At 44.0% G+C, this 71,864-nt stretch overlaps 3 protein-coding genes across 17 annotated transcripts in view; 2 read left to right on the top strand and 1 right to left on the bottom strand.

The window, feature by feature from the left end:
• Positions 1-12,203: 12,203 nt before the first annotated feature.
• Positions 12,204-18,557, bottom strand: LOC134073285 (proteasome subunit alpha type-7). The gene is made up of 7 exons (XM_062530315.1): positions 18,300-18,557; positions 17,653-17,779; positions 17,417-17,541; positions 16,393-16,515; positions 14,355-14,474; positions 14,197-14,259; positions 12,204-12,461 (listed from the first exon to the last, which is right to left on the bottom strand). Exons 1-7 carry the CDS (start codon positions 18,399-18,401, stop codon positions 12,366-12,368), a joined length of 756 nt encoding a protein of 251 aa, XP_062386299.1. The 5' UTR covers positions 18,402-18,557; the 3' UTR covers positions 12,204-12,365.
• Positions 18,558-19,116: 559 nt separating this feature from the next.
• Positions 19,117-32,786, top strand: ss18 (SS18 subunit of BAF chromatin remodeling complex). Of its 11 annotated transcripts, XM_062530263.1 has the most exons (12): positions 19,131-19,399; positions 24,129-24,205; positions 24,353-24,437; positions 24,975-25,113; positions 26,114-26,338; positions 26,930-27,100; positions 27,199-27,276; positions 27,410-27,448; positions 27,965-28,087; positions 29,405-29,535; positions 30,193-30,255; positions 31,068-32,786. In XM_062530263.1, exons 1-11 carry the CDS (start codon positions 19,331-19,333, stop codon positions 30,208-30,210), a joined length of 1,155 nt encoding a protein of 384 aa, XP_062386247.1. In that variant the 5' UTR covers positions 19,131-19,330; the 3' UTR covers positions 30,211-30,255; positions 31,068-32,786. The 11 variants fall into 11 exon arrangements, 10 of the variants coding, with proteins under 10 accessions (XP_062386275.1, XP_062386256.1, XP_062386238.1 ...); XR_009937255.1 differs by having other exon boundaries at positions 19,129-19,399; positions 29,405-30,255; XM_062530254.1 differs by lacking the exon at positions 30,193-30,255 and having other exon boundaries at positions 19,129-19,399.
• Positions 32,787-62,009: 29,223 nt separating this feature from the next.
• LOC134073198 (zinc finger protein 521) overlaps positions 62,010-71,864 on the top strand; it is a 109,484-nt gene continuing 99,629 nt past the window's right edge. For 4 of the 5 annotated variants that reach the window (XM_062530231.1, XM_062530205.1, XM_062530214.1 and 1 more), the window contains exons 1-2: positions 62,010-62,516; positions 71,406-71,462. In XM_062530231.1, coding sequence (XP_062386215.1) covers positions 62,477-62,516; positions 71,406-71,462 — 97 coding nt within the window. In that variant the 5' untranslated portion in view covers positions 62,010-62,476. The remainder of the gene's footprint in view (positions 62,517-71,405; positions 71,463-71,864) is intronic. The other variant, XM_062530223.1, reaches the window with a different exon arrangement.

The raw sequence follows: 71,864 nt of genomic DNA, 5'->3' as shown, positions 1-71,864 counted from the left end.
ACCTAACAAGCATCACATTACAGTGTATCACATTACCCCTTGACTCCAGAAATTACAAAAAATCTTCCTCTTTTTTTTCTCCTCCAGAATCTTAACAAATCCAATCCAAACATTAAACGTGGCATAGCATACTTACATGCATCCGTTTGGCAGCCATCGCATTCTTTGAAATGCACACAAACAAGCACAAAGACGGCTCAACTCTATCTTTGTTTTCAGGTCTTTCCATGCTTCGGGCGCTGCATGATGCAGGCCTTGCCTGCAGGCCTCTCCCCCAGGCTCGGGACTTAAGCAGGGAGTGTTTCCCCCCCGGGGCTGTTGTGTGTGCCCTCTTTCTTTCAGACAGAGCTCAGAATAAGGGTGTATGTGTTCCAAACCCACCTCATATTCCTTTGTCAGGCCACTGGGGGATGCCTCCAGGCCAAACTGCCATTGGGCCTTCAGGGCAACTCAAAAGAATGGCAACAAAAAAAAAAAAAAAACAGAAGGGGGGAGGGGTGGTGTTGGTGGTGGTGTTGGTGGATACTTTTTCTTGGGAGTAGCCCAATGCATGATGAAATGGAAAGTTAGAGTTTGCAAGAGCTCAAAGAGACCACCCAAACCAAATGGATTTCCCTGTTTAAATTATACCCAGCACTATATATGTTGTCAAGCCATTTCGTTTCAAAGATACTGAAGTATATACCTATAATGCCATTTGCTGCTGAAAATAGTCATTCATAACATGGTATACAATTTGCTGAATTATTAAAAAACATAGATGTTGACTATAATCAGTGTCCTTCTGTTTAGAATACCAATACATAAAAAAATGCTTAAGGTCTGATGGCCATTATTTACAATCAACATTAAAATAGTGTTCAAATACATTCAAGTACAGTGAATTGTATCATGGGGTAAATAATTGAGAAGATGAATAATGTATTGCGGTTGAGAGTAAGAGAGAGAGAGAGAGAGAGAGAGAGAGAGAGAGAGAGAGAGAGAGAGAGAGATGTAAGCTGTTGGGTAAAACCTCACATGAGAGATTTGAAATGTTGCGCGTGGCCACTGCTCACACACAGGCCAATCTACCTTCATTCTGTACCTAAGAGAGACATTGGCGTTATTAAATCGGAGAAAGTAGATACTCTCCTCCACCTCGTTTCCACAGCCCTAGCTGGAGGGGATGGAATAGTCATTCCCGCTCTCACCCGCTGGCACACACAACACTGCTCCATTTCCATCTCTTTGTTGCATCTGTGGCCATCCAAACTGCAGCATCTGTTCACCGAGTTCCACTTTATATCTATTCCCATTTTTTTGTGTTTGTGCGTGTGTGTGTGTGTGTGTGTGTGTGTGTTAGTGTCCTCATATGAAAGGATTGTGAGGCGAAGGGAATGTGTTTAGAAATCCATCTGTTTGGGCGAAGCCTTTTTTTTTAAGTAGGCAATTTATGCATTTAATCTACACTGAAGTATATGCCCTGTGGTCGCTGACAGAACATACCCATGGCTGAACAATGCAACTGTACAAGGGCTTGGCTGATGCAAAAATGTGGCCTGATTGCTGACAAGATCAAGGCCTTGAGCCTTCAGCAAATGGTCATAGGCTGTGGCACTTTAGCATGTTAGCACATTCAGATGGGGAGGGAGGGCATATATGAGCACGCACACACACAACACAACACAACACAACACAACACAAAATGAAGAGAGTGAGAGAGAGAAAGAGAGGGGAAAAATAAAAGTGTAGGTGTGTGTGTGTGTGTGTGTGTGTGTGTGTGATAAAGAGAGAGAGAGAGAGAGAGAGAGAGAGAGAGAGAGAGAGAGAGAGAGAGAGAGAGAGAGAGAGAGACAGGCCAACTTTTGGTGCTTAGGTTTGCTTCTATCCTACATTAGCCAGAGGCTTCAACTCTGGTTCGCTCCAGTATTAGGCTCAATTAGAACAAGCTCCAATTAGAGGTCTCCCTCTCCCCTGGGCAAGGGGAGACAGGAAATGGAGACTGAGAAATGGAGGAGTCGACAACATGCGGGCGCAGCCAACGCAAACAAACTTATTTTGTTGATCTCGGCTGTTGCTATGCAGGAGTCCTGTGGGAGTCGAGGCAACAACTAGACTAAGCTATGAGATAAAACAAAATAAAAAGAAGTCCCGGGGCCAAACATGAACTCTGTGAGCACAAGGGCTCTGACACCATGAAGGGAACGGCTGGGCCCAGAAAATGAAAAGGCCCCCAGGCCTTTTCCATTTACAACTGAAAATCCAGCACTACCTCCAAGCCAGGGTCAGGATCAGACTCACAGCATTAGCAGTCATAGAGAGGGGAGACAAATGAGCATGCCTTTTGTTGCTCGGCCCTAATAGAAATATATAACTCACCCTCTACATGAAACCATGCTAAGCGATGCAATTGGAAAGGACTAAGAGATACAAATCGGGGCAGGGAAGGAGACTGTTTGTGTGCGAGTAAGTGTGTTTGTGTGTGTGTGTGTGTGTGTGTGTGTGCTGTATACGAAAGAAGCAGAGATAAGAAAGTAAGAAAGAAAGACAGAAAAATAAAGAGAGCAAGCGAGAAAAAAAGAAAGGATGGATGAATGGAAGGGGGAAAAAGAGAAAAATAAATATAGGGAGAAAGAGAAGGAAAAGAGAAAAAGGAAAGTCACCCCCCCGTCTGTCTGTGCTGTTCTGGTTTTGCATGTGGAGGTGGCGGCCATGTTGTGTGTGCTGCCTGGGCTTGCCCTTGCCTTGGGCCCCGAGTGCTCCTCCCTCAGGCCCCGCACGCAGGGAAATGGTGTGTGTTAGCAGGGCAAACCTTGACCCCCCCACCGCCACCACCATCGCCGCGGGCTACACACACAGTCAAATGTGCACAAACAAAGCAGGCAGGCTGGGAGAGAAGAGGGGGGGGGGGGGGGGCTAGACTCACCTAGCTTCTCTTTCAGAGGAGGTCTTCAGGTCTTCAGCCTGTGCTGGTAGAGTAGCCCTACACAGCTGACACAAAACACTCATTATTTTTGGGACGGGATATGGGCAATGACGTTCCCCAGACACAAATCTGTCTGAGGATGACGTCTCCAATAAATCTCAAGCTGTGCCATATATGAGACTCCACTTCAGTCGCATGTGCAAATAAATGGACAGGGAGAAGGAGACATTTGAACAACCTTTGCTTTTACCTGGAAAGGCTCTTGGTAAAATCCATAATGCACTTTGGAGGCGACTCATAAAGAGAATAATTATCACAGCGGGCTTTCCTCACCGCTGGAAGTCACTGGCGATAATGAACAAAGGGAAGGAAATTAGCTTTTGTCTCATAAAGTCACAACTTCAAAGATCGTCGACATTACATTAATACACTCCATAGCCCACAGCGGTGAACGTAAGCACTTTCTCCCAGTCTCCACTCAGCGCAAGGTCTCACTCAGCCAGGACAAAGACCGTAGCTACAGTGCAGACAAAGATCCGTAGCAAAAAGATATATTTGAAATCATCTGCCTGAGAACACAACATTAACAGCTTTTTGAGCATGGCAAAAAATATGTGCACTTTCATGGTTACACAGAGATATTCAAACCAATATATTATTTGAAAATGTCAAGATCTTTTCTTCTAATGTTAGCTTAGTAGTACGATTGGCAACTTGCTTTGAGAAAGAGATAGGCCTACTGTATATGACATTTTCATAGCAACAGTCCAAGTGCACAGAGTTAGCATAGCAAAAGGATTAGGGATTGCAGGGTTGAGTCCAGGGTTTGCAGTCACCTGCAGACGGCTGTCACTGTAGCTCTACTGGTTTAACAAGGTGCACATAACAATAAGGTGAAGGGTGCACATTTACTGATGGAATCCATGCCTTCCCATCTCTTTTGTCTTTTCTATTTCTCCTTGAGCTCAATTTAACATCAACATTTTATTTTGGTCATGTTTTTGTATTCCTGTATTTGAGCTCCTGAGAAATAAACATCCACTTGTCTCAACTTATGTCCAAACTCAAGATCTCAAAGTTCTCTTCTTTTAACCTCTCAATATATTCTTACTTCTCATTTCTCCTAAGGGGGTGTTAGGAGAAAGAGGTGAGATCTCAAGAACAGCTGTTTAATTTCCTTTTATCTGGGTTACATGAACACCTCTGGATAAGTCTGGATGTCCTGCTAAATTAATATATGTAGCTGCTGTTGCATGAAGTGAATTCTTCTTTTATGAAAATACCTGTCCACACCCAGATATATGGAGTTAATAATTACTCAGCTGACAGCTGTTCGAATTGTGATTGGTCTGTCAGTGATCACTGTCCATGATTCGACTTTTTGTGTAATTTAAGAAATACCTCTGCTCTTTTTCCAAAACATCCACTTGGCCAACAATGACATCACCTAATCATATAATTTCATTAAATACCATTTGAATAGGCACAGTCAGTCCCCCACAGGTTATTTCACAATCAAACACCTCTTAACAGAACGGGAACAGCAAGAGAAGAAAATCGAGCCCCCTGATAGGCCTGTGTCATTACAACCGATGGAGGAGTCCTCTTACCCTCAGGGACTGTGTTCATAGTAAATATTAATAGCATAATAACAGAAAAAAATGGACATTCCAAAACAAATGGTGGACATGAAAATAAATTGTCACTCGCGTTCGTCTAAGCATGATCCAGGGACAGAGACCCCCATATTGTTCCTCCTGGGAACTGCAGAAGGCACGTCTATGGCTTTACGTCAGTATAGAGGGTCATTGGCACTATTGCCAGGGGGTCCACAGCTGGACCTGCAGTCACGTGACTTCCTCGTGACCGCTGGTTCCCATGGCTGCGCAGACTGAGCTCATGGTCAACACCAGCCCAGGATAGTGGGAGATGTTGGGGTGTTCCAAGCTGGATCCCTCCTCCATCCTTGGACCAGGAGGCTGCACCGGAAGGCTGGTGGAAAATATGGCTGTCCAGTATTAGCAGTCTGTTCTCATCCTCATTGTGTTGCTTTACATTCAAAGCGTAGCAGCCTAAAATCAACTCTCAAAAATAATCGCTTGGAAATCCTTTGGGTTTGGGACAAAGGGAGATTTACAACATCGTTCAGGAAATAAGACAGAAAGATAGATTTGAACAAATCAGGTGCTAACAGAAACCAATGATTCCATAATTTTTAAAGACTTAGTTCTTACAAAGTCTCGTACTTGAGCTTTGACTTTAATTCTGCTACAATCACTAAATAGGCAATGAGCCAGGTGAAGAATGTGATACAGTTCACATTGCGACAGTTTACACTGCCCCCATTCTGCAGACTAAACTCTGAGGTAAAGGATGAATGCGCCCACTGTAAAGATAGTCATCACATGCGAGAGGGTGAGGAGACAATGAATATTTACAGTGAGCTGGGCAGGGACACCTTTGGCACAGATCGCTCCAGTCTTCTCGCTGAGGGTCATGTGTCTCCTCTTTTATCAGGCGCTGCCTCACCTGTCGCCCTCCGCCCCCGCCGCCCCCGCGTCTCCCTTTGTGTCCTCTGTGGAGAGGCGACCCTCAGCTGGAGAGCAGTGCCACAGGCCAGTCTCCCTCTGCTTTGTGTGTGGCGGCTGGCGAGACACTCCAAGGACATGAGACGGTCTGCAGGTGAGGACTGGGGCAGGAGGAGCACCGCAGGGGAGGGTCTGGGGGGGTGGGGGAGGGGGTACGTGGGGGTGGAGGTGGGGGGTGCCAGGGGAGCGTTTGGGGTCAGGCACCTCTGATCGAGGCTTTGCCAAAGCCAGGTCTGCTCCAGTGCTACTCAGAAAGGTATTTCTGGGCTTCCTGGAATTGTGTCTTGTCTGTGTGTTGGGCTGGGATAACAAGGTGTCTGAGGCTGACGAGTTCCATTGCTCACAGACGAGTGAAAATAAATGTTGGAATTCAGAGCTTCTCAAAGAAGTGTGCGGTGGCGGGCCGTTAATAATAATGTTTTTGGTGGTGACCATCTCTCCCGTTCTCTCCCACGTTAGGTGTCCTCTGAAACTGATCTAACTTTTTTTAGCCTCTCTCTCTCTCTGTGTGTGTGTGTGTGTGTGTGTGTGTGTCTCTCTCTCTTTCTGTCTCACTTTTCTCTGTTGTTTTTAAAGCTGACAGGTAACAAGAGCACTGGTGACAGCACCAATTCATCTTGCTGTGTCACCTCCACAGGGAGAGAGAGGACGGAGGAGGAGAGAGAGGGATACAGAATAGCTCAGTCTTTTTTAGTTGTTCTAGTGCCAGGTGTCCACCTGTGTGTGTGTGTGTGTCTCTGTGTGTGTGTGTGTGTGTGTGTGTGTGTGTGTGTGGTGCTGGAGCTGGAGCTGGGGCGGGACCACTAAAGAATTTGAGGCTAACGAGGCTAGTGTCGCCATCGGCAACACTAACGCAGAGGGCCCAACCTGAGGGGAATTTCAATGGGAGCAGGAACACTGACTGTTTTGGCAGTGACATTTAGCTCCTAATATTAACTTGGTTTATTACCCCTAAAAACCAAAGGAGTCACACAGAAGAGAACACACTAATGAGATCATGAGATCCATGGTATGCCAGTGAGTCACTTATGCATTTAATTGCGACTGCTTATAGTTTAACTACGCTAAATGTTTCAATATGGCCATTTAATGAGTTGATCATGGGGAAGGGGTCAGATCAGGTGGATTAAGGTTAGCTTTTTTGCTGAAAACAATGATACAGTCAACAGATATATTGAATAATGCTGCTGCCATGTTACTGAGATTAACAGAGATATTTCACATATGAAAGAACTAGTTTGAAGAAACTGCTCCCAGAGGACCCGCAGAATTGATAAAGCACTGTCATTCAAAAGCAGTTCACAAAGGCGGATGCAATATAATATTCCATACATGAATGTTCCACGTGATATTTACATACGTCGTATGTGTTTGAGAAATTCTAATATTTCATTGTGATTAGATTCCCAAGAGCATTTCTAAACTAGAATGATATTTTCACAGAGAATAAAAAAAATATGCTCCAATGTTTTCATCAAAGTCAGAATGCAAGAATGGGTAGTTATAGGTTGCACTGTATTGGAATTTTCAATCTATTTGACTAATATGGTGCAGGATCTTTCCAGGCCATGCGTTGCGTCGTATCTTTCATTTTCCTTGCCTACTGTTCCTCTCTGCATCCTATCATCTTCGTATGAAAAAAAAGAGACGGAGAAAAAAAAAATCTCTTGTCTGTGACTTTCATGCCCTGCAGCTCACGAAGCCCTCTTTTATTTTGATCATCGCAGCACAATGGATTCATGCCATTCTGGCAACTTTTTTTTTCACTATCAGCCCAAATTTACATACAGCTTAACAAGTTTGCAGAGACTGTTGATGCCACTGATCAAAGTGTTTCTCCTAACGTTTTTTTTTTTTTCCTTCCATGCCTTAGTCTTCAAAAAGAAGCAACTGCTTAGCGAGGACAAGCCGTGTCTTTGTTTATCTACTTAACAGGCTAATACATGTAACCCTTCTGCTGCCTTTGCCCGTTTCACATTAGTGAAAGGGCAATCGCCTTTAACTAAAAAAACAACACTGCAAGTGACTTTAGAAAGCAAAGAATCTCTGTGTGTGTTGAAAGTGATTGTTCGGAGTTTGTATCTTTTAGTGTGTGTGTGTGTGTGTGTGTGTGTGTGTGTGTGTGTGTGTGTGTGTTTGCAGAGTTGATGACACAAGTCAAGAGTGTTCATGTGTCACTTTTTAGCTTGGGGGTTAGCAGTTGCCGCTGGCAAAATACCCTGTCCTGTCAGAGACAGTCATATCTACATGCACACTGACAACACGCACACACAAACACACGTGCACACACACACACACAGGCACATAGATGTGAACATGCACACATAAACACATACACAGGCTGTCTCTGTTACACAGACACACCAAGCATGTATTTTGTATGTTTAGCATAAAAAATACCTGCAGTACAAGGCTTACTCTTTCAACACATTTAGAATATTAATGAATACACGCGTGCTGCTTTTGAGGTTTTGAGTATCATTGTCTCTGAGCTCACCCTCCAGACTAATGAACGCATAAATAATGAAATAAAAATAAAATAGTACAAAACAAGACAGGAAAAAGAAACAATGAAACGAGGGTGTGGGAAGAAAGCAAGGATTCGTGGGAATGCACGATGGCGCAACCCCTGGGCGATTGAATTATCCTATGGACCGCTGGTTCCTCCTTGTATGGCCAGCTGACATTTCCATGTAACCCCATCCTGTGTAATGCTATGTGATGTGTGTGACTGGCTTCTGCCACTGCCTCTGGGGGAGCAGCACACCCTGGGGCCTAATGCCTCTGCCCCAAAGCATCATGGGTTATGGCCTCCATAACCCTGTCTGTCTTCTCCAACTCGTTCTCTTTTTTTGTGGGCTTATACTCTTTCTGTCTGCGGAAGACGGTCTCTTTTTGCTCTCTTTCCCTCTCTCTCTCAAAAGCAAGAACAGCAGCTCGTGAGGATCACTTGAAACCCATGCCTCTGGACTCCACTGACTATGTAAACAGTGATTCTTGGTGGAGCAACAGTCTTATGGAATCAAATTACCACGAAGCTTATGAATGCCATTTTTCATATCCATTTCAAAATGTCACCATTTTACTTGAAGATTATTGACACCGTAGCACTGGGTAGAGATGCAGACCTCCTGTGCAATGATTTCAGATATTCGTCATTGTGTGCCGAACAATTTAGAGACTCATCCGTCACCCTCCTGTCACAGCCGAACTGGTGCCGGTAACACAATTCAAACCATAAAACTCCATCAACAACTATTCCACTAAACTATTTCTAGTTACAGATTCAAATAAAAACAGTTGGTGAAAGGAAAAATGCTGCCAGGCGTATTGAGAGCCCACAGGCATCACTGACCCCTGGCATAACCATACACTGTGAGCAGCAGAGCTACTATTCCAGGTCCAGCTCCATCTCCATAACTCACAATCTGACCGATGGGCCTCCCACGCACCTCCAACAGTGGGGCCATAAATAAACGAGGTGCGGGGTGTGCCGGACAAGGATGGGAGCGGCAGGACAGGACACAGGGCTCTTTAAGTGACATGTGTGTTTTGCCACTCCGGCTTGGACAGCAAGGCCAGGGCATCAGCGCAAGTGAGATAATGGAGCAGACCTTTGCAGACATGTGATGGGTGGAGAAGGGACAGTGTCGGGTGAGAGCAGGGTCTCGTGTGACTCAACGCACTTTGACAGCTTGGCCATGGCTTGAGGACATCGCCATGCTGTTGATTTCTCTCCCTCTCTCTCTCTCCCTCCCCCCTTCTCTTTCTTTCCTCCTTTCTTTCCTTCTTTCTTTCGTTCTCTGTATTCCTTCTTGTCTCCGCGTCTCTCGTTGCGACTGGATTTCGTCTGACTCCCTGAGACGAATCCGGAGTGTTTTCCGGGGGTCTCCAGGGCTCTTGTGCGAGAGCACACACACTGAGAGGAAAACATGTCAGAGCCCGGTGCATGTTTGCACAGTGTTATCCAGACACAGGTTGTCAATCCCTTGGACAACAGTGAGAGTGAATGGTAAGTGATACCAATGAGCTACGTTTGGGGCAACGTTGCCCCCTCCTGGCGGCCAGCGAGAACAAGAGGCTGAGAGACCGAGGGGGGGGAGACGAGAAGAGAGGAGAGGAGCTGCTTGTTGGCTCCGTCCTCCTCTTCAGCCCTCGGAGTGCATTACACCCGAGCAACACGGTGAGAAAGCTCTCCTCGGTCTCACCGTTTTTGGAACACACAGCAGCAATGCATCAGTCAATGACTTCTTTCCCACGAGAAGGTGCAACAAAAATGGCCATTTGAGCAAAAATTCATAATGAATAGGTATGTGTGTATGTGTGTGTTTGGGAGAGAGTGTGTGTGTGTGAGAGAGAGAGAGAGAGAGAGAGAGACAGAGACAGAGAGCAAGAGAGAAAAAGAGAGATAGATAGAGAGTGAGATAGATAGAGAAGAGAGTGAGAGAGAGAAATAGAGAGTGAGAGAGAGATAGAGATGGAGAGAGAGAAGAGAGATGTGCCCTTGAAGTGGTTCACTGTGAGAGGAGGAGGTGGCACACAGATAATTTTGGATCCCCAAGAGGTGGTAATTTTTGGAATACTGCCAGTGGCGAGTCATTTAGAATAACCGATTTGTTACTCTCCCTTCAATTGTAAAAAGAAAATAGGAAAAATGGACAGGAGGTGATTATATTTGTACACACAATAAATCTGACACTTTTAGAGGATGAACAGACACGGCTACAATAAGAAGATGCATAAATGTTCAAATGCAACTGCCAGAATACAAGACCTCATCATTCATGGGAGTTCCATTATATTTTGATAACATTACCCTGGAGCAATCGTGTGATTCCTGAAGTCTACCATTGTATGTGGGTTTACTGAACCGCCATACATAGGCATTGTGATTACACATGCAATGCAATCACATTTTGTTGTACGCATTTATCTGTGTCCCTTTAAATTTGACTGTGTGTGTGACAATGTGTGAGTGTGTGTGTGTGTGTGTGTGTGTGTGTGTGTGTGTGTACAGCCCACAGTCTGGCGCTTCCTTGTTTGGAGAGAACATCTCCTCAGGCCTTGCTCCTGTGCCGATGACCTCCGGAGAAGCCATTATTTTCTGAATTAATGACGAGGCTGAGTGTGTGATGGGTGAGATAGAGCGTGTCCCGCGGCGCAGCGCAACTGATTATGAGCAACAGCTACTCTCCCCACGAGCGCTTCAAAAAACAGCCGACCCAGACCCGGTCTCAGCCAGCCAAACATTAAGCCTCTGTTCGTCTGCCGCAGAGATTGAGCAGATAACCCCTGTTACAGGGGGGGGATTATCCAGATTGAACTTCTGAAAGTTTACAAGCATCCAAGCCTCGGCATTCCTCAGCCCTATTTGGCTCTTTTTAAAAAACATAAAGGAAGAGTCAAAAGAGAGACCTACATTTGATTTAATGACATCAAAAAAAAGTCCCTCTAGAATGGTGTTGAGTGTGAGATTTAACATCCCCAAACATGCTGGGTAGGATTTGGTCGTCTCTCTTTTTCCTCCTGAATAACCTAGAGGATCTGACCGCTTGAGATGCATTGCATGGGTGATCACACACAGGGTTTACAACCTCCAGCCTGTCGTCTGCCCAGGGAGAAGTGCGCTGCCCCTCGAGGGGCCTGTGCCGAGACGACGACAAACAATCAGGGAGCCGAGCGGCAGCTGTAAGAGGTCACCGGGAACTTAACTCGCTCTCCCTGCGCCTCCACAGCAATCAGCTCCAGTCGCCCCACTAAGGAAATCCTGGCTCCGGGAGCCAACTTAAAATTAAGGACTTCACATTCAACATTATGTCTTTAGTGAGAGTCCAGGGGAGTCTCCAGGGGGGAGGGGTTGGGGAGGGGCTCGCCAGACGCCTGCCATGCCGAAACAACTTTTTTTCAAAGAGTTCAGGATTAAAGCCCTCGCCGGTTCCCGGTGGGGGCGAGGCCAGGATCCCATTAAGGGGCGGCTGCTGCACCACCAACAGCCATAATTGTGTCTTTGAGAATTTGAAGCAGTGGCTTGCTGGATAAGCAAAGCTGGGCTGAAATAAAAGGGAGAGAGGGGAGGGGAAAAAAAAAAAAGACAAGACGAGCATCTCGCCGGACTGCCATTAGACATCGCCTGGGCCCTTCACTAATTAGTTTTAAATGACTGAGGGAACGCAGGGCCTGCTCTGAGAGGTACGCTCATCAAAAAGAAGAGTTGTTCAGGAGGAAAAAAAGAGACTGGGGCAAGGCTACAGTTATCCTTCCTTACTGCAATCAAATGCTGAAAGACAACAAGGTACTGAACTTTTCTGTCGCTAAACCACATTACAGGAAATGCCCATATGGTTCACAATTTCTATAAATGAACAAGTATATTTTTGTTAATCCTGATTACAGAAAGACAGACAAATGGTCCACAATTTATTATGGTCATACAGTTTTCCACCCTGTCGTCACTCATATAGGGTCTAACATGCCTTCACATAGAAGTAAGGTAAAATTGTGGAATGAAGTCACTGACAATGGCAGTCTGCATACTGTATACCCAATGCGGTCAGAAATCCACTATTCACATGCTATATTATCTTCAAATAGTCATATATTATCACTGTGCTCTGAAGATGGACAGGTGCTGTTTTTGGAGACAAGATGCCAGGACAACGCCTTGGTCTGCAGATCTTTCATTTTCCTCCACATCACACAACTCACACATGTAACATGTTGAAAGGGTGTTTTATTACTCGAAAAGGCCGACAACCTCAGTCTGATACGTGACTGTTAAGACGGTTACATGTGGAAAATAAATAGCTAGCGTCTAGGACCAACATTTTGTGGAAAAAAATGTAAACATCAGGACAAGTGTAAGTACTGGGGCTTCAAGAGGACTTCTTCTGTTTTTTCTTCTCAGCCTCCTCTTCTTTCTCTTTCTCGATCTCTGCCACCAACGTTTCAATCTCTTTTGACTCCAAAATCTACATTCAGCATAGAGGGAAAAATGATACACCTTGTTAGGCTGAATTTAATAAGGGTGTATGTACATCCAATTGCTTTTTGAGCTAATTCCGTTGCAGCACTCCCTCTACCCTCAAGCAACACACACAACACACACACACAATAAACAAAGAACTATTAGCCTAAATCCACACTGAGATATGTTACAGGATCCCAAATATTTTGTTGCGCGTAATACAATATTATCTGCCAAGTGAGGGAGAAAAGGTTTTTTGTTTGTCTGTTTTTTCACTCATTTCACTCAATATTGAATAAGGGGTTGTGATTGGCTCAATTTTTGTCCAGGTGTAAATCAGGGACACAAAGTGGGCTGAGTCAGGCTCAATTTCATTAATAACAGACAGATACTGTAGATGGATCAGAAATTAACATGGTTGCATGTCAATTTCACTTCACCAGAGAGGTCTTGCCCATTTCAGAGTCCCTGTCTTGACGTGGCTTCCCACTACCTATTTTGCCACCGAACTCAGGCCCAAAATGTTTTGCGTTGGTGTGCAACAGGCTTTGATGCATGTTTCCCATCCTTTGGTGGGTGTGGCAAAAGCACTGCCCTATCAGTAACGAGGTGTGTACAAAACCTGCTGTATTAAAGAGGCAGTGCCCAGTGTATCCACTTAAATTCGCTGGATATGTCAAGTGAAACAATGACAATGATCATTTCCATTAGGCTCTGAAAATATGCCTTGAAAAGAAAGCAAAGAATGGCCTTTTATTGCACAAACAACAGTAAGTGTTCAGTGCAATGTTGTGTCCAGTATCTGCTGGAGCAAATGCAATGAGCTCATTCGTCTGCACCCAGATTGACCAGGTAGTTTTTTCCCCCTCTAGTCATACTAAGTAACCTCAACAATAGTTGCACTGACTGGAAGCATGCTAAACTGTAGCTGATCATTGTGCAGATTTTCCAGGATATTAACACATGCTCTGAACAGCAATCATTTTCAAATAACAGTAACTCAATGTTTTGATTTTTAAATGTGAAATGAGCCAGAATTGTCCTCGGTGTGAACACAACTCAATACTGGCAGTCTTGATAAATGTGATCAAAGGGTCTCTTTATCATACTGGTGATCTTTTATTCAAAAATACATTTTAAACCATGCAACCTTTAATGAAAGCTGAACTATTCAATCACTTCTCAGTTTGAGCTTCCTGACAGACAGTGGGATTTATTTTTAATATCAGATGGCATTACTTTGAGCTTATTGTGTCATCTACTCATAACAATTTGTCCAAGCCCTTTCAAGGAAAAACAGCCCTACGTCTTCAAAGATCTAACCCTATACAGAGGGGATCAGGCAATTTTGTGGATAACTATTTCCCTTTTTATACTGAACCCCTGCTGTCTGTTCCTAGAAAATGTCAGTGTTGGTTTAATCTGTCCATAGACACCAGCCCTGTGAAAGAAAGCTCTAAAAGCAACATTTTTTACTCGCAATTGGAAAGGCTTGATTTTAAATAGATGTTGAGCGCTTTGGTTGACAGAGATAGAGTTGGATTGCTGTTTCATAGAGTACAGCATGTCCCCTGATCCAACTGCACATAGTATACTCTAACTATAATAACAGTTACCACTGTAATTTTATTTGCAAATCATCTATTGAAGTTATTTAACCATGAGGGTGATATTGGTTGTCCAGTTCATTTGACGTTTTTGCTATACACATTATGGCCCTAGGTGTGTGTAAACCGTACCTTCAGTGGTTGATTTCTCCTAATGATAGCCAGCTCAATGTTCTTTCCACCTGACTGCACCACCTTCAAACACAAGGAATAGATTATTCAGGTTAAAATTGGACTTTAAAATGAGCTTTGTATTATCAAAACAAGAGATTGCCTATTCCTGTCCTTACCTCCAGTAAAGCTTTAATAGCCAGTTTGATGGCCTCATTGTCACCAGTAATGGCCTCCTCTGTGTAATTCTTCTCCAGGAATTCCCTCACAGTTTTCGCACTACGACCAATGGCATTAGCCTGAATGGACGGAACAAGCAATTTATGCAACTGAGTGTGTATTATTTCTTCAAATCCACACTCGCATCATTGGGTGCCTCTCATAAAGGGATTTATCGGTCCTTCCTTCCTTCCTTCCTTCCTCGATCCTTCCCCCGGTCATAGCCCCTCCTACTAATGATTTTTGTGAAGGAAACGACAAAGGAACGAGCGGAGGATGGAGTAACGAAGTCCGATGAAATGCGCAAATGTGACGTCCTCGACTGCGTACACACCATTTTGAAAACCATTTTGGGCGGATCCAAAAGACGCGCTATAGGCCGACACCTGTATGCAACTAGTCAGTTCTTCTGCTGATGAAGAAGGACATTCCCAACATTGTATTTTGAACTCAACACATGACTGCAAAATTACTAGGTCCGACATAATGCTTTTCTGTGTGGATGGCACGAAATGTTTCAATGTTTCAAATAACACTTCCGCGTGGGATGGTCTTGTGTTTCCTCTCGTATCGGGATTTCCACTTCCCTCCTCTGTCCTCGGTCTTGCCTCCTCTGGTTGCAATTACATGAATGAGATGTCCTCGTAACGTCAACTGTGAGCAATTTCCGGTGAACAAGGATCGAGGAAGGAAGGAAGGACCGATAAATCCCTATATGAGAGGCACCCATAGTCTCCAGGAATGTGAAAATATACTGGGGTGTGTGACAACATAGTACAAAGAGGGATGTCATGTCATGAGAGTGTTTTAAAGGGTATTACGCGGAATATACTCCTGTGTCTGGGTCCCGCACATGCGGCACTGGTGAGCGTGTGACGTGTGTCATTTTTACGGCATGCGTGGCGTGTCTTGTGTCGAGAAATGTAAGACCGCGCGTCAAAGTGACGCTAGACTATGCATGTTTGCAGTAGGGCCAAACTAGTCACCAGATTATCGTATGCCGTTTGGCAAAAGGATTTATTCTAGAGAGCTCATCAATGTTTCATTTTATTGTCATGGAACTAATCAATAACAAGTGGAATTGTTTCTGTGTCATACAAGCTTAAGTTACAGGTTAAGAATATGGTGTCATAAGTGCTCTGACTAGCAGGATGTTATGATTTGTTCTTGGCTATACTGCCGTCAGCAGCCAACACATTTACAAAGACATCGTAAAACACTGAAAGCTAATATTTTGTCAATGGCAGACTACATCGGTCCTCTGCCAAACACAGTTGCATTTTCAGCTCTGAACAAAACCAGTCAGGAGTTATTTAAGTCGAAGTCGACCGTGCATTTTGTTTCATTCCTCCCTCCTGGCTGGGACGAATAAAACAGTGCGGGGGACGAAAAAAAACACAGTTTAAGTTATGTAAACTTCCCACATCTTCAATAATATGACAACGTATCATGAATGGTACTTCAAATAGGTGTTATCTTTGATAGATTGCTGCTGGGCTATACTTCTTGGTGAACGTCTATTAACAACTCATTGTCGTCAATGTGAAGCATGTATCTCGCAGTTATGGAAATACCATGCACTATGCCATGTATATCTAGAATAATACATGTTTCAAATTATATAATGTTTCTATAGTACCGGTACTGCTTTTCCATATCTCACCTGCAAAAATATAGTATAAACAGAGATATGTGTGCATTGACTTAGAATCAATGGGGTTAGGACTAATGAAACAGCTATGGTTAATATGTTCTATGTGTGTCCATAATGATGTCTGTCTATCGCCAATCGGGAAAAAATTGAAATATTTCATTCTTCCCTCATTTCAATCGTCCCGGTTGTACCTTCCACTTGTAAGTAGTCTCTGGAGTATGCATTATGTCCGCGGCAAAAATGGCGCACATCTTTCACACACGCACATGGGACGGAGGGCTATACCTTTTCCTTAACGCAGCCACTTCTCCACTGAAGTCTGGTTTTCAGTGTTGAGCACTCACCTTCCAAGCGTGGTAGGTGCCGGATGGATCTGTCTGATAGAGTCTGGGAGTCCCATCGTAATCAAAGCCCACGATCAAAGCAGATATGCCAAACGGTCTGCGCCCATTGCTCTGAGTGTAACGCTGAAAGACAACATGAAAATACAACATGAATGTTGGACAAACAAAAGATAGTTGTACACATTAGAGTGGCCATCAAAAATAATTTGTTTTCATGTCACAGCACTCGGAAGAAGTCACAATGATGTTATTTTGCAATACGTCTTTCCCAAATGCTTTATTTAGTAAATCCACAGTCTTAATTGTGCTTCTCAATTTCCACAGATAAGATGATGTGTAAAGGCGTTGTTCTCTGTCTATCTGTCTGAATACATTATATTATATATTATGAGAAAAAATATATATGCACAACACTTTTGCTTTAGCTCCCATTCTTCATAAATTATATGTGGTAGATAAAACACTCCCTCAATGCACACAAATGTCTCATTTATTTCATTTGTTAGTGGGCACTTCACCTTTGCCAATATAAGATGCTGCAGCACTTGACAGGTGTGGCATATCAAAAGATGATGATTAAAATGATGATTATTGCATAGATATGGCTTGGACTGGTCACAATAAAAGGCCATTATAAAGTGTGCAGGTTACACAACACAAGACAACTGATGATTAAATTTGGGTGAGTGTGCAATCAGCATGCTGACTTCGGGAATTACCAACCAGGGCTGTTGTCTGTGAGCTGAATAAAGATTAAGTGCTCATGGATATGGATTTCTTTCACATTTCTGCACCAAATTTGAAATCAGAGTTGTAGCCTACAGTGTATGCATAGAATAACTCTTTGAACTTTACTTCAACATTTATATTTGTGTATGTGTGACTTTTGCTCAGTGCGGTTATTTGCAATCCTCCACTACCCCCACTGCTGCGTCCCTTTTATTATTATTTATTTCATCATTTTAATAGTCCCAATAAAGTAACATTATTTACTAAAGTGTTGTGCGCCCACACTGGCCTTTACCTGCTTAAGGGTGGCAATGTATCTTGTGATGTACTCCACTGTGACGGGGTCTTCCACAGTCAGTCTGTGACTCTGGCACTCCACTCGAGCCCTGTTTATGACAATGCGTGCGTCTGCAGTCAAACCTGGAAACAGGTTATTGTGGTGGGTGGGTGATTAATGTATGTGAGCAGTGATATTTCCAACTGAACTTTTATCAGTGATTATAAAGGAAAGTGCATCAATTCTCATCTCACCTGCAAAGGCCATGCAGACATGTTCGTCCAGCACGCAGATTTTGCGGACTGTCCTCTCCTCTTGCAGTTTTGCCACAGATTTTTTTTCAACACCCAGAACAACAATGTCTTTACCCCTTATGCCGACCTATCAACAAGCAGTACAGTAAATTACAACTCATGAATAATAGCTGATAGATCATGTAAAAGCCCTGAAAGGCGGTGCATAGTTTCAAGATCATAGTGCCATATCAACTCTCAACAGTGGATGAAGAAAGCTAGGCTCACTCCAGATCTAAACAATGAACGAACTGATTCACGTTTCCCATAATATCGGAGTCAGTGAGTGTTGGTAAATGAGAGAGCATGATAATAACGTAACTTAAGCATAGCTATTTCAGTTATTGTTCCATTAGCATTACACTGCACTGCTTAATGGGCCTACTTCCTAATGTTGATGTAACGTTATATCATCCTATGCTAACAACACTGATGAGGGCTATCTGAAGAGTAGTAGGCCTATTACTTTCCATAATTGAAATACACACATAATCTATACGAATATCGCCAGCAAGTCAGTTGATACATCGCTAAAATTACAGTTAGATAGTTGTCTAAAGAGCGTAGTTGGGCTAACGTTAAGTTAGTTTTGATGATGTTGAACTCACAGCCGTGGATCCTTTCTTGACAGCCTCTTGGGCGTACTCCACTTGAAAGAGATGACCATCGGGAGAAAATACAGTAATAGCTCTATCATATCTCGCTGCCATCGTGTTCACTTACTAAAATACTGACCAATGTGAAAGATTGAATGGACTAGTATCTACCTTATGGCTTCCGGAAATATATGCAGCTGACTAGCACCATAGACTAGCACGAATTGAATTAGCCAACACTTCTTTCAAATCGTACACTTCCTACACACTGCGCAAGCGCATGAACTTTGAACCTTGGGCCGGGATAAACCAAGTAGTTCAAAAATACAGGGAGGTTAAATAAGATTTGAGTTAAGTAAAGTCTCTAGTTTATAGGTCAGGTAGTAGGTAATAATATGAATAATAATAATGATAGGAGGAGGAGAAGGAGGTTAGAATTAGGGGTAGAGAAAGAGGGAGGAAATTAAAATGAGAAGGAAAAAGAGGACGCAGTAAACACAAAAAGAAATACACATTCCTCAGTAGCTTGCCTGTCGACATTTGCTTTTCTTATTGGCTGTTCACTTTTTGTTTATTGGAAAATACATTATAGAGGACAATAATAGCAAAGATTTACGAATAGGCTACTATCAGTTTTCTTTTTAATGATATGACTACAGAATGACGTCGTCTCAGACAACATGCACCCTCCTCTCATCAGTCCATACCATCTCCCAATACCCCATAGCTCAGGAGGTTGACTTTGGAATAAACCATTATTTCTAGGTAGTAATTAGTGTAGTGCCATATTTTCATAATTGTTTTTCACAGTCATTCAACAAGGGGTTTCATTTGTGTGTCGAACAGTCTAAAATTTTTGCACATTGTATGACACTGATACATTTAATTGTTTTGGAGAGAATCATTTGTTTTAGTATTGTTTCGACCTCCCCCTCCGTGAGATGCAACGTTACTAAGTAGCATCCTTCCTTGAGCTGTGAGGTTTGAGTTTTACAGATTTGTATTTTATTGTATGTTTTAACCCACATATAGTTAAAATCACAATGTCGGTGGCGTTTGCACCTCACAGACCGCGCGGAAAGGGTGATATAACACCCGCGGGCATTCAAAAGGTAATTAATTTTCATTGCGTATGTGAATAGAACGGTGGAGAAACATAGTGGCAGCTGCTGCTAGCTCCAGGGTAACCTAACCTATGTATCTTCTAGGGTTCGAACTCAAATTGTTAGGAGGGAAATAGCTTGAATACAGTGTAGCAGTCCCGGCGCGCGGTCATTACAAACTCAGCCGCCGCTTCAAAAGAAAATGTAGGCTGATTGATGCATCATTGGCTGTAATGTTACTGTTTCGTTCAACAACCTTATTTAGCGAGCTAGCCACAACGGAGGCCTAGTTTTTCCAAAGCCAGATTGATGCAAGCGCTTTGTTAGCTGTGAATGCACGTATCATGGGTTCATAGTGGAGGATCGTTTTTGTTCATCGTGAAATCACACACGTGTTAAATGGCCTATAATTGATTGCATTCAAATAATTTAGAGTTAAACAGTGAAATAACGCGGTTCTGTTTGCTTCATATAGGCCTATTGTCCAAGCTACGCTTGAACAGATCCTTGCCAGATCAGGGCCTCCTCCGCTCCAGACTAGCCTAACTGTTTGGGAACCCACCATGAAGAATAAATAAACCTAAATCAGCGCGATGATAAAATGAACATGTTTGGTCACTCGCTCTTTCATCCGACTTAGCCTACAGTGTATGCATAGAATAACTCTTTGAACTTTACTTCAACATTTATATTTGTGTATGTGTGACTTTTGCTCAGTGCGGTTATTTGCAATCCTCCACTACCCCCACTGCTGCGTCCCTTTTATTACAGTGCATGAAAATGCACTGTACTGTTCTTCCTAGTCTTCTTATTATTATTACAGTGCATGAAAATGCACTGTACTGTTCTTCCTAGGCTTTTTCTTATTATTCTTCTTCTAACGCAGCCAATTCAGCTTCAACCGCTTAACGTAGAAACACCATTCAAATTTTGTCACGTAGGTCTTACTTACGCGATGTGGGCTTTGTATTTTTCAACTTTGTAACTTTTATACATTTTAAACTATTAGTTAAAAACTATTACAATTTCCCCCATAGACTTAACATTGCTCATTATGACATCACGGCAGCAATTAGAATCTTACTCCAGCTGGTCAGCCACCTGGGCACCAACTGTCAGTTTCTCTCAGGCTAGAGCATACAATCTCATACAAGTGCATACAATCTCTCTGAAGACTACATGTTCTGTTCTCCTGTATCCTCTGCGCACAACAGTATCAAAATAAGTCCTCCTAATTCCATCCAACTTTATATCCATTCATCTTCTTCAAACCATTCACTCATCCACCCATTCTAAACAGTCTGCCTATCAACATCAATTAAACGCTCTACATTCAACTTTTAAACAATCTACTCTGTCTCAGGCTGGCTCTCTAAAGACTAGCCAGTTAAATTGATTACACCTGTATCTGTATCCACTACTCTCAGTAGAGAGCTGTGTCTCTTCATTCTACAAGAATATAAGGCACATTCCATCCAACATTCTATCCATTCATCTTCTTCAGACCATTCACTCATCCACCCATTAAACTGTCTATCAACATCTATTAAACAATCTGTCTATCAACATCCATTAAACTCTCTGTCTATCAACATTAATTAGACTATCTACATTCAACTTTTAAATTATTTACTCTGTCTCAGGCCTTAAGAGTACACTCTGGCTCTCTTAAGACTAGCCAGTTAAATTGATTACACCTGTGTCAACTACTCTCAGAGAGCTGTATCAGTGTCTCTCTTAACAAGAATATAAGGCACATTCCATCCAACCTTCTATCCATTCATCTTCTTCAGACCATTCACTCATCCACCCATTAAACTGTCAATCAATATCTATTAAACAATCTGCCTATCAACATCCATTAAACATTCTGTCTATCAACATTAATTAGACTATATACAACTTTTAAAGTATTTACTGTGGGTCCCTCTCAAGCAGCGTTTATATGTCCTCCCTCGCTCCTCGATCCTCAATGATCTACATAAAGAAAGATAGAAGGGCTAGACTATCCCATTGTTGCCGCTCCATCAATCTTTATGTAGATCAGTGAGGAGCGAGAGAGGACGCGTAAACGCTATATATGAGAGGCACCTTCTGTCTCAGGCTTTAAGCATACAATCTCATTAAGACTACAGATCCTGTTTCACTACTTCCTTTGTCCACAACTGTTTCAAAATAAAGGTCCTCACTGCAATAATACACTATTAAATCATTTAACCACTGAAACTACTCAACTATTGAACTGTTCAACCATTCCAACTGTCAGTTATCATCCACTATGCCTCCAGTCAACTACATGAAACCTCCATGTACCTAGCAACCAACATAGCAACCATTAAAATTAAGTGTTTATGACCGTTTCCATAGCAACCAACATGATTATACTGCAGTAACTTCTTGTTTCTTGATAGTGGCCACCATGGATACCCTAGCAACAAATGTTTCAAAATAAAAGTCCTCACTAGCAAGTTAGCTAGTTAGCATGGTTAGCATTGTTAGCATAGTTAGCATTTTAGCATAACTGCTAGAAATGATTAGCTAAGTTAGCTAATCAACCTGGTTAGCATTGTTAGCATAGTTAGCATTGTTAGCATAGTTAGCATTTTTAGCATTACTGCAAGAAATCATCGGTTAAGTTAGCTAATCAACCTGGTTAGCATTGTTAGTAAAGTTATCATTGCTAGCATTATTAACATTTTTAGCGTAACTGCTAGAAATCATTACCTAAGTTAGCTAATCAACATTTTTACATGAATAGAAATCACTAGTTAAGTTAGAGCTGGAATATTTCATCTTTAAACTGTCTACCTTCACACTATCAACTCTCTGTAAACTATGCAACCACCATGTTTACCCTAGCTACACCTTAGCAACCATATCTACATTATCCATCTATTTTTGCATTTTCATGCACTGGTAATTCCTTGGAATTGCATTTCTAGTTTTCTTTATTATTATTCCGCTGACAGCTTTTTCTAACCGCAATTTCTCTTCAACCGTTTAACTTAGAAACTTCATTCAAACTTTGTAACGTAGGTATTCTAATGGATCGGGTTGCTATGATTTTTCAACTTTGTAACTTTTATACTTTTTGAACTATAAATTAAAAACTATTAAAAATTTCCCCATAGACTTAACATTGGCCTCTATGACATCACAATCAGGTCGTTGAGCAATTACAATCTTATGCCAGGTGGCCAGCCCCACCTGCAGCAGCCCTCTCTCTCTCAGGCTTTAAGCATACAATCTCTCTGTGAAGACTACATATCCTGTTAACTGTTTCCTCTGTCCACAACTGTTTCAAAATAAAAGTCCTCACTGCAATAATACACTATTAAATCATTAAACCACTGAAACTACTCAACTATTTAACTGTTCAACCATTCCAACTGTCAGTTATCATCAACTATGCCTCCAGTCAACTAAATGAAACCTCCATGTACCTAGCAACCAACATAGCAACCATTTAAATTAAGCGTTTTTGACAGTTTCCATAGCAACCAACATGATAATACTACAGTAACTTCTTTATTCCTGATAGTGGGCACCATGGATACCCTAGCAACTACTGTTTCAAAATAAAAGTCCTCACTAGCAAGTTAGCATTGTTAGCATGGTTAGCATAGTTAGCATTGTTAACATAGTTAGCATTTTTAGCATAACTGCTAAAAATGATTAGCTAAGTTAGCTAATCAACCTGGTTAGCATTGTTAGCATTGTTAGCATTTTTAGCACAACTGCTAAAATGATTAGCTAAGTTAGCTAATCAACGTGGTTAGCATTGTTAACATAGTTAGCAATGTTAGCATAGTTAGCTGATGATTTCTAGCAGTAATGCTAAAAATGCTAAGTTAACTTATCAACCTGGTTAGCATTGTTAACATAGTTAACATTTTAGAATACCTGTTAGAAATTATTAGTTAAGTTAGAACAGGAATGTTTAAGCTTTAAAATGTCTACCTTAACACTATCAACTCTCTTTAAACTATGCAACCACCATGTTTACCCTAGCTACACCTTAGTAGCCATATCTAAATTTTTTTGCATTTCCATGCACTGGTAATTCCTTGGAATTGCATTTCTAGTTATTATTTATTTCATCATTTTAATAGTCCCAATAAAGTAACATTATTTACTAAAGTGTTGTGCGCCCACACTGGCCTTTACCTGCTTAAGGGTGGCAATGTATCTTGTGATGTACTCCACTGTGACGGGGTCTTCCACAGTCAGTCTGTGACTCTGGCACTCCACTCGAGCCCTGTTTATGACAATGCGTGCGTCTGCAGTCAAACCTGGAAACAGGTTATTGTGGTGGGTGGGTGATTAATGTATGTGAGCAGTGATATTTCCAACTGAACTTTTATCAGTGATTATAAAGGAAAGTGCATCAATTCTCATCTCACCTGCAAAGGCCATGCAGACATGTTCGTCCAGCACGCAGATTTTGCGGACTGTCCTCTCCTCTTGCAGTTTTGCCACAGATTTTTTTTCAACACCCAGAACAACAATGTCTTTACCCCTTACCCCAACAATGTCTTTAACCCACCATGAAGAATAAATAAACCTAAATCAGCGCGATGATAAAATGAACATGTTTGGTCACTCGCTCTTTCATCCGACTTAGTTTAGGTTTATAAATGATGCGGTTATCACGTCCTGTGTTCATTCATTCTCTATGATTTTCATCTCAATCTTTCTCAAAAGCACAGTTGAAATATTTTCCATATCATTCTTTCAGTTACTGGATGAAAACAACCAACTGATACAGTGCATAATGGATTTCCAGAGCAAAGGAAAGACGGCTGAATGTTCACAGTAAGTTGTCTATAAATGCTTATGCCAAGGTATCTCGTGGTGGCTTAATTTTTCAAATGGCATGTGAGGTGAAAAACTGTATTCATGTCCAGTGTTCCACAGACCTTCAGTAGGCTACATTTAATTTTGTCTCATGTTTTGTAATAGGTACCAACAGATGCTCCACAGAAACCTTGTATACCTGGCTACGATAGCAGACTCCAATCAGAACATGCAATCTCTTCTTCCTGCTGTGAGTATTACTGGTTATTGACATCCATCTAATTGGTCCAGTTATTATGTAAGCGGTCTTTGTTGGAACATGCTAATATTTTCCCAAATTAGTTTTAGTGTAGGCCCATACCAGTAGGGTGAACTAAAGGTGAGCTGAGAAGAACCAGCCTACGTAATGACAATCAGAAGTAAATGTTTTCAGTTGAATAGCCCACGAGTGAGTGTGTGCTCCTTGCAGTCTTTAGCATTAAAACTCTGGCATTACTCCATTTCATGACCGTCAGCAAACTTCAAGAAACGCTTGGAAACTTTTACCTAGCTTGACTGCCTGACAATGGCTTGCACAACACTGTGCACATTTGTACATGCTTTTTAGGTATTCCCTTTGGTAAATAGCCTGTTAAGAGATTTAGTTTGATGACCCTGTTCAGACGGAACATTTCATGTGTGGTGATGATGATGATGATGATGAATCCATGTCACAGGTGGAGCAGAGTAATTACTATAGCCAGCTCCTTATTTGCATTCTATCAAGCATCACTCTGTTCCTTTGAAGCCCCCAACCCAGAACATGCCTATGCCGGGTGGCATGAACCAGAGCGGCCCCCCTCCCCAGGCCCCCCACGGACACAACATGCCCTCCGAGGGCCCACCTGCCGCACACATGCAGAGCCAGATGAATGGACAGATGCCTGGTAAGAGAGGCATGGGCATGCCTGTGCTGCATAGTCACTCAAAGCTTTGCAGAGGAAGCTGCGCAAATGATTTTCGGTTGAAGTTGAGCTATGTTGTTTTTATTGTTTCTGAACACGTTTACTTGAATGCACTTACTAACATAAACAAGTGAAAAGCACAAGCTGTGAATGAACTTTGTACCTACTGTTTACCGCTCACTACCCCAGCTGTGTGTGTGTGTGTGTGTGTGTGTGTGTGTTGTTCGTTCACCTACTACAGTTGGGTCAAATGCAGGAAGAATTTCCTCTATTTAAAACACAGTCTGAACATCTTTAACATTTGTTTGTAACATTCTGTACGGCTATCATAGTTTGTTGTTAGTGTTATAGAGACAGTTAGTTACCCTACACTCCACACTATTTGGAGCATGTTTTATAGGTTGCTAGTACTGGTGTCACCTTTTTTTTTCATCAAATCTTGCCTCATAAATGTATTTTCTTTGTCTCACAAGAAATAAATCAGGTGTTATTGAGATCTGACCTGATTCTCTTAAACCACCCTTAGAAGATATAAGAAGAGATGAGAATGAATTGAGAAGAAAAAGCGTATTTTGAGATCATAAGTTGGACAAGTGGAAGGAAGGAGGCTGCAAAAATAGTTCAGTTGACAGATTTGGACAACAATTCAGTTTTGGTTTTGCTAAAAGTTTTGGATATTTTTGCTCAACAGACAATCAGTTATACCCATCCCCTTCTGTGCCCCTGAAGCACTGTGTTGATTGGTTGGTATTGTTATGGCTAGGCCCAAGCCACTATGCTTGTTTCCCCATTTACAGAGCCACAACTTGACTTGACTTTGCTACAGCACAGCCACTAAATGGACAGCTAGAGTACTGGGATCAGCTATTAACTGAGCTTGATGAAACCTGTATTGCATTATATCCACAGCCTGCTCTTGCAAAGTGCCTTAACAGCCACCATATCTTAAGTTAACAAGCTCCATCTTCTCTCTCCTCTCCAGGCCCTAACCACATGCCCATGCAGGGCCCTGGGCCCAACCAGCCCCCCAACATGCCCAGCGGTGCCATGAACATGCCCCCCAGCAGCCACGGCTCCATGGGCGGCTACAACCACGCCGTGCCCTCCTCACAGGGCATGCCCACTCAAGGCCAGATGAACATGAGCCAAGGCCAGCCAATGGGAAGCTACGGCCCTCGACCCAGCATGAACATGCAGCCCAGTCAAGGTACCAATTAGCCTGACGAGCCAGACCCACATCAAGATGTAGGGTCTGGACACTCACCGTAGACAGGGCTCAATCGGAGGGGTGGGATAAACGGTTGTCTTTCAAATTCCCTCCCCGCAATAGGATAACGCTAAACGAATCATCTTCTTGTTTTCAAGTAGCAGGATGCGTAACCTTCCCTCTCCACGCAATAGGATAACGCTAAACGGATCATCTTCTTGTTTTCAAATAACAGGATGCGTTACCGTCGCAACTTCTGGTCGCATGTCAGTCACCATTATGTTAAGCCCACCCACTGACTCTATACACGCTGTGTTTGGCCCGCTTTTTATTTTCCATTTTTCAGCTCCTTGCTCTACGGAGCGTTGCTAGACTGCCCCGCCAGCCAAATTACATTTGCTGCCGCTAGGGGCGTCTAGATTTCTAGGCTAGGTACCAATGCCTTGTTTGCTAATCATCATCTCTGAATGATCAGTCTGAAGTTCTGAACTATGAGCACTTTATAGTAGTGCGTACGTAGGTACGTAGTGCGTTTGATCCAGTTTCGTATTCTTTTAACTTTTTCTTGCCATTTGACACACAACTTCTCAGGTCCTATGATGCACCAGCAGCCACCCTCCCAGCAGTACAACATGCCCCCTGGTGGCGCCGGGCAGCACTACCAGGGCCAGCAGAATCCCATGGGCATGATGGGCCAGGTGAACCAGGGCAACCACGTCATGAGCCAGAGACCCATGCCCCCCTACAGGCCACCACAGCAAGGTAAGCCCCCACGCCGATCCGGACGTTTCGCAGACGACTGACCGTCGAAGGCCACCGATGGCCTCTATGAACTCCGGCCTTTGTGTGTCCTCACCTAGGTCCTCCTCAGCAGTACCCAGGCCAGGAGGAGTACTATGGAGAACAGTACAGTCACGGTGGGCAGGGAGCTCCTGAAGGTAGTTTCTTGCAGTTACATGCATTTTGTTAAGGTGAACTAGTCACTTTATAGAGATGCTCGCCGTCACTCTATTTTCCATGTCTACGTCATGACAAAGAATAAACCAAAAAACTTTGTGTGTCTGGCGTTAGGTGGAGCAAAGAACTTACAGAAGCTTGTTACAAACCCTGGTAAACAGAACTGGTTTCTGAGACTTTTCAAACTCCTTCTTTATGGCTCTATCCTATGGCATCTACTTGTAGATGTAATTAGTGTTGAGGTTGTATTAAGAGTTTGAAGCATGTTAGTGTGATGGTTAATGGCTGTTGCAAAGTAATGATGTGTTGAGTGTTCGTGTAGTACTTTTTTGGGGAAATATAATCCTGTTCTGAGAGGCATTTTGTTGAGTGATGAAGTTGATATAATGGAATACTGTTTTATAAATCATGTTATAAAAAGCTTCATGTAGGATTGATCGAATGTAAATGTGTGAAGGGATGTTATAGAGATTGATTATCAAAGGAAGGTATGAGCTTATTTTCTTTTATTAACATTGTTTAAACTGTGGGAAATGTGTGTCAGAATTACCCTGATATGGATGACCATTGTATGGCCACCCATGCTGCCTAGATGCATGTTTGCAGTCCACAGAGATGAGGTCTCCCTCAGCAGGCCTGGCCTGAGCTGTCCTCTGTTGCCCCCTGCAGGAAGTGCACAGTATGCCCAGCAGCAGGAGGCCTACCAGCAGGGCCCCCCCCAACAGCAGGGCTACCCGCCCCAGCAGCAGTATCCTGGACAGCAGGGCTACCCCGGTCAGCAGCAAGGCTACGGTGAGTTAGCCACCCCAGGAAGCCGCAGCTTGTCTCCGTCTGTGCCGTGCACAGGCACATCCGTACCCCCTCAGACTCTTCTTCCTCTTCCTCCTCTTCTTCTCTCTCTCTCTCTCTCTCTGCATGAACATAAAAATGTCACATCTTCCAGCTTAATGTATTAAACTTCTTCGCCCGGAGTGAGCGAGGAGAACTAAATTGCCCATGTCGTGTAGCGCGGAGGAGGCGCAGGGAAGACCTTGGTTGAAGCCTTAAACATGACGCACTGACAGCTAGCCGCTTGCCAGGCGCTAGCAGGCTAAAGTGGGGGAGGAAAGGTGGTTGGGTTAGAGCCCCAGGCAATGTGAGTGGGAGTGGAACTCATAGTCTTCATTTCTCCCTGCTTTTTTTTTTTTTTTCTCTTTTTCTGTCTCTCTCCTCCTCTCCTCTAATCCCGTCAGCTCCTCTCTTTCTTTCTCTCTTACTTCCTCACTCGCTTCCTCTCGCGCTGAGCCAGAGGCCTTTCTCATGTTAATAACGAGCTTGCAAAAGAATCGCACATGCACGCGCGCGCATACACACACACACACACACACACACACACACAGTGCTACCGGCACCATCTGGAACACGCTCTCCTGAGCCCCCACAAGGTTAAGATCCTCCACCGCGCCTAACGATCCTGCGTGGGCTCGTTTGACTGAGAAGAATCAAACTTTTTTTTTCCCCTCTCTCTCTCTCCCTCTCTCACCCTCTCTCTCTATCTCTCTTTCTTTTTCCCTGTTCTCTTTTTTTGTGAGCCAGAGCACACACACGCGGCCTGGTGCTTGGGAGTTTTAATGAGGCTGGGCGTTTTTAATGAAGGTTCACCAACTCCTTGATGTGTCTCCACATTAGTGGGGCAGTGCGCTAGCTCCAGACAGATGCCCTCATTACTCCCAGCCGGAGATGGGAACCAAACCGTCCACCCCTTTCCTCTGCCCTGTGCCCGTGTGTGTGTGTGTGTGTGTGTTGGGGGGGATCTATGCGATGCTAGAAGGATCTACAGTCGATTCCCAGAAGCTTCCATTAGGGAAGGCACAGGGAAGAGAATGCGACGCGACCCCCCACAATATATAATTAAAAGAGCAGATGCAATGGGTGTTTATCTCTTGCCCAAACACCCACAGATCACCGGCTTGATGCTGCTTCACCGGAGAGAGCCCCTATTAGTGTGCAGAGCCTGTTCTTGATGAAGATGTTTGGGAAGAGCCTTCACCCTGACATGTCCCCCCCCCCCCTCATTACTGTTTGTCAAGGCCGCTGACTGTTTGTGTTGTTTCATTCGACGTGCCTTAGGTCCATCTCAAGGAGGCCCTGGGCAGTATCCTAACTACCCTCAGGGTCAAGGCCAGCAGTACGCAGCCTACAGGGCCCCACAACCAGGACCTCCACAAGCTCAGCAACAGCGTCCCTATGGCTATGAACAGGTAGGTGCACACCAAGGGGTAGGTGCTAAAGCAACAAGTCACTCTTGATGTCTCTCTTTCCCCCCAGACTTAATGTAGAGAGACATTTGGTGCCCTCTCATTCTCTAGGTAGTGTGCAGGGAACAGTCCATGAGACCAAGAATTTGGGTAGCTGTAAATATGTGATCTCTACTGTGATCTGTGGGTAATTAAGTCACGTTTAACATGAAGTCAGACCAGGAAATTGTTTATTTAGGTGGCACAAGTAATTGCATGCTAGGGGCTGAGAGAAATCTATTGTGATTTTCTGTGCCCTTAAATGTGTGTGTGTGTGTGTGTGTTTGTAAATCCATACAGTGCAAGTGGGACTCTTATTGTGGGAGTAATCTAGCTGAGGTTTGCAAAGATGGCTAAAAGGGGCTTCCTCTCAGTGGTTGGTCCTAAAGCATCCTAGGCAATGCAGCTTGCATGATGTTGACCTCGTCCTTAATAAAGAGCGCCCATGTGGCACGAGGCGAGAGCCAAGGGAGGCCACGGTCCACTGTGACTGGGAAGCCTCTCTTGTCTCCCCTGGGCAGTGTCCAGCACCAGAGCTGAGTGTTGCCCTGTATTTGATATGTGTGGTCCTGAGCGGGGGCCACAGCCACCCTTTTGATATCTCTATCTTTGAATATTCAGGGACACATGAGGAAATAAAGGACCGGGTATTTCAACCCCTGACTAGATCTGTAAGAAGCAAAGGTAATGGTTGCTGTGGAGACGTCGACATCAAATCTAGACGTTTTGACTACTAGCCTTGATTTTTTTTTTGTTTGTTTTGTTTTGTTTTTTATTTTGTTTCCTTTTGTTGTTTTGTTTGATTTATTTTTTATTTATCTCCACTTCCCTCTTCTCCTATTATGTCTACTTTCTGTCTTTATTTTACATTGTTTTGTAATCAGGGGTCGAAATAATCCTCAAGGTCCTTGTAAGCAATTCTGGGCAAAAACAGCTAGGCTGCTGTTTTGAATTGAAGGCTCTGTGGGGGGGAAACATAAAACAGTTAAGCTTCCAGCATATTTCTTGTCCAAATGATCTACAAAATAATAAATGTCGAAACGGCAAAATAAAGTGTCTACCGGGAAAGGTTGATCAACTGTGTGAATCAGTTGAACTCAAAAAAAGGGTTATTTGTCTTGCAACTTGTAAACATCCAATTACGGATGCAACTTTGAAAGATGAAAAGCCATTTTCGACCCCTGTTTAGAAATGTCCATGTAAAATATTTCAGGTCTTAAGTTGAAAATGGCATTCCGAGTTCTCTGCATTATAGTTTAACCTTACAAGTGCTGCTCCTTCTGCACTCATGACGTCCTCTTTTTTCTGCATTTAATTTCCTCATAACTGAAGCCATGCTGCCATCTCCTGGTCAAACAATGCCAACACACCTGTTAAGAATATACAATAGCTCTGGTAGCAGTAACTGCCTGCATTCTCACAAGGATGAACTGCGTCAGACACCCAAGTGTTGTCCAGACCTCTGATTATGTCCACCTTTGCTCTTTTCCTTCCAGGGTCAGTATGGAAACTACCAGCAGTGAAAACACACAAAAGGCATTGCACTTCCACGAGCGCTCACTCATAGTGCTCCCCTCTCTGGACCTGTAGAAGGGCTATTGCTCTCTGAGACCCACCCACCAACACACACACACACACACACACACACACACACACACACAATTTGGTTATGAAAACATATCTGCCCTAGATTACACACTCTGTGTGTCTCCGTATCTCTGCCTCTCTTACACGCACGCACACACACGCACACACACACACAGAAAGATACTTTTCTTTGTAATGTGAAGACTGAGCGATTTGTAAAGTTTTTTTTTCTTTCCTTTTTTCTTGCTTGTTTAAACAGCTGATTTTTTTTATTATGAATATAATGATTTTTGACATTACCACTTTTTCTTGTGAGCATTTTGGGCCATCTGAAAGCAGCGATGCCTTAAGTGCTTCAGAGCTGCCTTCTCACCCTATTGTACGTTTCTGATCTTTGTTTCGGTTCCAGATCAGGCTACATGCTCACAACACTAATCATGCCCCTGTCAGTTCCAAGGTGGTGATGTGCACAGCCCTTAAGGCTTGGCTATGAGTGGACTCCTGTATAGTAAGCAATAATGTGACCGCGAGAAGGAGGCTCTCGAGCTGTGACCTTGTACCAGGGAATAGGAATTTGTGACCAGGTGAAAACAACAAGTCATTATGTGTACAAATGTATTTACGCTTCTTAGATAGAGCTGAATTTGTTGAGCGGATTTGGGAACTAGTTCTGAGCTGGCCTGCCTCCAGAACGAACATACACACACACACACACACACACACACACACACACACACTCGCACTCTCCACAGTCACTTTTTGTGTTAGGATTTGTTTCAAATGCATTGAGGGGTCTCATCTCACGCTGCTTCTGTTTGCTTACCAGTCTATATTGTGTTTCATTATCTCAGATGCCACTGCATTATTTTTCAGTTGTTCACTAGGGACTCTTCCACTTTAAACTGAAATGAGTGAACTGTACATAGTCATTTTTTTTTTCTTGGAATAAACAGCTGGCGTGAACACATTCAAATGTAATAAGTGAGGAGCAAAGTTATTAAAGCATTTTTTGGGCCAATGTTGCAAATGACTAGGAGGTATAGCATTTTTTTTTTTTTTTTTTTTTGAAAATTGTTAACAAAGTAAACACTCCATGATTGTAACACACACACTATCAAATTCTTTTTTTCAGAGAGTTGGTAAAGAGTAGCCAGTGTCCACTTTTACTCTCTGAATGCACCAAGACATTGTGGACTTTGAGTTAAAAACTAGAGTGTGAAACTAATTCATATGAAACATCATGTCTCTGTGACAGTGGTTGATGTCCTTTGGGTTTTTAGATTTATGTCCTTTATATACAGCGTGGCTTTGACAAAAAAGAGAAAAAAACACAGTATTTGCTCAAATGAACAGTTTTATATGTAAAGGAGTCCCGTTGTGCGATCTCCGGATTTACGTTAGACGTTGATGTCCTAATGATTTACAGTAATTTGCAGTGAGACTCTTGTGTAGTCCGCAGACAGGAGCTCTAGAAACATGTTGCTCTCTGTTATTGTAAAGGCCTTGATTTGTTGTCTGCTTCCTCTCTGAGGGGGTCATCGCTGTCTGTGGTTTCACCACCCTGTAAAGCTCTATGTCTCTGTAACTGAACAAAATGTCAGAATAAATTATTGTGACTTTTTTCATAATTTGTTGTGGTCTGAATTGTTTTTGCGTCTCTCATAACAGCAGATGATAGCATTTTCTCATTTTTGACAGTGAGTTTTATTTTCTTTGGTTATCTCTCATAGAACAACCATTTGTGTTACTTTTAACAAAAATCCAAACACAAGCTGATGTCTGTTAAGACGTAGCGGCATATGATATTGAACCGCTTTCCTCTCCGTAAATAAGCGCATAAATGGAAGGTCACCCACTGTCCTAAAAAGCTAAGTGCTACATACAGCTTGGGTCTCCAGGGCTCACTCCAGTATTGTTACGGAACAAATAATCCCATAAATTATTTCACTGAGACGCAAAACTAGCATTAACATCACAATGAGTCGCATTCATCCGCGTAACCTTTCGCCGCCCAAAGCCTCGGCCTCATTCACGCACCCGTCAGTCAAGCGCTCGCGGCCCGGGTCCGCTGAGTGACGCACGGCAGCGGGAGAAATAAGCCTCCGTCAAAGGTGCCATTTTTTTTTATTTATTTTTTTATACACATCAGGGGTGGAGCGGCGGCGTGCACGCCTGCGCGAGAGCGAGCGGATGGACGTAGCTGTGCGCGTTTGCGTTTGCCAAAACGGAGCCCATCGAGAGACCTGCCTTTCCTTTAATGTTTCCAGCTGCACCCAGAGAGAGCCGGGGCGTGTTCGCACCCCGCTCCCCTCTCCGGAGGAAAAGAGGGACTACCTGTCACATCAGGGGGGGTGGGGGTACAGATGGCGCGCCAGATGTGTGGCCGAGTCATGTGACGAGTGGCCTGCTATTGGGGGCGGGGGGTGATGGGGGGGGGGTGGGCTGGGAGGGAGGGGTGTCCCTGTGAGTGTGGAGGTGTGATAAACAGACCAGCACACACATACACATATACCACCACGTATGTGTCCACAAAATCAGTGCGATTTTTAATGGAAATGTGTGCTGTATATGAGTGTAAGATGGCTTGTATGTGTACGTGTGTGTGTGTGTTTGTGTGTGTCTGGTTTTGTGTGTGTGTGTGTGTGACAGCCGTTCTCGGCGTCTCGTGGCATCTCCCCGCCGCCGCACCACCCTGCTGCTCCACAGCTGGCCACCCCACCCTTCCCAGCTGCCACTGGGGCTCCCCCCGGCCTCGCCGCTTGGCGGAGGCTGGCTGTCGGGCTCTCCCCCGCCAATCCAGCTTGGCAGCGGCTGCACTCAGCTGCGCACCCGCAGACGGGCTAGGGGTCGGACAAAGTCACTCCTCCTGCGACAGTGGCGAGGACAGTGGGGAGCGCGGAGAGACGAGGAAATAAGCCCTGCCTATTTCTGTTTCTTCCTTCATCTGCTCTCTTTCCCTCTGATTCTCTCTCTCTCTCTCTCTCTCCCTCTCTTTCTCTCATCTGATGCAAAAAAAAAATAAGCATGTCTGGCGGGCAAAAAAGAGCTCCTGTGTCAGTGTACTGATCTTGAGATTTTTCGGAATGGGTCTTTGGTATGATTTGATAGGATTTGTGAAGAAATAACAGTGTAACTAAAAGCCCTCCCACCATCGGAAGCCTTTCCAGAGGATGCACTGATGAATCATTTGTTTAGCGTACTTCAAATGACTTCACAGTGACGTGGTGAAGAAGGGGGCCTGTGATAGTGCTGTGGTAGTGCAGGCGTTTGGCTAATTTGAAATGCTTATTCAGGGCAGTGCTATCCATAAGGGTCATGTCATTGTCACGTTGTCTACTCTTGGCATTGTGGGTACGGCGCAGTGACAGTCTCATTTCAGGCCGTGATTATCTCGTTCAATATTTTGACAATTATAATTCAGGGCGCCTTTCAGAGCAAGACTCTATCCACAGTGGGGAAAATGACATTGTGATCATAGCTGGGAGGCAAGATATGGTCGCTCAACTCTCTCTCTCTCTCCCTCTCCCTCCCTCCCTCCCTCTTGCTCTCGCTCTCTCTCTCTCTTTCTCTCTCTCTCTCTCTCTCTCTCTCTCTCTCTCTCTCTCTCTCTCTCTCTCTCTCTCTCTCTCTCTCTCCATTCTTCCCTCCCTCCCCCCCCACCCCTCTCTCCCTGTGACAGAAAGTCTACGGGGAGGAATAAGAGGTGGTTATGGGGGGAAATGCAGCAGCCTCCACAGTTTAATTGGAGATGTGTCACACTAAATAAATGGTGCAAAAACAAGCAGCGAGTGGAGGCTTGAGGGACGGGCCCAGGGGAGGCGGCGCTGCTTTATTGGGGCTGGTGCTGCAGTGCTCCGGGGCCTTGCAGGGGTGGTGCTCAGTGTGAAGGTACCCTCTACCCAGCACAGCCCCCGACCAATCTCCTCACCTCCGCCTCCACCTCCACCTCCACCTCCACCCACACCACCGGACTCACCACCGCACCTCAGCAGCGACGGAGCAGTGGGGAGAGAGGGGAGGGGGAAGGAAATAACAGTGCTGTAACTCGTGGTTTCTTTTTGAGGCGACTTTGCTTTTTTACCCGCGTGTTGGACTTTTTCCGGCCGCCATGTTGCCGTGTACGTCGCTGGACAGATTTGATTTGCTGTGATGTTTGAGCTGAAGCGTCAAGGCCCGAGTGCAAATTATTCTTCATTAGTATGCAATCAGTAGGCAATCACTTTTCATCAGAGGTGCCCTCAACGAAGGTGGAGATGGCAAGGGTTTATTGGAGCACCGTGAGCCATGAAGGAGGAGAAGAATATTATCGATCCCTCTCACTCACTCCAATGAAAGATAACATTTATTCCTTATTTGCCATGGATCCGAGATCTAACAAGCTGAAAAATCCATAAACATGCATAATCTCCCCCTTAACATTGCCTCGCATGTGCCCCGAAACCATCTGTGTCCATTTGTGTTTCTCTGTCAAAATAGCCTTGCTTCACCTATCCTTTACAATCCATATCTAACCCCATCATCCCCCCCAAAGGAAATCTATTTACCTACCTGCCACCTATATCGATATTAAATGTTGGCTACTTTTGTTTTTTGAGCATATAGAGAACACTTGCCCGTAGATGTTTTCATGTAGCCTGCTGTAATCTGAAATTGGATCTAGGGGCGCATTCACACTAGACCACTCGGTCTGGACCCGAGGTCATTTGGACTGATGGTTTGGTGATTTTTGCTAATGTGAGCGTAGTCTACCGAACCTGGGTGCGAACCAGGGTCTGCTAGAAAATGGGGGGGTCCGGGATACGGTTCATTAGAACTCCGGTGCAGTTCGAATGCTATCTGTTCCAAAACCAGGAAATAAACTGCCGTTTTCGCGACAGTGCCAAGCGATATTGGTAAAAAGAAGCTTGTGTTTATGACACAACACAAACAAAAATGCAATGTGAACAGCTGGGTCAGGGTTAGGGGGGAGTAATCACACTCAGGTATGGTCCAGTTAAACAGACCCAGTATGAATGTGCCCTAAAAACCAAATGCAAGGCCCACCCAGAAGCACAGGGCCACCATGCCCTTTTATTCCACTGGCACTCACTGAGAGAACATAAGAACTGAGAACTCCTCTGGCCTCACATGGGGTGCCTCTCAACATGCCTCCTCGATCCTCGATGCTCGAGGGGTGTTCTCACTGATCTATAACTAACACTGGATAGACTATCCCATTGTTTCCTCCCCATCATTCTTTATGTAGATCTGTGAGGAGCGAGGCCCGAGGAGCGAGGGAGGACGTATAAACGCTGCATGAGAGGCACCTATAGACTGCTCACATGTTCAGCTTCCGCCTAGACTGATGCTCCACAGTGAGCATAAGGCATCCAATCAAACACATTCTAGAATATCTCTACTGCACATGCATGCATTATGCTACAGCAGTCCATCAGCAGTGAAATGCTGCTAACTATATCCATGCCCTCGAAACAGGATGCTCTCTGTACAGAAAAATGAAGCGATGAAAAAGTTGCACAGTTGTACTGAATTTGACCTTGTGTTTATTAACACTAATGCTAATACTATATACAGTACTGGTGGTGTGAGCCATGGTGTTGATATCTGGGTGGAAAATCTGACCAATCAAGTGTTCTTTGTAGAAAAGTTTTGAGTTCTTGTTTTGCTTTCCCTCTATCTCGGTGAAGTATTTAGAAGTGCTTCTGAGCCAAAAAAAAATGAGTAAATTGATATCTCGGCCCCCACTGATTGTCTAATTGCTGTAATATGCTTTCTCTTCATGTAATCTGTAAACATTCCTGTTTTTGATGTTTTTGGCACCTGCTGCCTGCTGAGACCTGCACTCCAGCTGTGGACCCCCAAAGCTGCCCAGGGGGACTCAAATGGATCGTTCCCCAGAAGGCGCACGCAATCCAGCGTGGGCCCAATCGATGCGGGCCCTAGCCTCACTGGGACACTGGCTGTATTAAAAGCCCCCCACCTGCTGGCTCTTGCCACGCCGGCGTTTTAGGGAAATAATGCCATCGATCCGCCATGGCTTCCGGCCGCGCATTAACTTGGGCCACAAATGAGAAAAAGTCTCCTCCAGACGGATCTGCCAGTCAGGTCCCCCCCCCCCCCCCCCCGCCCCTTGAAACTGCCCCACAAAAAACACACACACACACCTACCCCCAGACCTGGTCCAGGAGTGGCCGGGCTGAGGAAGGGATAGGCAAGCTAGTGCCCCGACGATGAGATGGACCCGGCGTGAGGCGCCCTGCTTGAGAAGCGCGAGGGCTCTGGATGCTACCTCCTTCCATTAAGGAGCCTGCAGAGGGATCGGGTCGATGCTGTCAGGTGGGGTCTGGGGGGCTTGCCTATCCTTGGCACAGTGTGGCTTCGGTCCCGGGATGGGGGGGGGTGATGCCGGGCCTGGTTATAGCAGTCCGCTGTCAATGAAGGGCAGGAGGGGGGTGCAGGGGGAGAGAGGGGAACAACATCTCCACAGCTGGGCCCCACTGCCTCCTTCTGCGTCCTGTACTGGTAATTCCTCTTCCTTACAGACCCATGCGGTGCGCCATTTCCAAATTTGCCAAACTGCCATGTTTCGTGTCACATCAAAAGTGTGGAGGACTGATGATGAAATAACAAAAGCCACAACAGGCACACAACAGACCAATTGTTTCTGTTTTTCGCTGAGACAGACAAAGGGGATTCTTGGGTCTGCTATCAGGTACTGTGCTTTGCTACCTCTCATTTGCAGCACACACATTCAACGTAAAGTGGGAATGGAGATATGAAGTTATATCTATTATGCGCTCAAAATCTATGCACACCACAGGGTATGCAGGTGGGTAAAATAAACAAGTTCTTATATTTGTCTTAAAGATCAGATTTTATATGAACCTGCAGTGTCGTAAGCCACATCAGCATCGAATGGCAGAGAAAAAGAGATGAGAGGATTACGGTCTGATGCATTATGTAAAACAAATTATGAACCGTCACAGAGTTTGCAAGGGAGAAATCAACAAGGGAGCGACTAATGTCAATAATGGCCAGTGGATTCTTTTTTTTTTTCTGCAGTCAGTATGCACTGCTCCAGGGGTGGCATGAAAACTTCATAAAGGCCTTCAAGCTATATGTGTGACTTTTGAAAATCTGACAGAAACTCTGCAACTAACTACAGTGTGCATGAGACAATGTATAAAGTGGGGATGGCCAGAAAGACTAATTTAACTAAGGGCCCTAATTTAAATGTCAGGCTCCATGAGCAAAGTGTTTTGTGCATGAAGGATGTCATGTGGGAGGATTGAGTTGATCAATCGAAATTTCAAGTTAGGATCCTTATGGTTTTGCTCAGCGTATTGACTTAGCAAAATTAGTTTGCCTTGTTACTAAATTAGATTTACAACTTGCCACTTTGCCCCACCATTTAAATGAGGCCCCCAAGTGCCCTAACTTAATGAAGAGCTTTGTTTCCAAAACAGTGACTCACACTACTCACCCAGGGCACTGGACTGACCATAACAGCGATCTAGGTGCAGTGTAACTGGTTTACCATGAGTTGTGGTCTGCAGTCAACATGTGATGGAAAAAAGTGTTCACTCTCTTGCAGACGCCGCTAATCTTTACCAATTATAAGGATGCTGTCACTGTAATGGTGATAAAAATGATGCAACTTTGTACAAATTGAAATATGGAAACTGGTGAAATGTGAAACTTCCTAACAAAACTGACATGTAATGAGCAGACTTCCAAATCAAATTATCCGTCTTAAGCCAAAGATGGTCCACACACACACACACACACACACACACACACACACACACACACACACACACACACACACGTCCTATCAGTGCGATGGCTGAAGCGCCTGTTCTGGCGGTGGAGGTGTCTCTGCGGCGCCGTGGCGACGGTGGGAAGAGGCGGGCTGCTCTCTGTCCCAGTTCTCCATGTCCTTGAGAGTTGTGCCTTCGGGCCGGCCTGGGCTGGTGATGGGGGTCCTGCGGTGCGCAATGTGTGCTGCGCGCTGGAGCCCCCACTGTTCCCCCCCACCTGCCCCTGCACGGCTCTGGAGGAACGCCAAGCTCCGAGGGGCTGTCCGCCACCACGCAGGGCTCAGGGGTGGGGGGCGGCGAAGTGGGGGCTGGGGGGGTGGGGGGTGGAGGAGGGGTGGAGGCGTGCCACAGCACTGCTGCTGCGCCACAGCTAATCTACTGAACTGCAGCATTCCCCAAAAAAAACAGAGCCACATCTTGCCTAATGCCACATGCATTTACACGCTGACATTTTTTTGTCACCATCTATCAGTGAACCCTTGCTTACCACCAAGAATCTGCAAATGTAGATGGAATTGCATCGCTGTGCTTTTGAAAGTAACAAGAAATATCAACAAGTACATATATACACTGACTCATTTATGGTGCAACTTATTAGACATGCATTTATATTTAATTCATAGAGTGTCATTAGTGTATTTGTTATAATTAATATGGATACTGGCCACGAGCAACACTGAAGATCCATTTTAGAATATTTCGTCCTTGAATGGTGTGGTGGGGGAATTCAGCTCCCTTTTTTCTGCCCCCCACCCCCCCATCCCATCCCCCCCCCCCCCCCCCCCCCTCTCCCTGCATGGGGAATTGGTGGATTGGTAGGATGAGAGGCTATTCCCTAAATAGCCCATGGCAAAAGGTAGCCTGATTAGCATGCTGCCTGCTCTTTGGCAGCAGTCCTCCAGGCCACGAATGCTATCACTTAGGTGCTATTTGTATTTGTAGTTGATAGTGTGCGCTGTTATAATTGGAATGAGCTTGGGAACCTCGTTTGCTTTTGATCCGCTGCCAGCCACTCCGACTGCTAGTGGGCCACAGCCCTCACCTGTCCCCGAGGATCACGGGGAACCGTGGCGCTTGTGTTCTAAAAAGTGCCTGACAGCATCTCACTCAAGGTCGACTGATACAATGGTTGAGTGAGGGGAGGGGAGACCGAAAAAAAAAGATGCAGAGTAAAGTTGAGCAGTCTTTTTATATATATATATAAAACACCATCAGGGACTGCAGGGAGAGCAGTAGGTACTTTGATGTCCCAAAGGTGAGACTAAAAAGACAGGGGGAAACAATGCCTGTCTAAAATTAACTCACAGATGAATTAGAATTTCATTAGTGGAGGTTTTTGGAGTTTGTTTTTTTATACAGCATAGCAGTAGGCCTGGATGTTCAATGCTTTAATAGAAACCTGTGTGTTGTTAACACATGCTTACTGACACTGAGAGAGAACGGCAACTTATCTCCCAAATGCGAGTACATACTAGTACTACTGAAACACTAATCACATCAAAGTTTCCAGTGTGAAGTATGTCTCTTTTTGATCAAATATAAATGTAGCCTACTATATCAAGTAAGTCTATGTGCCTGAACCCTGAAGTGCCACAATGGTATACTCTCTTTGAAAGCATGAGATAGGGCTCTTCCTTTATCTATCTCCATATGTTCAAATAAAAACTGTAGACTGTGAGGGCGAGTGTCCCAGAGCTGTAGTTCATGGGGCTACATGGCCTAAACTGCAGAGAGTGAGAAAGAAGTGCTAACGGAGTGGTGCTAGCGAACAACTCTTAACAGCGTCTGATTTTGTTCCATCCCCCCGGTAGACCTCTTCCACTCGCAACAGAAGTGCAAAGCGATGGAAATGAGAGACACACTCTAATGATATCTGGCTGGCGGTGCGCGCGGCTCGGCTCGGCTCGGCGCGCTCTTACTCTTCATCAAGAGCCGGGGCTTTCTGCTTGCTCAGCACCTTTGTCCAGGGAGGAGCGTGCTCTCGGGGGAATCGGCCAAGTTTGACGCTCACTTTCTGCCAAATGCCAGCGGGCCAGGAAAGGAGCGAGAGAGAGAGAGAGAGAGAGAGTGTGTGTGTGTGTGTGTGTGTGTGTGTGTGTAGGAGGAGAGAGAGAGAGAGAGAGGAGAGAAAGAGAGAGAGAGAGAGAACTGGATCTCCTAAACTCCTTGGCTCAATATTTAAGTAAGCTCTCCAGGGTTACTTTCTTCATTGATTTAAAAATGTGAAATGAATCTGCTTTCATTCTGCATAGCTTCTGAGAGCAGTGGAAATATTGAACACACCTGATAATGGACAAAGCACTGAACGCATCCAAACAAAACAACCATACACACACCAATTGAGATAAGACATTGTATAACTCACCAACTAGGCCGCAGGCAGTGACAGTAGCCGTCCTGTGTAGCATTTAGGCCAACCTGAAATAGTCAGCCTGAAAGCTGGTGAGCAAGGTGTCAGAGTATACAACGCATCTGCAAAATGATCACACCCCTCACACACTGCCAGCCCAAGCCCATTAAAGACGGGCTAAGCTAGCATCGCAGGCATTAATGACAGGGAGTTGTTGTTAATCTAGCATCCCACTCTGCAACCCTCCCAGGACTGCAGCTCTTGCCCAGTCGAGGATACCCATGATGAGCTTGTTCCACCAGGGCCTCACCAACACCTGCCAAAATATTGGCAATTAGAAGCTAATTAGCTGCTAATGTTTTCTGAGTCAAAGCAAAGTGCTCTTTTTTGCCGAAGTGCACGTTTTTTTAATGTTGTGTGTTGTTATTGTTTTCCTCAGGTGCTTGTACCCAAAGAACATTGACTAAGTGCCCTAGTTCATCATATGCAAATGATTTATTAATTACCCCCACATTATGCTCATATTTACAAGACATCAAAGGCCTGCCGCCTTCAAAAGGTCCCCTTCCAAACAAGACAGGGTTATAAGATTTTGCGTCTGCACATTTCCAGGATTCCTCTGTCTGTCAGACAATAGAGGTGTCAAGAGAATCATTTCACAAAATGTAATCATTTGTGATGGTGGAGAGAGGAAAATAAGTGGCTGTAATATGTATACTGTGTCTCCGTCATCACACAAGGTCTATTTTAAAAGCAATATGAAAATGAGACATTCCTTGTATTCCAGCATTCTGTGTGGAGTAAAGTGCTTACTTTGTTTGTGCTTTACATTAATATGTCAGTTTATAAATTCTATAAAAAATATATTGATCAACTTATGTACAAACATCTGTTTTCTGAGTAGGCACCTTGTGAGGGATGCTTTTAAAAGCAATATGAAAATGAGACATTCCTTGTATTCTAGCATTCTGTGTGGAGTAAGGTGCTTACTTTGTTTGTGCTTTACATTAATATTGCAGTTTATACATTCTATAAAAAATATATTGATCCACTTATGTACAAACATCTGTTTTCTTAGTAGGCGCCTTGTGAGGGATGGCCTATTTTAGAGTTGATTGTTCGTTTATTCCTGATGTGTTTGTAGTTTCTATACTGTATGTGATCACATTAATTCATAATATAAAGACATTTTTCTATGAAATGAAGTAAAGATAAAATGATCAGTTCCTGTTTCCTTCCTGTTCCTGTTCCTGTTCCTGTTCCTTTTTTCCCAAGCGTTGCTAGATAAACCTTACTGAATCCACATTTGTAAAAATAGAAAATGTTTCGAATGTCCATGGAGATAGTGAGTACTAGATATTTTTTTGCCTATGTGTGGTGGATATGTCCTGGTCGACCACCTTTGCCAGCAAGTCTGTCAGCAATATTATGATGAGAGTTATTATTGGCAGATCTTTGGAATTCTTACTGGAAGTCTGGTGTCTAAGGTAATCTGCCCTCAGTGGACAGTCGTAGAATTATTAGCTAAATGAAGGCAAATCCTCTGACAGACTGCTTAATCAGTCTTGCCTTCGATGCATACCTTGCTTTGCAATCATTTATTGCTGATAAAACTATCATGTTTACACTTGTTGTAATGGAAATATACATATTTGTGTAATGTTTATATTATTCCATTACATTTTTTTTTACCTGAAATCAACACTAAAGCTAAAAGCTGAACACTATATCTGAAAGTTGCTTAATCATGACACAACGAGCAAATTCCAGCAGAGTCCTCATGGTGTCCTCTTTGCAAATGTGACTTTATAAACATGAACTTATTTTGTTGTAAGTTATAATTTACCTCAGATACTACTGTGATTGTATTATGAGGTGTGTGTGTGTGTGTGTGTGTGTGTGTGTGTGTGTGTGTGTGTGTGTGTGTCTTATGGAGGGGTCTGTTGTTTTGGACAACCATTACAGCCCATGATGGGCAAACATTGACTTTATCAGGATGAGAGATTTACAGACCTCCAGCTGTATCTCAGATGGTCGCTTTGTTTAATCAGCCTTGTCTGGCAGATAGAGAATTAGGCATGAATTAGATGGCGCAGGGAAGCGCCACTCATTGCCATGTATGGAGTGTCTGCAAGAAGAATTTATTCAGAACTGTTTCAAAATATTTCGTCTCTGGGGAAATGCAGTGATGCAGATTCTCTATATGTGTGCTATTTTTCCCATTCTGGTCTAATTGATGCAATCGCAGTAATAATATCTAATTATAAAACTGAATTGTTTACATAAACATGTTTTTGTGTATTTTGGGATTTTAGTTTGGTATGGTGTATAGCTGCATAGCTGTATGGTAAGTTACTGCAAATAAATTGTGCTTGTGCTCTGTGAACACACTAAGGATTGAATGTAAACCCATATTATCAGTAAGCTTTATAGCACTAACATGCCCCGTAGTACTGATTCATGGTTTGCAGTGATTTCATGACTGTAGGCAAGAGCCACCAGATGGGGCTACCACCTCCAACAGTGACAGAAGGAAATTGAGCTACCGCCACGTCTACGGCAGAATTAGCCCATTAATGGAGAGAGGCGTGTTTGTGCGGCACAGTGAATGGAGAGCATTTAATTGAGATGGATCGCACATAATAACCAGTTCTTTAATGAATGGACAGAGATAGAAAAGCATTCCAACCAAAAGTACTGTTTTGTTTTATCGTGACACTGCGCATAAATACAAGTAAACGGTATGCTGTTTAAATATTATGATGCTTTGTCAAGGCCATGTGGTGGGGTCTGATGTATTACTCTAGACAGAGGTGCACAGCGCATCCCTGCATCCAAGAGAGAGCTTTTCTCCACATGTGACCTGGAGATGGTCAGGCTAATCACCATAGTGCCGTTAGGATGGTGATGGAGACCACTCCCCAATTACACAGCCTGATAGTATGAAGCAGTGATGCTTTCATTAACTATGCAAGCACTTCTGGTTGAGGTTAATCTGCATGTTGAAGGCAGAGGTGGACATCTGAGCAATTGCTCTCTTTGCCTCTGCAAAATGACTCATGAACAAAGAACATTAGCCAATAGACCAAAGTCAATCACCCTGATTCCTTGTCTTGTGGTTTAAAAGAATATGGGTGTGGGTGAAATAACATCTTTATTTGTTGTGGTTAAATGTATTCTCAAATTCGAATTACATAGCTGCAGATGGATGCTCATTGTTTTATGATTCTGTCTAGCTTCAGTTTCCGTTTTTTTATATAAACATTGCATCCTCTCTTATCCAATAATTTAATGTAAGGATCTTAAAACAGTAGAGGACCAAGACATGAAGTTAAACTCCTGCATGTGTAAAATCATGTACAGTCAGGCTTTTTATTCACAGGATGTGCGACACTGCAACACTGTGCAAAGGAGGCTTTCTATTGAACAGATTAATTTGCATGTAATCCCACTTTTTCATTTTTGTAAAAGGCGTCCACACTCAAGTGTAAATATGTAGATATGCTAAAAATGCACACCATCAGTATATTGCATTTGTGCATTGGTGCACACTTTAAGAGTACTCTCTAACAGGAGATAAGCCTTATATGAGACGAATACCCACAGGAATATTGTAATATGGCTATACCGCAATATGAATAAAGTATGTGAAATTGTACATATACTTTCCTTAGTTTTATTACAGTGAAACCCTTACTGTGATTGCGATAATTGTTAGTCAGCTGATGCTGACTAATCAACTGAAAATGCTCTCTCTGCCACCTTGATTGCATTTAATTGTATACCTTACCTCCTAAGGCGGCTTGTTATTTTAGCTCCGGCGCAAAACAGAAAAATATGATTTTCTTATAATGTAATCTTGAGAATTAATCCAGCCTACTGTATGCATTGACATTTGACAAAGGACAAACAAATTCCCATATGACGGTCTATTTGCGCCGAGCCTTCATTAACACATCCCACACTTGATTTCATTTCACAATCAGAGTACAACTCTTTCATTACACTATGAGATTTTGTGCTTTCGTGCACTGCGGTGTGTCAATGCGCCTGCATCGAATTGAGGCTTGCCGTGGACGACTCGTGGTGAGCCCCATGCAGCCGCACGCCCGCGAGCTCGTAAAAAGCAGACAGCAGCACCTCTGATGTGGTCCCTGGCCCAGATAGGCCACTGGAGGGGGAGCGCTGTTTCCCCATGCCTAACGGTGTGCAGCGCCCTGTGCAGTAGCCATGTAGATGCGCTGATAAATACACCGGGCCACTGCTCCCAGGCCTCACTCCATACCGCTCGCGCACCACCACCTCCACCGCCTCCACCGCCACCACCGTCACCACCACCACCACCACCGCCGCCGCCTTCCCTTCACGCCCTGGCGCCTGCTTCTGTGTCTGTGCTGCATCGGTGGAGGGGAGATGGCGAGGCGAGGCGGCGCGGCGTGGGGGGGTGGTGGTTCGGGAGCGGTGGTGGGGATGCTTCTGGCCTTGGCCTTCCCCCAAGAGAGGAGGCCCAGCCGTCAGCCGCCTAATCCAGTCCAGCCCCTCCGACCCCAACCCAAACAGCACGGCACCCCACACACACACACACACACACACACACACACACACACACACACACACACACACACACACACACACACACACACACACACACACACACCATCACCGACACCGCCATCTCCCAAACAGCATGGCCTCACCCCACAGCCCCTTACCCGCTGGCACTGTAAGCAAAAGCCCACCGAGACGCAGCAACCACGAGGCCTCAGCACCCTCGCAAACACACCCAGGGCAAGCAGCATGGAAGCAGACTGGATGAACTAGTTTGTGCAGTTTGTGTGAAGTTTTGATCAGACGAGATCAGAACTCAGAATTCTAAAAATAAAGAATATATATATTTAAAAAAAAAAAAGACATACATGGTCAGTGCGGAATACGAGTCGCCTTGGCCCAGTTATAACAGGCAGTTGTATCCCAAGGCGAAACACATAAAAAGAAATTGAGATAAATAATTGCACTTCTTAATGTTGTGAGAAGGCATGTGGTGCTTGTGGCACAGCTGAACCTGAACCCATGCATGTGTTTCATCTCTACAAACACTGTTTCAATTGTCATTTACAGTTGAGTCCCTTTAAACAGTGGCCCGTAATTTATTTATGGCAACTGGTCCACTGAGTGCATTGTAGATCTTATTTACAAATGCTGGTGATGAGACAAATATGGTCCAGCATATGAATATCGCACCAAATTAATTATGTTGGCATAGATGTTCTATGAGATTTACAAATACATTTGTAAAAGAGGTGTAAATCTCCTCACTGAATCCTCAAAGTAGACCACTTTTGTGAGTGCAATATTTAATTGACCGCTCTTTCAACAAAATAACAAAATATAATGAAGTATTCATGACTGTTTCGGTTGGCTTTGTCATAAAAATTATGATTCTTTCTATTAAAAATGATGGAAGTGAAACACCAGTGACAAAATGTCAACAACACCTTATTCAAAGGCCTGTGACACCATAGAAGTGTGAATAACACAGTATGAACCACTGTGTGGAGACCTTTGCATTGCAGTTTGCCTGATATTTAAATCTGCATCAAATATACATGTAGGCTACTAATTGTTATGTCAGGTATTCTCTGACAAAGACTGAGAAAAGTGCAAACATGGCAACTGCATGCATTGTAATTATATTCACCCAATCCACAGGTTTCGATAAGGCCCAACCGTAAAAAAAAAAACATACTTACAGTACACTCCTCGCACCATTATCCATGACTCACGTCGGTGAGCCAATCCTTTACAAGAAACACCACGAAAGCACGCCTGCCTTTGGTGTTGGCAGCGTAACCATGGAAACGTGCTCAGCGTGGAGAGAACAGGGGGAAACGTGTCTGATGTTGCCGTGTAGAGGGCAAATCAGACATGAATCACGGAGCAGGCTCTGCAATTACATCAAATCCAACAAGTTGGAGCCTTTGTACCTGAGCACTACCTTCACAAAGCAATGTGCTATGCTCTAGGCTTTAGGTAGGTGTCTGGGCCCTGTAGACTCAATAGGACATGGTTTGACAATTTAAAAGGGGGAGAGATTCTTTCAGCGGCTTAATTAGGCTGTTTATGTTGACAGCAGGCACTGTTAACATGTGTAGGACTGGCTGTATGGCATGCAATATCGGACCATTGATATTGATGTGATGTAACAAGTCCTTTGCAAAACAATCGCAGCATAAAATAAGCAGCATAAAAAACATGAAAGTAGTGGGGAAAACATGAAAGTAGTAAGAGATTATTTCACTAGCTGTTGTGAGCCACCGAGTTTAAATTGTGATGCAGTCTCATATCTGCTGCAGACACAAAGAGAAGGAGAAGAGGCCAAACAGACGTTCATACTTATGTTACTCAAAGGTCTTATTCCAGGGGCAACTCTTCAATATACCTTTCTCTATCAGCTCCCAGGTAGTATGTATAATATGCAGTGCACTCAAGGTGAAAATACATGGCCACAAGTTGTAACCAGCCGATCTGGATGAGTGTGTGTGTGTGTGTGTGTGTGTGTGTGTGTGTGTGTGTGTGTGTGTGTGTGTGTGTGTGTGTGTGTGTGTGTGTGTGTGTGTGTGTGTGTGCGTGTGCGTGTGTGTTGATCTGTCTGTGCGCATGTTTGTGAGTGTGCCTTATTGGCATAACCTATTGTAGTCCTTTGGAGGTGTTTGATGTGTTTGAAGCTGCAAAGCGTGCACACGAACATGACAGTAAACATGGCACAGGTTCTCCCTCAGTGGACAGCTGCCGCTTGTCATCCCCAGGTTGTGCTTCAGCGTGTGTGTATTGAGTGCATGTGTATGTTTATGTGTGTGTGTGTGTGTGTGTGTGTGTGTGTGTGTCTGTGTGTGAGGTGTATTTGTGTATTTGTGATTTGTGTGTGTGTGTGTGTGTGTGTATGTGTGACAGGGGAAGAAACCCAACGTACTGGGGCATGCCATCTCACGGGACTCCCCTCGCTACGCCACGGTGGCTGCATGTTGCTTAACGGAAGTGCGCGAGCTGCAGAGGCAAAGCTTCGCCCTGCGCACAAGCAGCAGCCGGGGGAAAGCGGAAAAGACAAAGGAACACAGAGCACGTACAACTCCTGCAGCGCAGGGCAACACCTTCGCCTGCACAGTGAACCAAACTGCGCCCCCCCCCCCCCACCCAACCCAGCCCAGCCACCCACCCACCTACCCACCCTCCTGTGTGCGTGCGTGCGTGCCTGCCTGCTTTGCAAATCTCATGAAAGCCACTGTGTTAATATTTTTTTCCTCGGCTTTTTCCCCCCTCTCATTTAATTCCTAGAATATCACTGGTGTGTGTTTCCTGCATATTTCCTAAGGGAAATTAAGAGACAGATTATGGATCTCGGGAGACCTCAACTAGAGATGAGATCTGGAAAAAAAAGGAGAGCAGAGAAGGTGGGCTAGAGGTGTGTGAATCCGCTAGCTGAGGCGCTTTTCACACGCATCAAAAACAGCAGGCAAACAAACACACACAAGCGATGACACAAGTACGTATGGCAGCTGCATTGTGTCCATTTACATAGATCTATGGTTTGGTGTGAAATGATTTGACAGTGTTTTCTCCACTCTGGGGACTTCCATATGCAAAGTTTGCATCCATATGAATAATTTACTATGCTACTCAAATCCCCTCTCAAGAATATATATAAACGTGGTAAAACATACCTTTTGGCACTTAAAATGCACCAGCAACTTTTTTGATGGGACTGTGAGGCGTTACTAATATGGGGGCAGTAGAATGCCACTTTTGAGACATTTCTCCAAATGCAATCACCAGGCAGACTTTGAGAGCTAACCGGCAAGGTAACTAACAAGACATTTAAGGGGAGGGGCAAGATGGGGGGGAAGTGTAAAAGACAGGAGCGTGCCTTCAGAGAGAGAAAAAGAGAGACAAAGAGAGAGAGACAGAGAAAGGAAAAGTAGAGAGAGAAAGAGATGGAGAGGAGGTGGGAGATTCGAGATGTCATTTGGTGAGGAGTTCCTTTTTTTTACAAGCAGGGAGGAAGGGAGAGAACTAGGTCACTGTCCAGAGCACCAGAGCCTTTGGTCCCTGGGCCACGCATGTCAGCCCTGTGACAGGAGAGATGGGAGCGGGGAACGGGGAGCAGGGAGCGACCCTCTCCTCCCGACTCCTCTGAAGAATACCCCCACAGTCAGGGCTTGTCAAGAGAGTTGCACTACTTTTTAGAACGAGGTCATGTGACTTGGGACCAAATCCTCTTCCACTTGCTTTGAACTGTGTTCCTCTGGATATACAGAAGTGAATGCATTGTTTCCTCTCTGAATGGAGATCAGAAGAGGTGGAGAGCAATGAGTACTGGTGCCGTGACAGGTTATGAAAAACAGTGTTTAAAAAAAGAGAGACAAAATGATCCCCCCCCCCCCCCCCCCCCCCCCAATCAAACTTTACCAGCATGCACAAACTTCAATTTTCCATGATAAAAGGGTAATGGGTGATGTCGTACATGCAGTATGAAAGAAGCACAACAGTAATGCATTTGACTTCACAAGTTGCATGTGCAGCTTTGAAGAAGGGAATAGTTTTATCATGACACAGCAGGATAAAAATCCAATCTTGATCCATTTTTAATGATGTGTCAGAAAATGCATAGAAATCGGAATGCAAATATTGCCTCACATCAAACACAAGGACATAAACAACCTTAAGAAAACACATTTTAATATTCCAAAGATGTTTGCAGGTTCCTTATTTATGCAGCAACTCATACTTTGCCATGAGTTAGCTAGATTCTACATTTACCTACCCTTACAAAAACTTTACAATTTGATTTTTTGCTGATATCATAGAATTGTTACAAATTATATGTTGATACCCATACAGGCTGTGGACTGAAATACATTCAAACATTAAACTGTGAAGCATTTTTATTCTAGAGGCTAGTGAGTGAGTATGAGTGAATTACTGACTAAGTGAGACATAAGAAAATACTTTCAGGAACAATTTGTAAGCAGGATATGGAACGACTAGCTTATTCATCTCCAAATCTCTCTCTCTCTCTGCCTCCCTCCCTCTCTCTCTGACCTCTCTGTGCAATGCTTTTAAGACAGACACTTGCCTGCATGCAAGTTCGGGCACTTTGTTCCCATAACACAGACACACTACAAAGTGCAATGAGATTCCTACATCTGAAAGTCTCCGCAGAGCAAGAACAAAGGCCAGGCATCACCCAAAACAACAGCAGCACATGAAAAAGCACCGAGAGTAAAACAGGGAAAAAAACATTCATGATCAAAGTGTACCGCGCATGGTACATGATGTATAATTGCATGACATGCAAGTGAATAGTTAGACTGAACATACACAAGCTGGGAAACAAGAACCCAAAGCAAGGACACCTTAGATGAGCAGTGAATCAGTAAATTCTTGGTGCATGTTGTCAGTCTGATATGGCAGTTATCACATGAGATACCTGTCGTCTATTTTATAATGTGTATAATTATGTCCTATATGACGTTCTCTATAGAAAGACTCTGTGAGAGGTCCAGTGTATTACCATGTGAACTTGCTACAGTAACACTTCATGTGTATTGACCATAGGTTCATAATGGATGGATGTTGGACAGTAAACAGCAAACAGTAGTAATGTAGCTCAGGCAGTGTCTCAAAAACACACCAAGAAAGCTTTGTGAGGATGCAGAACCTCCATTGCTGAACCTCCAAACCCACACGTGTCAATAAAGCAGTGTGTAAACACTGAAGGGTAACCATCATGTGATTTTGTAAACTGGACTGGAGTTAGGAAAGCCATGCTGAAGACGAACCCTCGGGCTTTAATCATACCATGCCTTATACCGGCCGCACTTGCAAGTCAATATTGCTGGTCAGCCTGCCATTGCTCCTATACTGTACTGTACAAGTCACAGTAAATCAGTGGGTCCGTAGCTCAGCCAGAGAGACCAACTACAATCAGTGGAGCACAGAGCAGTGGGTAGGGACACAGTGAGTGGAGTATGTTTCTGGCAAATCATTGTTCTAATCATTATTATCATACGATCAGTGGAGCTATTTTCGCAGTGTATTTCCAGGTAAGCGATTCCATTATTCTCATCAATGTGCACTGAATCAGATGAGTGCGCAAGGCTATGAGTCTTGCAGAATCAATTAGATCCATACATGACTCTGGCTCTCTAACGCAACTAATTGACTTTCAGCTCCTCCAATCATAACTCCATGCCACCTACCATACTATAGGGTCGACCATGGCATAAGCTCTGTGGTGTGGCTATACCACTCACCTTGTGATTATCTACTCATATCTAATATCTCCTAATCATAAATGCAAATTGTATCACGATTGCAGTGATACGATACAGCTATACGAGGCACATCATTTTAAACACTAAAGAACAAGGTAAAGTGTGTAAAGTAAGCCTGCCTCTTGTCTTAATCTCTTTTGTTTCGCTTCTTGTAGTGGTGCACTGTAGTTACTACATAGTGGTAGCGGCTTCCTGTAATGCTTTGGCGATTATGCTATGTTACCTTGGCAATTAAAGGCTTGTTAGAGACATAAAACCTTGAAATTCAAGCTGTTAGTGAGTCCCTTGTGATTCCATCCAGGGGCAAATCCATAAACCAAACTAGGTTCCAGTGGGAACGCTTTCCTCTACTCTCCCCTCGGATGTGTAATTACCTCGGCTTGTTTGGGAAAAAAAGGGAAAAATGAACACCCCCTCTTGTTTGCTGATAGAGCCTGAAGTGTTTATTGAAATTAATTAAGGTTATCAACACAGTGATTTGGGTAGCAACTTGAATTATGCTTGTGGAAGAATCTGATATTACATTACTGTAACTGATGGGTTTTATACAGATTCAGCAATTATAGATATATTAATGTGTAAGACAACAAAGGCCTAACTCTCGTCATTCAGAGCTATGGGCAGTTGGGTGTGGCACTATCTTATCCACAGACCAACGTAATTAAGACGTGTCTTCTTTAATTCTCTAAGATTGCCACTGTTTCACGATTAAGAGTTATAAGGGGTTATCACAACATGATAAAACGAAAAAGCGAAAATATAGAATAAAAAGAGCCAAGGCCACAATGGTCACTCAAAGTAATTATAGTATAAATTGAGTCCCGTATAATGTGATATATTATTTATGTTGGGTTTTTTTTTTTGTGTAAGATGCATTATCTCAAATTTATATAGAGAAATTACAAATGGAGGCCAAATTACCCGACATTACAACCTATGTGCTTCATTAAGGCTGTATTACATCCTAAGCCATTCATCATCTATTCCCCTATGTCACAGACCATCGCTTTTTTAGTCAGACTTGGACAAACTAGGACATACTCCATATTTATTAATAAATCTAATTTCTCAAAAATAATTTACTACAGACTGTATGTAAAAGTAAACTCGCTCACAATTGCTATGGCAATTACCGCAAAGCCTGGAAACCCACCCCTGTGTCCAGTGTACTTTTTCTCGATGAGATGAGTTGTCCAACTCCAACCTCTCTCTTTCTCCTCTGTTCTCTCTCTCTCTCTCTCTCTCTCTCTCTCTCTGGTTCTTGCTCACTCGTTCTCTCTGACATTGCCCCCTAAGAGGTGTCTCTCTGTATGGCCCCTGTCAGTTGGCTACAGTGATGTGGATGAGCTGGTGCTTGCGCCGCGGTGTGCTGTGGTGGTGGGAGGTGGTCTGGACACGCTAATCAGCCCCTCGCCAGGACCCCAGGTGCTCCGCCCGCGGACAGGTGAGGCTTATCAGGGAAGGGGCCTCCACCTGCCCCTCCACGGAGACAGAGACAGCGGCTCCCTAATCCCCAGGACCATCCAACACAGCCCCTCCCTTCCCACCCCAACCCTGGTCCCAGGACCCGGGTGTAGTGTGCAGCGGTCCCCCTCTCCTGCGCCCACCTCTCCCTTCCTCTCCTCTCCTCCCTCTCTCCGCTCCTCTCCTCTCCGGTGCTGCACGGGGGTGTTGGAGGACGGGACGCAGACCAGCTGCACATGGCACCGGGTCCCCGCTGAACGCGCGAGCCCCCAGACCCCTGTGCATTAACCTTTTCCTTTAATTAACACAGTCGCGGCACTCCCCGCACCACTGCAGTCCGGAGAGGGAGTGAGGGGGACAGAGGGAGAGAGCCAGAGAAAGAGAGAGAGAGGGAGAGAGAGAGAGAGAAAGAAAGAGAGAGAGAGAGGGAGAGGGAGAGAGAGAGAGAGAGAGAGGGAGAGAGAAAGAAAGAGAGAGAGGGAGAGAGAGAGGGAGAGAGAGAGAGAGGGAGAGAGAGGGGCTCAAGCTGTTGTCAGGGAGGTGGGGGAGTTGTGGGTGGAAGGGATGAATAATGTGCACAGGGCCAGAGAGCGGGTCTTCTCTCCGACAGAGCACACAGGCACACACACACACACACACACACACACACACACACACACACACACACACACACACACACACACACACACACACACACACATACACACACAAAGACACAGTTGCACACACACACACACACACACACACACACACACACACATATTCTCATAAACATACACCTACTCACCCAAGAGTAGGCTTAGATTGTTTGAAAGGGATGTTTTTTTTTTCTTCCATCTGGATACCAAAACTTGAAAATCTCAGCACGACATGAAGAGAGAGGTTAAAGAAACAACAACTAAAATCACTCGTCTTGGCAGAGAACAAGAGCCTAAATAATTACCTCCAAAGACACATTTAGAATCTGCCAAAACAAACTGATGCTGTACTAAATCCAAAACGGGCTAAAAAATGCCCCGCTCAGCAGTCTAATAATTGCCAGGCTGTCAGAGGCCAGACTTATAAACCACTCTTTAGGTGAGCTGAAACTATCATCCAGAATGTTCCGTGCGATAAGGGCCCTGACACCCGGCGATACGGCTGACGGAGACAGGGTGGCGTGTGGCCTGATTAAACCACCACTGGCTCCGCTAATGACACCGCGCTAATGAGAGTTAGACATTGTGGAAATGAATCTCTCTCCGTCAGATTAAAGCCTCTCTCCGCGCACGCAGCCTCTCGGCCCTCATTGAAGTCGGGGAGGAGACGAGTCCATCTCCTCTCAGAAGATTGCGCGGACTGGATTGAGATTTTGTGAGCAGGCAAGGGGCTTTTTTTTTTTTTTTGCAGCCCCTATCATAAAGCTGCATCTGCATAGACCCATGTGTGATAAATGCAATTCTGGAAAATACTAATGAAGATTTAGTGGATGCTTAGCATCTATACTGCAGGATTATTCGCCAAACCATTTTAGCTGTTAATTACAAAAGCTAAACCACTAGCGATTGGGATCGTTCAAGTATTAGGAGACGCAAGACTACTGCTGATAAAAGGCCTAATGGCTTTTTTTTTTCATCATATTTCATCATCTCGCACAGTTTTAAGTTCAAAGACCTTAATTTGGCTGTTGATAACTCCATAGCCTCTGAAGGTTAGAACGGTGCGTAGCGCGGCCAGCGTACCTGAGCATGCGTTCGGCGGGGGGAAGGCTAACCGCTACACGCGGCGGCAGCGGCGCTAGCTGGAGAAGCCCGTGCGCTGGGGCTGTGATGGAGTAAGGGTGAGAGGGAGAGTTGCCAGGACCTTCTCTTCGTGGAGACCCAGAGCAAGGGCAATGTCTCCCCAGCCCCATAGATCAGCCAGCCCTGAATGTCAAGCCGCACAGCAGCCACCGCGGTGCCAGGAGTCCCCTCTCGCTCCCGCGCTGGCCCGCGATCGGGCTGTCTGGTGACACCGCCGTGCTAATGACCCGGTGTGGGAGTAGCTCAGCGGGGCGCCTTGGCCGGGAAAGATGGAAGGTGTGGATATCCAACTGGAAGGTCACGCTTGATGAGGGGCCGCTCCGAATCGCCTCCCTGCCACATTTCGCCATGCCTTCCAACCGCCACGCTAACAATGACTGTCAGAGAGCCACGGACAGAGTGCGTTTGAAGGGTACCGCACCAAGAAACCAGGGTGCACATCGAGACCTTTAAAAATAAATAAATAAATAAATAAATAAATAAAATCATAGTTATTGACATTAAGGTCTCCTTTAGTGACCACTGAAAACTTTGATGGTTGCATCCTAAATGTATTGCTACTGGCCGACTGCTGAAGACTTTCATTATATTTCTGTGAATTGCCATACATCCTGACTTATCTCTCAGACTTACATTGTCTGCTCTCTGGAAGGCCAAATGATTTTCTATACAGCACGCTCCGCGTGACTAATGTCTGGTGACTTAGATTGTTTATTCTTATTGAAATTTTCTCTCTCTCTCTCTCTCTCTCGCTCTCTCTCTCTCTATCACTTGTGATATATGAGCCTCCCAGCTCTTGATTAGAAGACATAAATTTGCTCTTTCACTGTGCAGCCTCTTTTTGTTTTTGTGTTGTTTTTCGGCTGTTTTTCTCCCATGCATCACAAGTTCGGCTCGCGGGTGCAGAGAGCCACCTCCCCGGAGGACGCCTCTCCAGTGATGGGGGCACCGAGTCGACCCTTTCCTGCCTGGTGTGGGTGGCACTGGAGCGGGGAGACGTGGCGGAGCTCTCCCCTGGAGGTCTGGACGAAGGGCCCAGCGCTGCTGTGGGACTCCCCCTAGGAGTGGTCCTCCTCTCAGGGTCATGCATCTGTGCCGGCTCGGTAATTATGAGCATGGAGGGGGGTGAAAAAAAGAGAGAGCCGAGCAAAACTGTTCAGCAATCCCGCAGATGAATGTGGAGACTCTTCTCATGGGAGATATTCACATCTCAAAGTTCTAGTAGATGAGTTTTAATGAGGCAAGTCAAGAGTGTGCGTGTGTGTGTGTGTGTGTGTGTGTGTGGAAGAGAGGCTGTGAGAGAACAAGAGAGAAACCATGTGTGTACGTTTCAAGCCCCAACAAGTGTGTGTTTAATATATTTTTTGTATGTGTGAGGGCACGCCAAGGTCTTGTTCGAGCAGCTCACTAATAGGCCTTCAGCTATCATTATTCCACTCCGAAACAAGTTTATTTTGGATGGGATCTTTTTCGAAGACTTTCTTAACAAAGTTGAGGTCACGGGCAAGCTAGGAACTCTGACTCCCAGACTGCGGAAGGCTGAATTTCAAATGTGGGGGCATTGGAGTTGAAGGGCAGTGAGCGGGGTGGGATGGGGTGGTGGGTGGACACGGAGACTGGAGGAGCCTGGAATCGCAGGGTATGTGGGGACAGAGAGAAGGTCAGATTCCACCGGGGATCATCTCATCCCACTGGGAGACAGAGTGTATTCTCATATGCCGCGACACACTCTCTGTGGGATACATCCAGAATTTTCCAAGGCTCTGTTTTTTTTTTCACTGTTTAATTCTGCTGACCACAAGCGTGACCACTGCTATGGGAATGACACAGAGGCTTTCCTTGGCTCACAAAATCTGCTTCCACCCACCATTTCTGTCTAAATAGGAAAATACCTAAAATCATGTAGTCTCCATCCACACTGTCTGTTTACATGAATTTAAGGACATTACCAAGGCTGTTTACAAATGCAAGCATCACCCGCTCGATTGATCTCAAATTAGGAGTAAAGCAGCCAACATTTGAAAACCAAAAGAACAACGTGGATTTCTTTCAATAGAAACATAATGGCTGCAGAGATGTGCTGCTCCATGAACAGTATGTCTTAACAGAGGCATCTTCTGTTTCTTAATGTAGACTTACTCTGTAACCCTTCACTTCATTTGCATTCCTCCCCTAGGCTAACATGTCACTTCCTTGCATTCCCTTCTTTGATGTCATTCTATATAGTCCTCACCCGCCAATAGAGACACACAGGGTTAAAAAAAAAAAAAAAAAAAAAGAACCAGTCTGAGTGTGATTACTTGTGTTCTCATTTGTACATGGAGAAGAAAGACACCATTTCTTAATTCTGAACAGCAGCGCTGCCCCGGTGCCCCGTGAGAGTGCAGAGCCTGAGTAGTGAGGGCACGCTGCACCTAGTGGTCTCCGGCATTGGCATGTGTTAGTGACAGCACCCGCCACACAGTCAGAGCACGCTGTCACAGAGCTGAGCCCCCAGCAAGCCTCTCTCTCTGTCTCTCAATCTCTCTCTCTCTGTTACTCTCTCTCTCTCTCTCTCTCATTCTCTCTCTCTTGCTGGCTTTCTATTACAGTGACTTTGTTACTAATGAAAGTAACGAAACAGACTCAGAGAGCTTGGGGAGAGCACTTTGTTTGTGTTTATGTTTGTGCGCGGATGTAAGAGGGTGAACAGGGAGTGGGTCGGGGAGGAGGCGGGGTGGGGAGCCGGGGTGGTGTGAACATTTGGGGGGGAACAACTTGACAGAGCACTGGGACCAGGGGTACAGTTAAGATTGAAGTGGAAGACAACAGAGGGGCACATCTGAGTAGAGGAAAGCACCTACAAATAGCTGTTTACATACGACAGTGTATTCAGAGAGGGCTTTGAATGCGCCAATGAAGCACATCATATCAATCCTTCCTCTCTCTGTTAAAAAGAAACATTCATCCTTGAACATTTCATCCTTGTTTGGCAGCTAGTGGATGGGGAAATGTTTATCTTTAAAGAAGAAAGATGCTGTCAAAATTCAGATACATACAATAATGTGGAAATTAGATGTAATAAAGTAGAAATGTCAGTGACAACTATGTAGGTCAAAAGTTACCAGTTTGGCAGCACAGATTCTGTATTGCATCAGACAAGGTACTCATACCTAAGGCTATAGAGAATGACACATTTGAAACTAGAGCAAACACAAATAAACTGAAAGCAGACATCATTTGACAAATATTTTACAGATAATGATTCCACAATAGAAATCTCAAAATCAAAAATCTCATACAGTACGTATTTGAGGTAATGGTCATGTACTGCAGAGATGGTGATGAATGTGATAGGAATAAATCTATGTTTATCCGAGCGTTTAACCAAATCTCTCTCTCAACCAAGTTTCTCTCTCATTCTGCTTTTACCCCTTTTTTTTGTCTCATTTTGTGTCATTCTCTCCCTTTCTTTAGCTGCTGTTTACTTTGCAATAAACAATACTTAAACAATACTTCAACACCTCACTCTGGAGCAACATCAAGGCCACAGACTACAATGTTAACATGAATATTGATATAACAGTGATTTGCTTGACTTAAAAAAAATGCATATAGCTAACATGTCTGAGATTTAGTTGAATGAAGCTACCACTTTCACAAACATTAACACACAGACACACATAGTACCGATGACTGAAGAGACAGAGAGAGACGCTCTCAAACAGACACACACACCACACACGTGCACGCGCGCACACACACACACACACTCACAAATGAAAACAAATCCAATTGTATTCAGCCATTGAGTATGTGCCCTCAGCAGAAATCAGAATGCCATTCTGAGAGCACAGGCCTCTGCCATACTTCATCTCACAATGCTAGCGAAAGTATAAGTGACACTAAATTAGTGAAGCCGCCCCATGAGTTGGATCTGCTCCAAAATATGATGGCTTCTTCCGTAAGCTATACTACACCTTTTTACACCAAGTTTCATGGAAATCTGGCAGGTTATTTTTGAGCAAGCTGATCCTGTTTAGACAAACAGACAGACAAACAAGCAGTCTTACAAACACACTCCACCGAAAAACATAAGCACCTTGGCGGAGGTAATTATATTATATATCAAATATTCAAATTGAGCCAGGTGTTTACCTCCACCAACTTTAGGGGGCAAAGAACAGGTAAGAGAACAGTTTGATCTGCATTTAAGCGGTACTGTATTCAACTAAATGGACAAACCTGAATATTCAGGATATTTAGAATATTCTACTGAAGTACAGTAGAATCAAAGACAGCAAAGACAAACATTTCAAACCTACAGTATTGGTAGAGATTAATGCAAACCTAGTCCATGCATCTCAATCATTTTTAATTGGCACTGGCTTGGAATCTGTCGAATGTAACAGTGAATGCCTGAATGTACAGTGTGAATGCCTAAAGACAACTGTAAATCCTTTTTATTCTGTTAATTAAACCTCATTGCATAAAGCATTCAGATGCAACATACATAATCACGAGATAATGAATTACCAAATGTAAATAAATCAAACATAAAAGATACAGTAAATATATTATGAAGCTCAGTTCAAAGATCTCATTCTGCATACAAAATAACTTCAAAGTGTGTCTGAGTATCTGGCTGCATCAGTCATTTAGCAGAGACAGAGTGATGCTGAAGTGATCATTATCTCATGTGGATAGACTTGCAGGTAAACTGAACTGAATACACAGCTAATGGCAATGTCAAAATGAGCAGAAAATGTGCTTCTAGAAAATGAGGAAGACAATTATTTGGCTCAATGTACTTGCAAACATTAACATCAACCTAGCATCAACTTGGTAAATATGTTTTAGAACAGTAGATAAATTTGAGGTATTTTAGATTAAATATGGTTTCATCAAACATTTATGCATTCTACTTCACAATGTGTAAAAACTGTCTGCAAAGTTGCATGTATTTTGTTTGCTCTTTTTGGTTTAAAACAGCCTTCCTCCTATTGCATCTCAAGACAAATCTGTCTCTTTTTTAATCATACTAAATCATCCATCCTGTATTAAATCTGCCTTTCCAATTCAATAACATAGTTTAATGGTTCTTCAGGCACCCATGTTTACAAATCCAGTGATAATCATTTTCATCCGAATCCCAGTTATTTAAAACTCATTGCCAGAGAGCACATGGGTGCTGATGCAACTCTTCCACCGCACCTGTCAAATCAACAGTGCAGACTAAGCCGCCCTCAATGCTGTGAGAGAGTAGAGAGCAGCGGTGTGGGGCTGAGGCACATTTGTCTATTTTAACAGGTTTTCTCTGAAGTCTTTTCTAGAAGTTTTGACTCCCACAAGAAAACCAACAGAATCAGGCCATCTAGTACTTCATAACATGCATCAGACAGTCTATTATCAATACTACAGACTCAGCCTTCTAGTGATAATGATAATGTGGCTAATATATAGTCAAGCAGTGTATCATATCTGACTTAACCTGAATATGTGGCAAAAAGTCACATCACGGCTTCCTGCGATACGGTAATTGGCGAGTTGTGTTCTGCTCAAAGGGGGTGATAGAGAGATGTCATGTGAATATCTTTTTCAGTCCATCGATCACCGTGCCCCTAGTGTGATCAACACAAGCAACCCCTCTGAATAACACAGGCAGCCAGCCGTGACTGTCTCCCTACGCGGGTCGTTTTCAAATCAACGCCTTGACACAGGTCCATCTCTTGCTGATTAAATCTGCCAAAGTCATCCAGAGTTCTGTTTCTGATAAAGTTTACAATAGGTTACAAACATTACCAACATGTTTTCTTCTTCTTCATCATCTTCTTCTGAGAGCCTGTGGGATAATACCAACAGATGGCAGTGGAGGAGATATCACCATGAAGCCACATACTGCTCAAAAGTAATCTAAGTGGCAGTTCAAACATAACCTCTACATGAGAACTTTCAGAGAGAAGTGGTTCAGTCCTCCGGGGAGAGAGCGTGAGGTGAGAGGGGGCCCCAGTGGGACGCTTTCTCTGGGCCTAATTTTCACATAGGTAGGGGATGAGGCTGGTCCATCTCTGAGTCTGCCAGGAAGTATACCAAGGTAAAGGTAATATAAAAGGAGACAGCATATGTGTGCCTTTGATTGTTTTTATACATGGTGCTGTTCCTTGGCAACAGTAAATACGTAGACTATGATGGATCACATACTGTATGTGTGATGTATTTTTGAACATATTACATTTTTAAAGCTCAACAGTTTTAATTTATTTTGTATCACCACAGTATCTTTTTCATTGTATTATGACTATACTTTCATTTGGGGCTGAGGAATGAAAAAAATATACATTGTTTTAGTGTTCTGTTGTACCCAGGTGTAGGCTAATTATTTCATTTGATCTGAGAAAATATTAAAAACAACGTCCAATTTAAATATACTTTATTCTATAATTCCTTAAAATAGATACAGTAGGGCTATGCTTTATTTATCTATAGATTGCTTTATTTTTCTTTGCCTAGAATATAAAAAAAACTTAACAAAAAAAAAAAAACTAAAAAACGTCGTGGCCTACTATGACTAGAGGGTGAAATGTCAGCAGCTATAAGACCGCATAACACAGAAACCTTTTATTGTTGAACGCTTTCTACCAGAAGGGGGACCAATCCGTCTGCCAAAGACGGGAGTGTCACCGACTGAGAGCCGACAGGCGAGAGGCAAGAGGAAAGGAGCCAAGTTTAGGTTTGGAGCCCGACTCCAGATCCGGCGGCGCATGGATCCAGGCATCCGCATCTTGCCTCAATCCCGAGGATTTTAATCATGCCTCTCTGTCTGTGTGTGAGTGCAGGCAGGCTGACAATGATTTCCTCAGTGATTACGTACAGAGCGAGTCCCTGCGGGGTAGGGGCCCCCTCTGGAGCCATCCTGATGGCTTTGGGGGCCTTGCTTCCATTTTCCATTATTATGTGGACTACCGGAGCGACAGCGCAGTCCAAGACCTTGCAGGTTTGTGATGAGGAGGGAGCTCACATCTTCTCTCCGCTTCTTCATCCTCTTTTTAAACCAATTTAGACGTAGACTTAGTCCCGATTCAGATTCAAATACATGATTAGCTAACGGGAGTGAGAAAAGGGATAGCCTAAATTAGTTTTAGTGCCTGTCAGTTGACTATGTAAGGAAAAGTATTTTTTTCCGTTTTGTTTTGTTGCATTTTTTATCCTTCTCAGCAGGCGTTTGCTGTTGTGCTCTTTCGCGATAGTCTGACAGCAAAATATTCTATTTTTGTTTTAAATCGGATATTCGTCTGATCATTCTTATTGCTGGGAGATGGATCCGCATGATGGAATTGTCACTATCGATATTCTGACACTTTGCTGGGTGCCACAATTAAACTAAATAGGCTACGTAAAGACAGATAATTTTGCAATTTTAGACATCCTCGTATGAAATACGAAAGCGTCAACTATCACAGGCTACTGATGGTTTAAAACGCGCTCTGCATTATTGGTGAAATAAGACCAGGATTACGCCAGGTATCTTATTTGCGTGGTGTTGAATGCAATATATCAGAGCGAATCTGGGAAACTTCAGCGGTTTTCTGTAGGATGTCGCGCCGCAAGCAAGCTAAACCAAGACCCCTGAAAGGTAAGTGGTATTCGCTGCATGTGTAACGCGTGTTACAGGGTAGACACCATCCGCATTCTAGAGCATGCAACATTTTAAGCTATCGGCACGTGTTCGATTATTTGATACAGTACACCTATACAACGTAAACGGCAAGCTTCACTATTGTCTGCTATAAGGTTATAATTTATAATAGGCCTAAATGTCCAAGTACAATTCAATGATTTCGTAGCCCGCAAGCAACGCTGCGCAAACTACTGCCTTTGGAGGCTATTGCGAAATTCTGTTATGAACAGAACACACAGTCTAGTCCACACTACTTACATATTTGGTCAGATAACAAGGAAAGATGTCATAACCAGTATACTGTCGACCAGTAATTATGTCCAAGCTGCTAATAATACCTGTTATGAATTACTCGAAGGATTGCTTTTGATCGAGTTGTGGAGTATTTTGTTGTCATTGACTTTTTTTAAAAAAGATGCCTGTGCACGGTGCTAAGTCTGGTGGAATGTAAGAGTTTGTGGTGGCATATCACGTGAGCAGCGTTGGGGAAGCAGATAGAAACATTTTAAAGAAATACGCTTAAGTAGTGGCTCTCAATTAACACTAAGGGCATTAACATTAAATGTTAGCCTATAGGGAAATAAGGAGACTCCATGCAAGATTATTGTATATTGACTATAGCCCATGTTTGACCTTATCTGCGATTTGGGAAGTTCTGTGAGTGACATCGACCTGGTAGGGGGGCGACGTGTCATTGGTTGTGTCAGATCTCTTAATATGCATAACAGAAGGGGTACTGTAGATGGATTGTTGAAGAGGTTGTCTGTTAGCCTACTGAATTCTCTCTTCTTGATAATTCTTGTTCTGTAAACTCAAAACAGCCTACAACATCTTCTGTTAATGTGTTTCCATTGCTATTTATGTTGCCATTCACTTGATAAATTGTTGGCTGTTGTTGTTGTCTTGCAGTATGACAACAATATAAAAATTGCACATACCTCACATAGCATATAAACAATTCTTGAGTTCTTTTCATTTTCAAATGTATAGGGTATCTGAAAATAATCCATCAAGTCAGACTGAAGTAGAAGTTTGAAATAGTTTCTCTCTCTCTCTCTCTGTCTTACTTTCTCTCTTTCTCTCACATATGTATCCATGTGTGTGTGTGTGTGCGTGTGTGTGTGTGTGTGTGTGTGCATGGAGTGACTAGTATTTCCATGTAGCATCTGAGGGAAGCCACTGGTATTCATGGCTAAACTCCAGTTCATCTGGCAAGCATTGTATTTTGCTCAGCAAATAATTGTCCACAATTTCACATTCCCAGCTTGTGGTCTGTTGAGCCCTTTCTCTCTTCCCTTTCCTTCTCGGAAGTCATCTCCTCAAAGGAAGATTACACGGTCTGCCGTGCAGTCCTATGGCCACCATTTTAAATCAATACCTATGGGATAGAGTAGTAAGAGACAGAGGGAGAGACACACAGAGAGAGGGAGAGAAGTGTGTGTGTGTGTGTGTGTGTCTCCCCACCTTACGCACAATCTGTCTCTATGAAGGACATCACTATATCTGCATCCAACAAGTCAGCAAAAATGTGGCATTAAATAGTTTTTCTCCATAGTAGCGGCATCTGCAGCCAGGTCAATAGTACAATATAGCATTTTCCCTTCAAACGATACTTAGGTGTGTTTGTGTGTGTGTGTGTGTGTGTGTGTGTGTGTGTGTGTGTGTGTGTGTGGTGCTTGTCCAAGAGGTGTATGTTAAATCATTGTAAGAGAGGAGGTTATATTTGACATAATATATGAAACCCTTACATTATATGCAATTTCATTACTAATCAGTTCAATTGTAATGCCATGTTGACGTTTCAATTTGCACATTAAATTAAACCTCCTCCTTTCTCTTCCTTCTTTTAAACCATGTTTTTTTTTAAAAATATTTTGATTTATAGCACATTTCTTTTCTAACAGATAATCTCTCCTTATATCAAAATAATTCAATATATACGTGGATGTTGAGTGCTGCACTTTGATTTGCTCTAAGTTGTGTGAAGTAAAACACATTGGTTCTGGACCCAGTTTTGTGGCACAGTAGAGACACTTTGCATATCGCATCAGAAAAAGTAACTGGGCTCCGTAGCAGTGAATCACGCAGCCAATCATGCGGCCTGGATTTTTTTTTTTTTTTTAATTTATTTTTGTTTTTTGTTTTTGGCAGGGGGTGGGAGGGAGAGTACAGTAGTTGTCCAAAGAAACAGTTGAGGTGCAGATATGACAAAAGAAGAAAAAAAAAATCCTCCCCCTGAAATGGGTTATCTTTTCTGGTGGAATGTGGTGGCTGTGTGCTCACTGGGAGAGGTTGGAGTGTGAGTCAGAGGTTATGTTGTGGTCCCTGGGAAGACAAGGCCAATGTTGCAAGTCCCGTCTCAATTAAGTGTGCGAGACAGAGCCCAGGCTGCGTTATTGCTTGGGGGAATAAATGCCACAGGACGCGGGCCATACATCATCCGCTTATATGCAAACACTTAAGCCTCGCTCACTGACATTTACACAATCCCTGCCTATCTGCATCCCTGTCCACCACCACCACCGCTGCTGCCGGCCCCCGGCCCCCGCCGGCCGTCGTGTCAGTTCCGCCCCCCCACAGACCCTCCCTCTCTCCCCGAGTGCCATCAGACGGCGGCTCCGGCAGACCCGGGCTCCGAGCTGGCTTTGGCACGTGTGGTGCCTGCCTGCCACGTCGAGCACTTTCTTCTGCGAGGAGAAAAAAAAAAGAGAGAGAGAGAGAGAGAGGAGTCTTTTGCTTTGCAAGCGTTGGGGGCTACATCAGTATTTGCACCCTTGGACCTAAATGACATGTTCTTTTTTTCTCCTTCTTTTCTCGAGCATTTCCTTCTGCAGGTGTTTTTATTGGCCGAGGTTGTTTCCAGGGGCTCCTTGCATGCATAAATATATTTTCTGCATCATTTAGCCTGCATGTCTCGGGTGTCATCAAATCACTTTTGTGTCATATACACCTTAAATAGCCTCCCTCCCTGTGTCTCTCCTAGCCATGCGAGAAGCGTGTGTTATTGCACTGGACGCATAAGAAAGAGGCAGTGTGAGCACATAGACAGGAAATGTGAGAGAGGCATTAATAGCAACAGTAAACATGGGCAATGGCTCTCAACCTGGCTGCACTTAAGCCCTGGAGGAAATATGAGCTACCCTCTCCTCTCTCTCTCTCTCTCTCTCTCTCTCTCTCTCTCTCTCTCTCTCTCTCTCTCTCTCTCTCTCTCTCTCTCTCTCTCTCTCTCTCTCTCACACACACACACACTCTCTCTCTCCCTGTCTTTCTCTCTGCCGCTCACTCTCTGCCTCTATCTGCGTCTGCTTCTCTCACTCTATCATCAGTGTCTCCTCATCTCTCTCTCTTTCTCTCCCTCGGTTCCTATCTCTGCCTCCCCTCCTCTGCTGTGTTGTGTGTGTGTGTGTGTGTGTGTGTCTGGCGATCTAGACTCTAAGCCTTGCCGTAGTCATTTGTTGAATGGTATTGGTATTCTCAGTAAAACAAATCAGTGGGTTGTTTGAATAATGTCTGAATGTTGAGCCATCAAAAGGTGCCTTTCCTGAATTCGATTAATTCTTTCAGTATGTAGGACAATTTGATAGAAGTCTAATGGAAGACGAAGTGAACTCGAGACATTTTTTTTCCAGTTAAACAAATGTGTCAGCAGTGCGTTTAATGTTAATTAAGGATTGAGACAATCTCTGGATGATTTGTACTACGAGACAGTGTCAGAATCTAAGTGTTAATAATTGATATGGCATTATAAGGTTTTCAGTATCGTGTGAAACTGGTGAAACTTTTCACATGATTGGAATATTTCTGGAAGAAATATTAGAACACTGGAAGCTGGACTGAACAGCATAGCTTGATTGATAGTATCGCTCCAGTATTCTCAGGGGTTTATGGCCAATTTAAGGGAAAAAATTCAGTTCAGTTCAAGACATGGTGTCGTTAGTATGATTAATTTGACCTAAGTGCAGGTATGGGATGTTGACCTCTTTTAAAGCTTTTAATAAAAGGTTGGAATTTAAATTTTGTCATGACGCATGTAATTACAAGAGTCTACCATTAAACACATGCTTTGTGCAAATAATTATAAAACATTCTGTAAACTTTAAATTTAGTGGTGGTCCAACTAATGATCTGTGATAAAACAGTCATTAACACTTTGTAATGTGACACAAAAATATGGTATCATTATCATTAAGGAAATTGTCATAGAACCATTAAAGAAATCCCATTAGCGGGCCTGTCACTGCTCTTGACACTCGCCTTTATAACTTGTGTGCGGTGTCGCGGGAGCTGGCCGATATTTCTTGTTATTTCACACTGTGTGAATGTGGCTTCCTCCAGAGTTGCTGTGGCATTGCAGGAATCCTCAGTTTACAGGCAGGTTACAGTCTTACTCAACTGTGTTTCAATCAAGACCCTAACTGACAGTTATGGCGGTGGAAACTTTGCTTGCATAATAAAATCAGACCCAGTAGAAATATTGTTGTGATTATCGCTTTCGCCATTGTTGACGTCAGCATCTTCACCCACAGATGTCGTCTTTCATTGACATCTGACTAGCCATGCAGACAGCCGTGTAAGAGCAACGGTAGACTTGTGTAGAATGTAAGACAGGAGAATGCAGGGCGCTGGTACATAATCGTCATGTCCTTCACTGTAAATCCTTCATGACACTGCTCACCAGCCTCGCCCGCCCTGTTGCGTTCATTAGATCCTGGCTGCTGTACAGTTGTGCGTCTCGGCCTCGCTGCACTAATTGATGGGGGTTGACCTCGGCGACCCTCTCTAAATTGAGTTGTAATCCCTGTGGCGAGAGGCTTCTTGTCAGCTCGTCGGGCTGCATTACAGGCCTTTTGTTCCTGCGTGCGGCTGGACTTATGTCCATGGTTTTGTCCTGCGTGGCCCTGTGAATGCAAGTAAGAGCTCGGTCACTGAAGCCTGGGTGTGCCAGGGAGGGACATTATATGCTGTTCTACACTGTGGGGTCAAGTGCCCCTATTGCTGTGTTAAGTAATGCATACCAGTGAAAATGTTTTATTCCTATTCAGACCTATATTATACATTTGAGAGAATTGTCATTTTGCAAGTGTTCGACGTAGCCTTTGCCTGTTCACTTAATAGTAGAAATATCAGATTGTTGCCCTTTCTCAATGGTTGAGGTGGTGCTTTTTTTTCATTCTTACTATGTGGTTTCTAGTCACAGCCTGATAGCTATTTCTTCTAGTGATATTGAATAATATGGTGTGATAAACGAAATCATATGCTCTTTTGAAACTCATACGAGAGCATGATGATAAGACATTGGTGATAAGCTTACATTATGGGGAAAAAGCAAAGTCTGATGTTTTGATGTAAGCTCATCTGCACATAGCTTCCTTCTAATGATTTTGCCACTCCATGGAACCAATCCAGTTGACATAACAGATTTACGAAGAATAAGCAGACCAAATTGGTATATCTTTTTTTTCTTTTTCATTTGATGTTTTAGATACAATTGACAGTTAAGCATTTTTTCTCTGGACCATGTCAAGGAGTACATGATTTATATGGAGGTACTCTTCTACTATTTTTTTTTCTCTCACATTTTTAGTGGACTATAGTCATTGGAGTTAACTCCAGCCGAGTATATTGAAAGGAGGGCCAACAGAAAGCCCATTAGAGGTTAGGAAAAGGCTGTGGAACCGTGGACAGAATTGAGCTCGAATCTGCTGTCTGACTATGACTCCCTATGCTGAGTTTGAGCCATTAGCTGTATGAAAGTATGTCAGAAATTGATACCTCAGTCTTACCATGTTTCATATATTAAGCGAGCGCTTTTTGCAGAGAGGGCTCTCATATCAGAGCATGTCTGTGTAAAATGACTATTACCACAATGTAAAATGTACTGGAGATGATTTATGCTGGGGCCCGCCGATCTCATCTAACCCCTCCGAGAAATGAATTACTGCTCATGTGGCCAATATTACTATTCCATGTCCCTAACTGCACTCGTCTAGATAGCTGCACTCGTGTCGAACCTAGGTTTAGTGCTATCATTTTATGTACAATGGAAACATTTGGCAAAGCACAATAAATACGTGCTTTATCGAGGGAAATGTCAGTTTGCGTGGCAGGTTATGTGTCTGACCAAGCACAGTGGCTCCAAACCTGCTGTCATTTATGCCAGTGGACTAGTGATTAAAGGAGTGCGGGAGACCTGGGCCACTTCCTGTTCCCCTCAAGTGGCCTATAGTGTTTGAAATAATTTAGTGATTGCCTAAAGATCCAATCACACTGCCTAGTCCAGTTGAAGTTGTTATTGCAATCATGCCATGCTGACCAATTACAAAAACAGTTGTAGGAGGGGGGAAATGATAGAACACATAAAATGCGTTGCTGCTGTTGAAATTGAAAGAAAAAACACGCTTTTTAATAGCAGCACAGTGGTACTAAATGACTGTGAGCTGTCATAATGTAAAAGTTGCGCTCGCTTTGTTAAAAGGGAATTTTCTGCCTCAACTCCCTTCGTCTCACCAACAGGGACGGCAATCAAAACAAAAAAGTCGAACTCCCAACATACCAATCTACCTCGGAGCCGCGGGGGATTTATTAAGACCCCTGCCCCGATTTAAATGATGCTGCCTGTATGGATCTGCACTGTGATGGAAAAACTCATTTAGCTGGCAGGGGCCTTCCCTCTTAAGAGGTGGCTCTCTGGGCCACCGCCGGAGCACTCGTCTGTAGTCCAACCAGCACCTGCAGTGTCCACCTCTCTGCATTAAAGCCCGCCAGCCCCACTGCTGGCCAGAAGCTTTCTGACTATTTTATTTATTTATTTATTTACTTTTTCACTGACCGCCATTGGTCACCGCCAACAGTCCGACCGGCGCTCAGCCAAGCATCCTCACGGCGGCTGATGTGACGCACTTTGAATTATCCACCTTTCCACTAGTGGAAAAAGTGATTCACGCTTAGATCGGGCTCTTAAGACCTTTTTAAGGAACTGAAGAGAGGAAGGAGCTAGCGTGAGGCCATGTTGAGCGTGGATCAGAAAGAGTGTTCTTTTGAGATCATGTTGCCATGCCACGTGACACCTGTATGGTGACCATCACCCTTGGAAACAAAGTTGGTCACCTGCGTTTTTGTGTTTATCACTTTTTTTTTTTTTTTATCGTGGTTTGAGTGGTTTGACGGAGGCTTACTGTTCTTTGGCAAACTCTGTGGTGCCTGCGTCCATCTACCCACCAACCTCTCCTTAATTACCTCAAAATGCAACTCTGTTAAAGCACTCAAAGAGAACGAAGGCGACCTCCTGCTTTGACATGTCTCCACCATGCCACCCGCTCCACCCCCCACCCCCCGTCCACCCCCCCAGCTGGGAGGTCCTGTCAGAGGGGGCCATTTCTTTGCACAGGAAATGAAAGGGTAGCTGGAGGAGGCATAATGGAGGCTACGTTCCTGCCTGCAGGGGTGGAACTGCGAGGCACGTAAACCTCCTCAATGAGTCCCTCATTTTCCATGGAGCAGGTGGGAGTCTTTTGTTCTCTTCCTGCTGCTAAAATCCATTTAGTTCTCCACACCTGACATACAGCGAGAGGAACTCTTCCAGTTGGAGTGAGAAGGGGGGGGGGGGGGGGGGGGGGTGGAGGGTGGGGGGGGGGTGGAGGGGGGGTGTCTCTAATGAAATCTGTGCATACATTTCACAACACACTCCTTGTTTGTCGGGGACAATGGCGGCGGGCCACTCGTCAAAAGGGTTTTATTGGCGTGTAATGAATTTGTCTAAGCACTGGTCAAAGAGGGGTTCATTCAAGGACTGTTCAGCTCCGAAGTCGTCGCCAGCGTCATTAGAATGCACGGGCATGTCTGCGCTAATGGAACTCTGAAGCTACGCAGTTCTAGCAGGTGATGTCTCTCCGTGGGACTCGCCGGTGACTGGTGGAGAGCGTTGGCTGTTTGCTGGAGCTCGCAATGCCAGCAACCGTGTCATGCAAACTCACCGGTCCTTTTAGGAAGAATACTGTGAAATCTTGAGAACACTTGCGATGCAATGTCACTCACATAAGCTACAGTAGGTAAACATCCATACCTGCATTTTACAGGTGTGGTGTACAGGTATAGGTGATGTTTCTCACTTGGCATCAGCTGCCTTGCATTACCTAGGTAGGCAGTTGAGAATGGCCTCGTAAGACCAAATGTATGAGGGAATCAAGAACAAAAATCTTTGAACTGAAAGGAAAATGTAAAAATCCCTCTCACCCATTTTCCTTTTCTCAGCTTCTTTTCTGTAAGCTGGCATTTTCCACTACCACAGTTTTCCCCCCTTTCTGCTTTTTTTTCGGTGTATGTGGTTGAGTTTCGATGAAAGAAATATGTTTTTCTTTTTTTTTTGTTCTTGCCAAGCCAGTTAAGGGAGGAGGTTTTCGTACTCTGGTCACTGGGTCTCTGTTGAAGGGATATGTTTTTGGAAGATTTCTATAATTCATAATGTCATTATTCAACCCAATAAGTGATTTATGTGGGTGGCTGTGGACCGCCCTGCCAAACCTCATGCATATGAAAGACTCGAGCCGATTCCCAAACCTGAGGTTGAGTTGCAGAAAGTAACTGAAAGCTCTGTGCGCAGAAGAATATTAATATAAAAACAACAAAATCAAAATGAAAATCTCTGGTACACACGAGGAGAGAGAGAGAGCGAGAGAGAGAGAGAGAGAGAGAGAGAGGGAGAAGAAAAAAAAACGAGAAAAGAAGCAGGCACGCAATAATAAGAAATCATGCTGAGGAGATCATGCCCACAAAGTTTCTTTATTTGTCCCTCTAATCAGTTCTTTTCTTTCTCTCTCTCTCCCTCTTTTTGTCTCTCCATGGCAGTAGAAGACAATGTGACTGAGGACCAGCTCACCCCTGGGCAGACTGCCGTAGCAAGCGGTAATGCTTCATTTTCTGTTTTCATTGTGGGATAAAAAATGGCCTTTTTGTCTCACTACATCTGGTCTGTGGCTGTCTGTCTGTCGTGATGTGGAGTGGAGTGTGTTTCATTCCATTGTGTGTCTTTGGCTCAAAGTGTGCTGTTTGGTGTCTGGTTCTCTTTGCATGAGTGTGAGTGTGTGTGTGTGTGTGTGTGAGTGTGAGTGTGAGTGTGAGTGTGAGTGTGAGTGTGAGTGTGTGTGTGTGTGTGTGTGTGTGTGTGTGTGTGTGTGTGTGTGTGCGCGCGCACACGTGCGTGTGTGTGTGTGTGTGTGTGTGTATGTGTGTGTGTGTGTGTGTGCGCGCGCACGCGTGCGTGTGTGTGTGTGTGTATCCCTCTGTCTTTTCCGTCTTCGGTACTAT

This window comes from Sardina pilchardus, chromosome 2, assembly GCF_963854185.1.
Source record: "Sardina pilchardus chromosome 2, fSarPil1.1, whole genome shotgun sequence".
In the NCBI taxonomy this organism is placed as follows: Eukaryota; Metazoa; Chordata; class Actinopteri; order Clupeiformes; family Clupeidae; genus Sardina; species Sardina pilchardus.
The sequence above is the reverse complement of the archived record's forward strand: the minus strand, read 5'-3'. Positions and strand labels throughout refer to the sequence as shown.

Bases quoted from the DNA above. Each gene is read 5' to 3' on its own strand.
- LOC134073285 (XM_062530315.1), bottom strand. From the start codon at position 18,401: ATGGCAGCGAGATATGATAGAGCTATTACTGTATTTTCTCCCGATGGT. The intron at 17,542-17,652 runs GTGAGATGAGAA...ACCTGTTTCCAG, and splicing joins TGTCTGCATGGCCTTTGCAG to GTTTGACTGCAGACGCACGC. The intron at 12,462-14,196 runs GTACGGTTTACA...TGCTGAATGTAG, and splicing joins GGAGAAATCAACCACTGAAG to ATTTTGGAGTCAAAAGAGAT.
- ss18 (XM_062530244.1), top strand. From the start codon at position 19,331: ATGTCGGTGGCGTTTGCACCTCACAGACCGCGCGGAAAGGGTGATATA. The intron at 19,400-24,128 runs GTAATTAATTTT...TCATTCTTTCAG, and splicing joins CACCCGCGGGCATTCAAAAG to TTACTGGATGAAAACAACCA. The intron at 27,277-27,409 runs GTAGTTTCTTGC...GTCTGGCGTTAG, and splicing joins TGGGCAGGGAGCTCCTGAAG to GTGGAGCAAAGAACTTACAG.